Genomic DNA, 72,089 nt, shown 5'->3' with positions numbered 1-72,089 from the left:
CTTTCCTTAAGGCCCATCCATTAATTCTAGTCCAAACTATTGGTATACCAATGGCCCAATATCTCATAATCATCAAGGCCTAGATTATGGCCCATCCATAGCCCAATTTTCCAAATTGGGCCCAACCCCTCATATGGGCCTTATCCTAAAGCCCATCCAATTACTTTAAGTCCATTTACTTGTCCTTGGATAGCCCATCAATAACTTAATCACCAAGGCCCAAAAGAAAGGCCCAACTCAAGGCCCATGTGAAATTAGGGTTTTCACATGAAATGACGATTAGGGTTAAGTGTTCCTACTTAACCCATTAAGGACTTAATCCACTAAGGACTTAATCCATTAAGTCCAATATTGCTTTAGGTTAATTTGCAATTGATCATTAATTGATATTTTAAGTTTATTAAATAATTCACGTGTGTGTCCCGATCAATTCCCACAAATTAGGGTTTTATGCCATTAGGGTTTTCCAAACCCTAATTAGGGTTTTCCAACCCAATACTATCCCATTTGTCCATTGGTTGGGCTTTTAGGTCACTTTGGACCTTATTGGGCCCATTAGGGTTTCATTGGGCCCACTAGAGTCTCTTTGGGCCCACTAGGGTTTCATCGGGCCCAATTCTGTCCAAGCATCCCAAACGAGTCAATACGTAAGCTAGGCACACCGCCACCCAACACGGCGGCCGGTGGCGGCAGAAGGCGGCAGCCACCACCTTACTGTGGTGGTTTAGAGTTTTCTTACTATTCTGATCAATTACAATATTACAACCCTATATCCAAACACACACAAACACATACTAAGCTACACACACACAACCGCGTTGTGGCAGCGGCGGTGGTCGGAGGTGCTAGCCACCACCTCACGGTGGTGGTGGTGGCCCTCTTGTGAAATCCGGTCAACTAGCCACACATATAAACAGAAAAACACACACCCACATGTCTTCAAATCATGAAAGGAATCCAGCCACCCAAGGTGGCGTAGGGCGGCGATGTGGCACGAAACAACGGCAGCATCGGCAACTACATCTTCACGAGTTCGGCGCACGACAGCAGCAACCCCGATGGTTCACGGCCCACTCCTTCACTCTTTGCTCCTTCTCCAACCTTCGGTGGATCTCCGGAGTCACTATGTTCCCGGCAGTGGTGGTCTTGCTACGATGGCGGAATAATGGCTGGCGGACGAGAGCTTCCATGGTCGAAAAGGCAGCGTCGTAAGCAACCCATCCCCCTCGCACCTCCGGTCTTCTCGGCTGACTCACGCCGGCAGTAGAGCAGCGGCAGCAAACTCCGTTGGCAACAGTGTGCGAGTATAGCCGCGAAAGCTAAAGGGCAGCGGGCAGTCGTGAGCAGTAGCAGAGGCGGAGAGGCACCTTCTTAATTCCCCGACGGCAGCTCCGTCTTCAACATCATGGCAGCAGCTTCATCGGCGTCCATGGAAGGAGGTGGTGGCGATTGAAGATGAGGAGGAGGTTGGACAAGTGGCGGCTGAGGTTTGAGCGTCTAGGGTTAGGGTTACCGGGTGGGTAGTGTTTAATGTAACGCCCGTATTTCTAGGCTAGGCATTAATATTGACATAATGGTCTAGGTTAACCTTTGTGACTCATTGTGGAGAAATGAAAAGGAATTATGTGAATATTATGTGTTTTATGTGTTTTATGCTTAATTATTAGGGTTTAAATAATTAAGAATAAAAATGAGTGTCAAAAATTAAATTTTAGATAAAGCCGATATCTATTAAGAAACTTGTTGTGGGCGTGACAAAGATTACGGATATATAAAGAATGTCGAAATCCGAGTTATAACGAAGAAGTTATGACCTGTCGAAGTTTCGCAACAAACCGGCACGGTGCCGAATGTCGTAAAAAGTGAGTTTTTGATAAACTACTTTTTAGCCTTAGTAATCTAAACAAAACTCGTAGTATTCGTTAAACCGAGAAGTTCGATAAAAAGAACGCCCAAATCTGACTTCATATGAGGAAGTTATGATTTTTCGAAGTTTCAACTTAGCAGTAGACAGCTAAAAAACTCGAATTTTAGATTGATTGATTTTTAGCCGACACGACCTAAACAAGAATCGAAGGTCTCGTCATTAGTAGCACAACGGTAAAAAGTCTGACGAAAACGGACGTCGGATGAAGAAGTTATGAATTTTTAACGGATTTCCTGTCCCGGTCTGTTAAAAATAATAATATAAAAATTAAATTCAAAATTAGCCGACGAAGTCTAAACGGAAGTTGTAGAGCGTAATTTTACCTACGCGTGCATATAAAGAAAGTCAAAAACGGAACTCGTATGCGAAAGTTATGGATTTTATAAGTTTTGGCACGAAAAACGAGAAAAAAATCTCCAAAACCGAGGAATTTCGCATAGGTGGACTTCGGCCGCGTTTCCTCGCCTCGCAGGTGCCACGTGTCCGAAATTCTGATGAGTCACCGAAGTCGTGGAAGCATCCGAGGAGCGACGCGTGTGCAGCCGAGAGTCCGACGTGTGCCAGGTGACTCCTCCATCCGAAGCCGCCTTACCTCGCCCCGACGCGTGTCGCACCAGCTGTCCGAAGCGGTCCAATCAGAAGCCTCCAGCGAGGCCCTCGCATGCGCAGCCATGTGCGAGCCCACGTGCGAGCCTTCCCTGCGAGCCCTCGGATCTGCGATGCGTGGCTTCTTCTCAGCCGTTGGATCAGGAGGCTCGGCCCTATAAATAGGAGGGTGCGAGACCTCCCGGGTAAACTTTGAAAACTTGTCATTTTTAGCCCTTTTATCAATATTTCTTTCATTTCAACTTCCCTCGAAGCCCCGGTATCAATTATAACCCCCGGAATACGCCACGAAGTGCCAGAGAAGCCCGGAAAATTTATTTTTTCGGTTTCGAAGCCCAACCCTTCGCAGAGCCCGGTTTCTCAATAAAACTCTCGGTTTTATTAGAAACGATCGTTTTAGGAAACGAATTGCTGCCCGATTTTCATTAAATTAGGTGAGTGTGTAGTTACTTTCACCTTACACATAGATATGAAGTATTTTACATAAAATACGTGCTGTGTGAATATATATATTGTTTGTTTATTTGAGATGGGTGTTGAAGGAATGATTTATACAGGTTTTTAAATAATTTAAACTGTATATGTATTTTTATCTACGAAAAATGTTGGGTAAAACATGGGTAGATGAAATAGTGGGTGTGATGAAAGGTGAGTTGGATAAAGGAGATGATCAGTAATATTGATCATGAGTTGAGGGTGAGTGGTGAAATTTGAGAGAATCACTTACCCAAAATGTTGGCCCCCGTCATTCAGCAGAGTATGGATGACAACCATGGACTATTCTAGACAGTATGTGGAACACTAGCAGGCCCGCAACCTGTAGGTGTAATGAACTATATGTTCATTTGCTGTACTCTAAAAACCCATTGACATGTATTGCAAGGGGGAATACCTGTAAATAATATTGTCGATAAATGAGAGCTATGAACTTAGCATATGTTGAATAAACCTTGGCAGCTATGGACTTAGTGCCCGTTGTATAAACCCCGGTGACGAGGTGACTTTGTGTCTATTCCTTAGGATGAATCCTTAGGAAGGAGTGATAGTTGATTCTTAGGGTAAACCCTTAAGAAATAAATAAGATAATGGGGTTGGGGTAATTTGGTTGATTGATTGGTGTTTAAGTACAATAAATTTATTTATTGTGGGTTGAAAACCCTATATGCTCACCAGGCTTCCAAGCCTGACCCACTCAGCTTTTTATGATTACAGGTAGTGGACCCCGAGCATAGTCGGATGATGATGATGAGTGATTTATGGATTATAGGCCAGTAGTTATGAATAAGTGTTGTAAGGCTTATAATGTCTTGTTTATGCTTTTGATCTGTATCGGAACATGACATCCCGAGGTTTTGATATAAAAGGAAATTATATATTTCTTAAAGAAAGGTTTTGACAAACTTTGATCATGTTTTGTTTTTGGGGACCAATTCCGCAACATCTTTTAAAAAGATTTCTCTGATTTTATTTTAAAAAGCATAAATTAAATCGGTCTTTTCTGGCCGAGAAATTAGGGGATGTCACATTTAAATACCCCGCCCCTCAAAGACATCTTTCCATAATAACAAGATCAGTCCCTCCGCCTTCTTTTCTTTCAAATTTAATCCAAATGTTACCATTTCTACCCTGACTCCAAAACTCCTTTCAAATTAAATCCGTAATTTACCCAACAGCCCCTCCTTTTACCATATCTTTTCAATCTAAGCCCAACATTTACTAAACAACCCCTATCTTCAGAAATCCTTACAAAATAAGTCTCGAACTTACACTTTAACCCCCGGAGACTCAATTCTTGTCATTTGGTTTCCCGAAACCAACACCCGCTAATTATTATTTAATTTGAGCTAATATAATAATATAAAATAATAATAATAATTTCCTCTCGGCTCCGGGTTTATTATTTAATTACTTTACTTTAAACGGGATGTTATATTTATGGTCCATTAAGTCATGCTTGGGAGTATGAGCTACTCCAAAAGCTAGGGATTGTAGATCTTAGCATTTCTAAGGTTCCTTGTGCATAAAAATGATAACTTGATGGGTTTAGCTCAACCATGCAAGGTTGATGCCCTTTTTAATGGATTTAGAAGGCTAGATTTGGAATTTAGGGTGTTTTTAGCCATGCAAAGGCTTAAAGTCTTCGACTTTATGGTTTAAGACCTTGCTATGATGTTGTTATGAGGTTTGGTCGTTAAGTTCTTGAGTGGTTAAGACCTTGGGGCAAGATTTGGGTTCAAACCAGTATGTTGGGCGTATTTCTGAGTACGTTGGGCATACTGGATGCGAGCCCCGATTCCGGATCAACCACGTATGTCGGGCGTACGAGCCAGGTACGCCGAGTATACGTTAGTCAGTGGACCATTGGAGTTTTTGGGCTCAGATTTAGTTGGGCTTTGCTTTGTTGGGTTTGGACCTTAGACTTTTTATGGTAATAGATCATTTCTGGATTTTGGGCCCATATTGGACTTTGGATAACCTTTAGGAAATTGGGTCGCTGTTGGGCTTTTAGTGTCATCGGGTTGGGCCTAGGATTTTTTTGGGCCATTTGAGGAAAGAGTAAAAATGGTCTTTTACCCTGGGTGTTGGACAAGTGAATTAGATTCCCAATTATGGTTTATGTCCCAATTATTAATTGGGGTTTTATTTGATTGGTTGGTGTGGGGATTTTCCGATCCAGCAGCTCGAGCATTTATCTAATTTTTCTGCAGTTTGAGGTGAGTCTCCTCATAGTGTTTGTGCGGGTCGAATGCACCAATGCCGACCCATGGATTATGGTTATCTGTATGCTAGTTGTTTGTGTGACCTTGCATGTATGTATGTATTGTATGTATGTCGGACGGGGCCTGATGCAAGGTGAGGCCTGATGGGTGTGTTAGGTGGGGCCCATCACATGATACAGACAGATTTATTCCGAGCGGGGCTCGAAGCCGGGCGGGGCCTGATGGTTGTCGTGCATGGCCCATTGTATGTTTGATATGTATGGTATGGGGTATTTGAGGAAATCATTAAGTTTCATGCTTACGGTTTTCAGTTTATGTTTCAGGTACTTCCGGATCAAAGGGGAAGAGCTCGGGATGATCGCATTGCACACATCATGATTCTGTCTTATTTGACTCTGATGTATTTATGATGTTTGATTATTATGGATTTATAAACATGTTTGGTTGATGGTTTTATTATTATGAAAAATGAATTTTTTTGGTTTTAAATTTTGAGACGTTACAAATGTATTCAATTTTGATAAAACTAAATAATTTTTTACAATTAAATATCAAAAGTTTATATTGAACCAATATAAAATTATCGTACTTATACTATGAAACCAAAACCGAAACGTATTTTTACCTTTCACTTAAAACCGCATACTTATATTTTAAAAATAAAATAGCAGCAAACTATTATTTTTATAATAACGTATTTTTTTTTATAATAATGCATAATATTTTTTAATAAAAAAATTATATTTGTATATGAAAAAATAAAGATAAATTTTGAAAATTACATCATGTAAAACTTAAAAATAATGTTTTTATACCTCAATTTTTTTAGATAAAAAAATTAAAAATGAAAATATTTAATGTATTGTAGGTTGAAGATTTTAGATAAAGTTTAGAAAACAAAAATTATTTATATGTTAAACAAAATATATGTGTATGATAATTAAAATTTATAAGTTTTATTTTTTTATTTATATAAATATTACATTTCTATCTTTTAGTTTTTTGTCTTTTTATTTGATTTATAGTAATTAATACAAGATTTAATAGACTTCTTTAAAATTTCATAAATGGTTCTTAAACGAGGTTTCACAAAATAGCAAAAATGTTTCTTATCCAAAATTTCCTTCAACTTATTATATTCATCTAACGGTCATCCATCAGAAGGACCACTAGTGTGTAAGGTTTTCTCGAAAGGGACCATGCACGTAAAAAATGTTTCATAAGGGCTATGTTTGGGAAAAATGAAAACCATAAGGACCATTTGTAAATTTTGTCTTAAATATATTCATAGTGTTTGATAAAATATATGCGATGATTCAGAAAATGTTTATATTAAGCTTTCTAAGCATAATTCAAAAACTATTTCACTTACCATACTCAGCTTTGGGATCCATTACAGTTGTAATTCCATTATGGCTGCACATTGTAGGAGGCGTTCGACAAAAAAAATTCTCATAAAAATTGTTCTTCAAATGTTGATCATCAAGGAAACATAAATTTGTTAGGGTTAATTGTGACATCCCCTAATTTCTCGGCCAGAAAAGACCGATTTAATTTATGCTTTTTAAAATAAAATCAAAGAAATCTTTTCAAAAGATGTTGCGGAATTGGTCCCCAAACAACATATGATAAAAGTTCATCAAAACCCTTCTTTAAGAAGGTATATATTTCTCATATATATATCAAAACTCGGGATGTCATGTTCCGATACAGATCAAAAGCATAAACAAGACATTATAAGCCTTTCAACAATTATTTACAACTACTGACCTATAATCAAAAATCTCTCATCGTCCTCCGACTATGCTCGGGGTCCACTACCTGTAATCATAAAAAGCTGAGTGGGTCAGGCTTGGGAGCCTGGTGAGCATATAGGGTTTTCAACCCACAATAATAATAATTTATTAAGTTCACCAATCAACAATAACCCTGATTACCCATTCCCATTGCCCTCACTTTACGTCCCTAAACACCTAACACAAGGGACTTAGCCTAAGGAATATCATCGGGTTGGAACTACTGCTAAGGGGACTCCTCAGTCATACATGTCCTAAAGGCAACCATGAGGGGGATTGGAGTACACCAATGAACATTTAGTTCATCAACACCTACAAGTTGCGAACTTGCTAGTGTACCACTGGACTGTCTAGAAAGGTCCGTGATCGTCATCTATACTCCGCTAGACGACTACAACAACACCAACAACAACACCGACACCGACACCGAGGCCTCTCATCATTTTAACACCCACCGACTATTTTGTCTACCCATGTTCTACCCAACATATTTGTAAATAAAATACATATACAATTTAAAACTTGTATAAAACATCAATTCAACAGTCACCTCAAATAAACAATTAACATATTTACACATAACACGTATTTTAAGGTAAATACTTCATATCTATGTGTAAATTGAAAGTAACTACACACTCACTTGATTCGATGAAAATCGGGCGGCAATTCGTTTCCTAAAACGTTCGTTTCTAATAAAACCGGGAGTTTTATTGAGAAACCGGGCTCTGCAAAAGTCGGGCTTCGAAACCGAAAAGATAAATTTTCCGGGCTTCACGGGCACTTCGTGGCGTATTCCGGGGCTTATAATCGATACCGGGGCTTTGGGGGAAGTTAGAATGAAAGAAATATGAGTTTAGGGGCTAAAATAGACAATTTTCCAAAGTATACCCGGGAGGTCTCGCACCCTCCTATTTATAGGAGCGAGCCTCCTGATCCAACCGCTGAGAAGAAGCCACGCGTCGCAGATCCGAAGCTCGCAGGGGATGGCTCGCACATGGCTCGCACATGCGAAGTGGCTGCTGGCTTCTTGTGATTGGACCGAAGCCTAGGTCCAAAGTAGGGGGGTTGTGGCAGCTTGCGAGGGTTCGGTCTCGTGCAAGAGGGTACGTGTCGCACCGCTACTGGACCACTTCGGATCAGGTTAGGTGCTCGGATGACTCAGCAGCTCGGACACGTGGCTCGCCTGACTCACCAATTTCGGACACGTGGCACCTTCTAAGCGAGGGTGACGTGGCAAAACGTGACTATGCGAATTTTCTCGGTTTTTGTGCAAAAACTTCTAAAATCCATAACTTTCGTATACGAGCTCCGTTTTTGACGTTCTTTATATGCACGCGTAGGTAAAATTACGCTCTACAACTTCCGTTTAGACTTCGTCGGCTAATTTTGAATTTAATTTTTATATTATTATTTTTAACAGACCGGGACAGGAAATCCGTTAAAAATTCATAACTTCTTCATCCGACGTCCGTTTTCGTCAGACTTTTTACCGTTGTGATACTATTTACGAGACCTTCGATTCTCGTTTAGGTTGTGTCGGCTAAAAATCACTCGATCTAAAATTCGAGTTTTTAGCTGTCTACTGCTAAGCTGAAACTTCGAAAAATCATAACTTCCTCATACGAAGTCAGATTTGGGCGTTCTTTTTATCGAACTTCTCGGTTTAACGAACACTACGAGTTTCGTTTAGATCACTAAGGCTAAAAAGTAGTTTATCGAAAACTCACTTTTTACGACATTCAGCACCGAGCCGGTTTTGTCGTGAAACTTCGACAAGTCATAACTTCTTCGTTATAACTCGGATTTCGGCATTCTTTATATATCCGCAATCCTTGTCACGACCACTACAACTTTCTTAGTAGATATCGGCTTTATCTAAAATTTAATATTGACGCTCATTTTTATTCTTAATTAATTAACTCCTACTAATTAAGCATAAAACACATAAAACACATAGAATTCACATAATTCCTTTTTCATTTTTTCAAAATGAGTTACAAAGGTTAACCTAGACTATCACCTTAATATTAATGCCTAGGCTAGAAACACGAGTGTTACATTAATGAGTCACTTCATTTGATGAAAGAGGTAAAAGGGTTTCTTGGGTTTTGATAACTGTCATTTTAGGGGGCATGTAATGCAAACATAAGCCATAATTGAGGCTCTAATAAGGGTGTAACATCCATAAATTTTGCGTCAAATTTAAACTTTTCAAGCATAAATAAAACCCAATAGTATTGTTTACAAAAATGTTTTCAAATCATTATTCAATCAAAGTGTCCCAAAAGCCAGATCATAAGGATGAGGAGCGGTACGGTCACGCCTTCGCCTTGCCATGATCTCCTGAAGTACCTGAAACAATAAACTGGAAACTGTAAGCCCGAGGGCTTAGTGAGCTACCCCCAAAATACCAATACCACACTGATAATACCATATCCGTAATAATCAATCAATCAACATGCATACTGGGCCATCGGCCTGACTAGACCGCCCTACAGGGCCTACAGTCCAACTGAATCTATACTGAGCCTTCGGCATGACTGGACCGCCACGTGGGCCTATAGTCTCCCCGAACCGCTCATAGGGTGTGTTGGCCTTCAGCACAGAGCAGGACCGCCTCAACCCAAGCAACAAACAATTAATCATGTGTGCATAACTAACATATACTGGCATATACAATCATCAAACATATCTATCTCACTGATCACCAAACATAACAATCACTCATAACTAGAGCACTGACCTAGCAGGTCACTAACATATTAATCCTTACGGATCATCAGAGCATAACATACTGTCTATCCTAATTCCGATCTAACAGATCATATCCACATGTAACATACCATAACGATAACAACTAAAGGGCCGGCCTTGGTGCCTTAGACCCTATCGATATAGTGAGGATAACTCACCTTGCAGATGTCGACTCGGTAGATAAACTTCAACCCTCGGATCACTGCCACAAACTCCACCACCTATTACCATAGTATAATCATACCATAAGTTCCCAACCCTTCAAGGTACCCCATAAGTCAACTAATCAACCCTGGTCAAAGTCAAAGTCATCAGTCAAGGTCAACAGTCCATGTTGACCTTGACTCGCCGAGTACCCCCGGCTGCTCGCCGAGTCCCTTGAAGTACTAACCCACTCGTCGAGTCACCTGAGTGACTCGTCGAGTTCCTTTGGTTTACGATCGAGACCCTAAGGCCACTCGTCGAGCTTCCTTCTTGCAACTCGACTGTTACCCGCGCATACATAAATTGGGGCAACCTCAACCGACTCGCCGAGTAGTTTATACACTCGTCGAGTCTACGGCAATCTTCATCGGACTCGCCGAGTTGTTCTTCCAACTCGCCGAGTTCATGCCTATCTTCATGTGACTCGCCGAGCCGACCATGCGACTCGTCGAGTCCCTTCAGTCCTTTTTGCCATACAGACTCATTTGAGCCATGCAGCGGCTCCAAACTACAGATCCAAGCTTCTAAGGCATGCTTTTCACGTAAAGTTGCAAACTTTACGTGCATGCATAGCTACAAAGGCTCTTAATGTCAAATCCAAGCTCACAATGGGGGTTCCTACCCAAGGGAGGCTTTATTCACGCCCAAACCAGAAACTTTATGACTCTAGAACTTAAGAAGGGTCCAGATCTGAAGTTACAACTTCAGATCTAGCCGATAGTCCACCTTATCAACTCAAAGGTCCATAAAAGCCCCAAACTCAACCAAAAAGAGATCTAGAAGGGAAAAGAAGTAAAGGTGGCGACTTGATACCTCTGGAAGATGCCAACTGAGGTAGATTCTGATTCCCACACTCTCCTTGCTCCAATTCCCTTGCCTTCCAAGTTCCTTCTCTCCAAAGATCTTCCTCCCAAGCTTAAAACACACACAATAGAGCACCACACGAATTAGGGTTTCTTAAGAGCTCTCTAGAACTGTAAAGAGGCCAAAGGAGGCTTATGCTTCCTTAAATAGGGTGCAAAACCCCGGGATTTAGGGTTTCATCTGCCAGCTCCTACTCGTCGAGTCCCTTAATGGACTCGGCGAGTAGGCCACTAAACACGCGATCCCACCCCACTGCTACTCGACGAGTAGGGAAACCAACTCGTCGAGTAGGACTCAAAACCAAAGAAATTCTTATTTAAGTCAATACCTGAGAATCGGGGCGTTACAATTCTCCCCCACTTGAACTAGACTTCGCCCTCGAAGTCCTCTAGGATAAACAATGACGGGTAGTACTCGCGCATCTCCGCCTCCGGCTCCCATGTGCACTCGGATCCCCTCCGATGTTCCCACTGCACCTTCACAAAAGGTATTTCCTTGTTCCGTAAAATCTTCTTCTTCCTCTCTAAGATGGCCAAATGCCTCTCCACGTAATTCAGGCACTCATCGACCTGAATATCATCCAGCGATACTACTGCATCCTGGTCCATGATGCACTTTCGCAACTGCGAAACATGGAACGTGCTGTGGATCCGGCTAAGCTCCTCCTGAAGCTCTAGCCTATAAGCCACTTTGCCAACCCTGGCAATGATCCTGAACGGCCCAATATATCGGGGACCCAATTTTCCCCTCTTCCTGAAGCGGATCACACCCTTCCAGGGCGAGACCTTCAGGAGTACCATATCACCGACCTGAAACTCTAGCTCGGATCGGCGCCGGTCGGCGTAACTCTTCTGCTGACTCTGAGCGGTCTGCAGCCGCTGCCTAACCTTCTGGATCTTTTCGGTAGTCTGCAAGACTACCTCCGTCCGTCTCATCACCCTGTGTCCGACCTCACCCCAACAAACTGGGGTGCGACACCTCCGTCCATACAACAGCTCGAAAGGCGGGGCGCCAATAGTGGAATGATAATTGTTGTTGTAGGCGAACTCTGTAAGCGGTAGGTGAGAATCCCAGCTCCCTCTGAAATCAATAACACACGCCCTCAACATATCCTCGAGGGTCTAAATGGTCCACTCGCTTTGACCGTCGGTCTGCGGATGGAACACTGTACTAAAGTGCAGTCGCGTGCCTAGTTCCTCGTGGAACTTCTGCCAGAAACGGGATGTAAATCTGACATCCCGATCGGAGACAATGGAGACCGGAACCCCATGGCGAGAGACAATCTCGTTGACGTACATATCAGCCAATCTTTCGGCCGACGAACTCTCCCGTATGGCCAAGAAATGGGCACTCTTGGTCAATCGATCCACGATGACCCATATAGCCTCGAACCCCTTTGCCGTCCTCGGCAATTTCGTAATAAATTCCATCGTGATCTGTTCCCATTTCCACATGGGAATCTGCAGAGGCTGCAGCTTACCATGCGGCCTGCTCGGCCTTGACCATTCTACAGGTCAGGCACCTCTCAACATACCAAGCGATTTTTCGCTTCATACATGGCCACCAGTAGTTCAAACTCAAATCACGGTACATCTTGGTGGCCCTCGGGTGTATAGAAAAGTGAGACTTATGAGCCTCCTCCATCACTGTCTGCCGGACCCCTCCGCTCATCGGAACCCAAACCCGACCGTGTCGGGTCAATAATCCACGGCTATCCTGAACAAACCGGGTGCGCTCGCCCTTAATTCGCTCCAACTTCCAGTTCTCTGGTCTCATGCCCTCAACCTGAGCATCTCTAATCAAACTCACAAGCAGGGAATCCACCGCTATCCTCAAACACCTTGTTGGGGCAGTAGTCCCAGCTGACTTGCGGCTCAAAGCGTCCGCCACCACATTCGCTTTACCGGGATGGTAAAGGATCTCACAGTCATAGTCCTTGACTACATCCAGCCACCTGCGCTACCTCATATTCAGGTTCGACTGATCCATGATGTGCCTCAAACTCTTGTGATCCGTGTATATAGTACATCGGACTCCGTACAGATAATGCCTCCAAATCTTGAGAGCGAAAACCACCGCTCCCAACTCAAGATCGTGCGTAGGGTATCTCGTCTCATGCGGCTTCATCTGCCGCGATGTGTAGGCTATCACCCGTCCCCTCTGCATGAGGACAGCCCCCAGACATGTGATGGACGCATCACAAAATACTACGAAATCCCCGACTCCCTCGGGGAGCGTCAACACTGGCGCCTCACATAAACATCGCCGGAGGGTCTCAAACGCCCTCTGCTACTCAGGGCCCCACCGAAAATCCACCCCTTCCTCGTCAGACGAGTGAGGGGTACTGGAACCTTGGAAAAATCTCGAATAAATCTCCGGTAGTACCCTGCTAATCCCAAGAAGCTCCTGATGTCTGAGGGATATTTCGGAATCTCCCACTGCATAACCGCCTCGACTTTGTCCGGGTCGACCAAAATCCCCTCCTGGTTAACGAGATGTCCGAGAAACTGGACCTCTCGTAACTAGAACTCACACTTCGAGAACTTGGCATACAGTCGTTCTCGTCGCAGAACCTCCAGCAGCTCCCTAAGGTTTTCCTCGTGCTACTCTCGGGTCTTGGAATACACCAAGATATCATCTATGAACACAATGACTGAGCGATCGAGCATCGGTCTGAAGACCCGATTCATCAAATCCATGAACACTGCCGGCGCATTGGCGAGCCCAAACGGCATCACCACGAACTCGTAATGACCATAACGAGTCCGAAACGCAGTCTTCTCCACGTCTTCCTCCCTCACCCTGACCTGGTGATACCCGAATCTCAAGTCGATCTTGGAAAACCAAGATGCACCCTGCATCTGATCGAAAAGATCATCTATCCTTGGGAGTGGATAACGGTTCTTCACTGTTAGCTTGTTCAACTCCCTATAGTCGATGCACATCCTGTGCGAACCATCATTCTTCCTAACGAAGAGGATCGGTGCTCCCCATGGGGAACTACTCGGACGAATAAACTGCTTACCCAACAGCTCCTGCAACTGAGATGACAACTCCTGCATCTCTGGCGGTGCCAGTCGGTACGGCGCCTTAGTGATAGGGGCCGCACCCGGCACCAGATCAATTCCGAACTCCACCTGCCTCTCCGGAGGCACTCCAGGTAACTCTTCTGGAAACACGTCAGCAAACTCTCTAACCACCGGGACCTCTGAAACCGAAGTCTGGTCCCTGACCCGCGTGTCCACCACACACGCTAAATAACCTGTATATCCGTGCTGAATATACTGCCGAGCTCTGGCGGCCGAACAAAACCATGATCCTACTCTGGTGCCCTCACCATATACCACCAGTTCTCCCCCACTTGGGGTTCGAACTACTACTCGTTGTCCCTCACAGTCGATCATGGCGCCAAACCGGCTGAGCCAATCCATCCCTACGATCACACATACTTCCCCCATGGGAATAGGAATCAAATCTTGGTGCCTTAGACCCTATCGATATAGTGAGGATAACTCACCTTGCAGATGTCGACTCGGTAGATAAACTTCAACCCTCGGATCACTGCCACAAACTCCACCACCTATTACAATAGTATAATCATACCATAAGTTCCCAACCCTTCAAGGTACCCCATAAGTCAACTAATCAATCCTGGTCAAAGTCAAAGATCAGTCAAAGTCAAACAGTCCATGTTGACCTTGACTCGCCGAGTACCCCCGGCTGCTCACCGAGTCCCTTGAAGTACTAACCCACTCGCCGAGTCACCTGAGTGACTCGTCGAGTTCCTTTGGTTTACGATCGAGACCCTAAGGCCACTCGTCGAGCTTCCTTCTTGCAACTCGACTGTTACCCGCGCATACATAAATTGGGGCAACCTCAACCGACTCGCCGAGTGGTTTATACACTCGTCGAGTCTACGACAATCTTCATCGGACTCGCCGAGTTGTTCTTCCAACTCACCAAGTTCATGCCTATCTTCATGTGACTCGCCGAGCCGACCATGCGACTCGTCGAGTCCCTTCAGTAATTTTTGCCGTACAGACTCATTTGAGCCATGCAGCGGCTCCAAACTACAGATCCAAGCTTCTAAGGCATGCTTTTCACGTAAAGTTGCAAACTTTACGTGCATGCATAGCTACAAAGGCTCTTAATGTCAAATCCAAGCTCACAATAGGGTTTCCTACCCAAGGGAGGCTTTATTCACGCCCAAACCAGAAACTTTATGACTCTAGAACTTAAGAAGGGTCCAGATCTGAAGTTACAACTTCAGATCTAGCCGATAGTCCACCTTATCAACTCAAAGGTCCATAAAAGCCCCAAACTCAACCAAAAAGAGATCTAGAAGGGAAAAGAAGTAAAGGTGGCGACTTGATACCTCTGGAAGATGCCAACTAAGGTAGATTCTGATTCCCACACTCTCCTTGCTCCAATTCCCTTGCCTTCCAAGTTCCTTCTCTCCAAAGATCTTCCTCCCAAGCTTAAAACACACACAATAGAGCACCACACGAATTAGGGTTTCTTAAGAGCTCTCTAGAACTGTAAAGAGGCCAAAGGAGGCTTATGCTTCCTTAAATAGGGTGCAAAACCCCGGGATTTAGGGTTTCATCTGCCAGCTCCTACTCGTCGAGTCCCTTAATGGACTCGGCGAGTAGGCCACTAAACACGCGATCCCACCCCGCTGTTACTCGACGAGTAGGGAAACCAACTCGTCGAGTAGGACTCAAAACCAAAGAAATTCTTATTTAAGTCAATACTTGAGAATCGGAGCGTTACAAAGGGTAGGGTATTTTTTTCTACACATCAATCTAGTACACACCTATCTAGTTTTAGTCATAGAAATCTTTAAAATCTAGAATTTTGACTAATTCTTATTGGGAACCTTCATGACTCCGCCGCTTTCTCTTTTTCTTTTTCTTATCTCAATTTTTTTCCTTGTCAGACTCTTTACCCACTTTTTCTAATAGTATAATTCTCTTTTGTTTTTTCTTATATCGTTGTTATATTTGTAATGTTCTTTTATAACTAGTTTTTATATATTAACTATGCTATACTTTATAAGATATTTTAACTATATATATATATATATATATATATATATATATATATATATATATATATTCTAAACTTAAGGCTAAAATTAAAAATAATAATAGTAACTTATTCAGTCCCTCAGTCGTTGGACTTTTACATAAGATAATCGGAATACGTAAATAAATAATATTAAACAGTGGCCCGACAAGGCGGCAACTCGGTAGCTGAGGGTGGTCCGACGACTACAATTTGGTGGTTTTGGTGGTCCGGAGAAACGACGGCGGCATATAATTTCTAATCTTTAGTTTATATGTGTATAACTATTTGATGTACTTGATGTCTTCTATTTCGACATTATCGCCCAACGGAATATTTAATGAATTCGTTCTCATATTTTATTTTTAATTAATTTTTTAATCAACTTTTAATTATAAATAAATTACAAAATCATAAAATAAACCCCTAATTTTTTTTTGAGTATTTTCATTAAATCAAATAATACACTGCTAAGTACTTTAAAGAAAACTATGATTTTATAGAACTTTTTTATTTTTACTTTTCATAATAATATTTAAATTTTAATTATTATTTTGTTTTTATGTGTTTCTTTAACTTAAAAAAATGAAAACAAGACAACAAAAAACAACGAAATTGAAAATGAAAATTAAAGTAACTTTTTTTTCCATTATGTCGTAAAACCATTTTGTAACATATTGTATTAATGCATTTAATGATGTATATCATAGTTTACAAAATATAATAATATTATATTTTTGTTCTATTTAACTTATTTATGAAAAAATAAGTTTGAAATTAAATATTTAAATAACCAAAAAATAATATAATAAATTAGTTGGTAATAAAAATGTAATTTCTAAATAATATAATTAATAATGATTAAACACTAATAAAGTAAGAACAATTATTATTAAGTATAATGATTAGGGCTATGGAAAAATAGAGTGGTGTGTTTTTAGTAGAACTCATAACGGTAACATACAACCCTAAGGAGTGAGAAATCATTTAGGATGAAAATACTCTCACATGCAACACATGTACGCCCTTTAACGGTTTAATTTATAGACAAGGTTAGTAGGATGGACTAACATTGAAAAAAAATTAGAAACCACAAGGACTAGCTGCGGCCCCGATAATTTGAAGGCCATGTATAGTTTATTAAATTTAGCCCCTTCAAATTAGTAAATTCAACATCTACATTTTCTAATAAATGAAATCCAAAAATGACACATGTCAGTTTTTTATGATGGTTATTATTTCCTTTTTTTTTTAACAAATCAAATTCAATTCAAATTTTGAAAATACAAAATCATATCCTAATAACATTATTATGTTTATTTCTTAACAAATTAATTCATAATTACTTACAATCGACAATATATTGGTTTTTTTTTACATTTATTATTTTTTTATCTATATAAAAATTTTAAATATACCGATCGTGGTTTCTATGTGTTATAACCTAGAAATATAATAACATGTTCCTTTTCTACATAACTTCATAATATAGTAATGAAAAAATTTTCGTCAAAACTTTTAACTTTCATTGAGAGAAAAGTTTCGAGAAGGTATACGGAACAAAAAAATATGATTTGTGAATTTTCTTTTCGGTTAATCAGTATTTTTCTAATTTTGAAACTTTTATATCTCCTTGTTCTAATAAAAAAATAGTTTTATTTTTATTTTTTCATTTGTCACTCTATTAGACCTCCTAATTAATGTCATGTCACTTGTTAACCTATTGATTCTCAATTTCAAATTTTAAATTTTTCACTCTAATTATATCAAATTAATAACATTAGAATAAAAATTAAAATAAAATTAATATAGATTATAAAGTGATATAATTTCAAATATTTTATTTAAATCAACGATTATAATTTTATATAACTAAAAAATATCTCTTAATTAATAATTTATTTAAAATAATTGATTAATAATTTTGAATTTTTACTACTAAAGTTTAATTAATTTTATAACTGTGGCTCCACGGATTATAAACTAGTGAAATAAAACAAAACTATAAAATTAGTCCTTGCAGTTTGCAAAAAAACTTTGGATAGGGTCCAAAAAAATTTCAACATGCATGACATCCATGTCCAAAATCAAAAACTTCCTATGATTTTGGTCCAAAAAATCTTGAAAAGACTATTATGCCATTTTGTTTTCTTTTTTACATTTCTTTTAATTTCTTTCTTATTTTATTAATATTAAAAATAATTTAAATCCCTACCCAACCCACCACACCACACACACACACACACACACACTCTCTCTCTCTCTCTCTCTCTCTCTCTCTCTCTCTCTCTCTCTCTCTCTCTCTCTCTCGTCATCATCTTGTTACTTCTTGTAGAAAATAAAACAATTACTCACGATACCTAACTACACTTCAGTAAAACGACCACGATACCTAACTACACTTCATTAAAACGGTGACTCACACAATCGATCCTCCAAGTGTGTGTGAAGATCGTTATGCTGAAAGAATTAGGCCAGTTTCTTTTATTCTCACTCTGAATCGATCACATGTTTTGATGGGTGTAATAAAGTTGTGAAGAACAAAGGATTATGGGTGTAAATCATTGAACCAAGTATTTTTTTTATCTCGAGGTTTAGGTGAAGATGGCGAGGAATAAGGGTAGAGATGGTGATTCTTATATGGTAGGAGATGAGCTTAGATTTGTACCTTTCGAACACCAAACCTCCAAATCATCATCAGATCTAGCATAAAGAATGAGGGACGAGTTCAAGTGTTTGGGGATTTCAGTGTATATTTCGAATTTCTGAATGTAAGCTTCAATTTCCGTCCATGGTCGTTTGTTCTTGAAAGTGGGCAAAAAAAATTGAAGAACCAAGGTTTTTTGGGGGTCTCCTCGTGCGTATAATCTGGTTGGAAAGAAGATATGGATAAATCGATTACTGTTTTTGTTTTTTTTTTTTTTGGATCATTCATTCTCATAGGTAGAAGCCATGGAACACTCTCCCCCTTCCTCTTTGATCTGGTTTTCTTTATTCTGAGAACTCATTGGGTTATTAGCTTACTCCTTCGATACCAAGTTGAAAACGTTTTGGATCATATTCAAAGTTTTTCGCAAACCACAAGGACCAATTTTGTACTTTTGTCAGTGAAATAATAAATTGATTAGTGATAAACTATTCAATAGCTTCTAAAATCAAATCAACCAAAGTGGGCGTCAAATTACCAATTTATGACTATAGTTCCGAAATCAAACTAATAAAATTGGGTCTCAAATGAGTGAAAGAGAAAAGGTGATTATCCACATGCTACAACTGAACGAATTATGAAATCAATTAGCATGTATAAATTTAGTTTGAAAAATCAAACTAACAAAATGTTCTCAAATAGTCAAATTCAAATATGATATGAGTATTTATGTTCAATAAATCATCGAATCAACTAAACACACAAAATCACAAATGATGAACAACAACCAAACATTATAACATTAATCGGATTAACAATCAAGTGACAAAACTGAAAATAGGATCGAAATTGATACAAATCAAAAATTTAAATTAAAATTGTGATATTCGCTTAAACCATATTGACTATTTTGTAACTTTCCGGTATTATCAGATTTATGGAATTATGGGTGCTTTCTGGGCAATCCATGTTTAAGGCCGACGGTTAGGGCTGTAAACGAATCGAACGAACACGAACAGAGGCTTGTTCATGTTCGTTTGTTTAAGTTAGACGAACAATTGAACGAACACGAACGGATAAACGAACGGAATTTTCTTGTTCATGTTCGTTCGTTTAACAAATTTCCTTGTTCATGTTCGTTCGTTTATGTTCGTGAACATGCTAATCGAACATAAACGAACGAACATAAACGAACAGAGATAAACAAACACAATTGAACATATATGAACATAAAAGAACTATAATATAGTAATGTAATAAAAAACAATTGAAAATATATGAACATAAAAAAACTTAAACGAACGAACATAAACGAACAACATAAACGAACGTTCACGAACGTAAATGAACGAACGAGACCATTGTTCATGTTCGTTCGTTTGACTAAACGAACGAGAATTTGTGTTCATGTTCGTTCATTTATTAAATAAACGAACATAATTATTAAATAAACGAACATAAACGAACTTCCCGCCGAACAGTTCACAAACGGTTCGCCGAACGTTCAGTTCGTTTATAGCCCTACCGACGGTGATATGTATGCCACAACAGAACAAGGAAGGCATGCTCATCTCAACATCGTACACGACACTCTCTTTCCAATCTGTCACGCTACTAAACCCATCCATTCTGATCCTCGTCGGATTCCACCAAAAGGGTTTTTGATACGTGAAGAAGATGATGACAATTCGCTCCCAATCTTCAGTATCATCGTCCAAAATTTTCTCATCTCTACGATCGTCCTCCATTAATCCATCGTCTTCAAGCTCCAGAACCTCCGTTTTCGTCAAAACTGTCTTCACATCAACCATGAATCATTCCGTTAAAACCGCATTGAAAGTTCCGATTGTTTCAGCTTCTCAATCCACTAATGGATCCCACTTTTCGTCATCTTCGGTACGCATTTGTCTCGTGTTTGCTTTGTAATTTGTGTACTTAACTGTTAATTTTTTTGTTTACATAATTTGATTTATGATCGTTTGTGCAAGAATGCGTAGTCTAGAATCTTGGAATCAAATTTATACACATAATCAGAAACTAGAAATGGAACACGATGTTTAGATTTGAATTAAAAAGAGTTTAATTTCGTGACTTTTATAACATTTGATGGGACATAATTTGTGTTTGGTGTTAATTCAGGGTGGTGATTCGTTCTTCAGAAGTGTGCTTTCAAGTATGGAACAAGTGTATTTGAATCGAAACCCAACTGCAAAAGCAATCCTGGAGCTTGTCGGATCTACAGATGCTAATCAAATATGCTATGATCATATCGCATATCGGACGTTTGGGGTAAATGGTTATGGAATCGATTCTATATCAAAGTTCTTCCTTGATTTTGGTTATACTCAACGCGAAGAATTAAGATTTCCAAAAAAGAAGCTGAAAGCTCTCTGGTTTTCACCTCCAAACGTCTCCTCCATTAATGGTGGCAGCGGTGTTCATGGCCCCTTACCTAGAATCTTCATCTCTGAACTTCTTGTGGATCAAATGAGCCTACAAGCCCAGGTTTTGATTTAAAATTCATAATGTTTTATAATTTTAATCAGTAGATATTGTTGATTTGTTGTGTAACTTTTACCAATTTAATCATAGTGTTCATAGTCTGGAATCTTGATGCGTGTGTTCTTGCTTCCAGGAAATAATCAGAAAGTACACCGGGCTATCGGGTGCTGGACATAAACATACTGTCCTTTCAAGTGCTCTTGGTTGTTTAACGTGGCCCAAACCATCACATGATGAATTCCAACAATTAGCTAGGTGCATTTTTGTCCTTTTCTGACTTTTTTTTTCAGACTAGACCGGACATGATATGACCTGGTCTAGTCTGCCCGGCGGTTATACCGGTAGTCTATAACCGCCGGTTATTTTTGGACGGACTCTACTCCAGACCAGTAGTAGAGTAGGTCCAGTCTGGAATAGTCTTCTAAAATTTTGTTTTTGTTATGTTTGACTTCTAGTGAAAGTGAGTATGCTGCATGGACTCTAGTCAATGGTTACATGGTAAATCATGTCACCATATCAACTCATAGGCTCAAATCTCGCTTGAAAAACATCAAGAATTTTAACGAGTTCATTGAGGACAAAGGGTTCAAGTTGAACTCGGAAGGGGGCGTTCTCAAAGGTTAGTTCTTTTTTATGTCTCATCTGGAAGGCTGTTGTGTATCTGATTTACATCTTACATGATTTTCTTGTACCAGTGAGCCCAGATGCTCTATTGTTGCAAAGTTCAACGGTTGCAGACTCGATCCCGTTTGAATTCTCCGATGGCATCAAAGAATCGGTCCCGTGTTCATATATCGAGTTTGCTGAGCGCATTGTGTTGCCCGAATACAAAGATTTACCCGAAGATAAGGTTAGCATTTTAAAGTTTGTTTGTTTGTTTTGTATTTGTATTTTTTGAGTTTTAACATAATGATTGATTGGTTTTGAAACTTAGGTTCAAGAGGTTCATAGACGAGATGGATTTGAAGTTGGTAACGCTGATAAAATATTTGAGAGCACATCGATGGATCAGTTAAATAGGAGAGTTGCTTGAGGCAAAACACAAGTGATTCGATGATAATCAAACATGTAATTAGAATAAACTACTAGCAACAAATGTGAAGTTGTTTCTCAAGTAAACATGATGAAATGGTTAACTATTTGTAATTAAATGTAGTTGACGTTTTTGCTCAAATTGGGAAAAGGGCACGTCTTTTAGTTTATTTTATTTTTTCTGTCGTTTTAGGACGAACAACACAGTCGTAGACTATTCGAGTTTGGGTTTGGGTTTTTTTTGGTTTTGGGTTTTTTTTGTTGTGATTGATTATTTTTAGTAAAAAAAAAGCTAAAATTTTGATCATATTTGAAAACATTAACTAGTAAATTAGCGATTAGTGTGATAAGGTCCGTTTCAGTTGCAACAAACGAATCAAATTTGTTATAATCCTGTTTCTCATGTTTTTTAATTGCGTTTCAAACCGCGAACAACCAAGAAATATATTTATATTACTTGGAAAACTAGAAGTAAATCAGAAATTTTTTAAAAAAATGATAATAATTTACAATGTGCTATTGTTCTTTTTCTCATTGTCATTAGGCTTTGGTGACTTCAAGTTCAACTTGTTGTGATAAGGAGAAGCATAAGAACCATTAGGTATGGATAGGCTCCTTGGATGCTGCGATCCGTTTCTTAAAAACAACCCTTGAGCCCGAACTGCATTTTGTGCACTCGGGCTCAACCCAGACCGTTCAGCTTGAAGTTGAACAGTCTGGAAATAAAACGATAAGCTTGCCATGTCCTTAAGGGCTGGCAGCGGCTTTAGGCATTCAACAACTTCACTCATTAGAGGTCGGGCTTTCGAGTCACGGTTAAGGCAACGGGCCGCTAGTTGTGCGGCTTTTTGGGCTCCTTTTATTGAGAAATGGCCTTCAAGTCGAGGGTCTATTAACTTATAAAACCGCCTTCTCTCACCTAAATGTGGGCGGGCCCATTCTACGAGGTTGTGTTCACCGTTTGGACGGTTTTTGTCCATTGACCTTCGACCAGTTAAAATTTCGAGCAAAACGACACCAAAGCTATATACATCACTTCTTGAAGTAAGATGACCTAAAAGAAATATACAAAAACACAAAATAATTAGGTCAAATATTACTTCTTTGAGCAAAATGGCTAACAAAAGGGTTAAAGTGCAAACCTGTCATTACATACTCGGGGGCTGCATAACCATAAGTTCCCATGACTCGAGTTGATACATGAGTTTTATCACCCTCGGGGCCATCTTTTGCAAGACCAAAATCCGAAAGTTTGGCATTATATTCCTACAAAACAAATCTTTATGAACACCAAAAACCCGAGATTAAAAACTTCAAGAAAACAAGATAGTTTGATTAGTGTTTGTATCACATACCGCATCTAACAAAATATTCGAGGTCTTAAAATCGCGATAAATCACCGGTTTTTCCGCTTCCTCGTGAAGAAAAGCAAGACCCTTTGCAGCACCAAGAGCAATTTTCATCCTAATGGACCATGGAAGAGGCAAAGATCCTACAATAACAATAGACTTTTATTAGAAACAACAAATACTAAATTGGTATATATATTATATATATGTTGGTATAACAAAACAAGTTGTACTATGTTTGACTTTGACCGAAACCGATGTCGTCAATAAGACAAAAATTGCAATTTTTGTCCACCGAAAAAGAGCGGTGTCAATACGACAAATTCAATTGAGAAGTTGAAACATGACTCAAATCTCTTATTTGTGCAAAAGACGTAAATACCCTCTTCATCCCTACATCCAAAATGGAGGCTCGATCTCACTCTTGTGCTAAAGACATAAATACCCTCTAAATCATTAAAAATAGTAACTTACTCCTAAACAAGTGATTCTCTAAGCTTCCTCGAGGCATGAACTCATAAACCAACAGCCGTTGATCATCTTCAATACAATAACCGATCAATTTAACCAAATTTGGATGGATAAGGTCACTTAAATAATTTACTTCAGCCTGTTAAACAATAAAATATAAATCATGAGAAAACCAAAAGATTAAAACAAAGGAATAGAAAGCAACAACAATGAACAAACCAGCCATTCTTTATGACCCTGAAGCCCATCGTGATTCAGGGTTTTCACGGCGACAGTAAGTCCGGTGCCTGGTTTCACCGGCGCCGTTCCATTTTCTTCAATCCACCCCTTAAAAACACACCCAAAACCACCCTCTCCGAGAAGACTTTCCGGTCGGAAGTTCCTCGTAGCCAATTTCAGATCATTGAAACCAAATATCCGAAGCCTAGAATCAAGTTTCAGTTCATCTTCCGGTTTTGGGGTCGATGGATTGCTTTCGTTATTACTTGTAGTCGATGAAAATATCGGAACAACTGGTTCATCAATCTTCAGCTTGCTTTCCACTGTCGTATTACATAAAAACAGATAAATTTAAGCAAATTATTTGATCAATTTGTGAAATTTTGTGTGAAAATTGGGAGACTGGTTTACCACAATGAGTGGTTATGCCACTAATGGAGTTTTCGACTTTAGATCTTGAAGAAACACAGCTGCCAATTAGTCTCCATCGATTCCAACATCCAGTGTTGGTGTTCGTCTTCGATTCTACAACATGCCCAGATTCCAACTTTATACATTTTTCATCAACAGATTTCATCTTTCACACTTGGTATCATCAAAACCCCCAAATTTGTATCCAAAATGCCAAACTTTTGGATGAAATTAGTGATTGGAAGCCAAGAAACGGATAAAATTAACAAACCCCATGTGAAAAGATTCCAACTTTATACATTTTTCATCTATCACAATAAACCCTAAAAATCATCAAACTTGGTAAGTTGGTATGATTGAAAACCAAGAAAAAGATGAAATTAGCAACCCCAGAAGAGACTGAATGTTGACTTGTGTACAACACAACAACACAAGATTCTTTCAAGAAAACCCCACCAAGATTGGATTTTTTTTAGTTAAAATTCAAGAGACCCAATTCAGAAATTTGAAAAAAGAAGGGAAATTTGTTATACAAATGTCAAGAAAAAGATTTAGATCAGAGATAGAAACACTTTAGAAACGATTGAAAAGAAGAACTCAGAGAATTCGGGTTGTATGAAATGTGATTAGAGTTTAAAAGCAACCACTACCACCTAGCATTCCCAAAAGGTATTGAAATCACATCAAAAGAATGAGTAGTAAGAAAAAAAAAAAAAAATTATAAAGAAAAGATGGTAATCGAGAAAGTAATATCTTCCCTAGTTCACTTTCAAGATAATCGTCTACTTTCAGAAATTCGATAAATCATATTTTCACCCGCTCTTTATAACCGAATGATTAATAGTTTAATAGTACTATATAGACTGTTAGGCATCAAAATCTTAAAAACTCATGTAATAAAATAGTATTTAAAGTAAGTTAGGAAAACTGTTCAAGGCTTATGTCCAACCTACCATTTTAAAGCCACATATTTATCGTTTTATAATCGTTTTTGGTATCATTCTCAATTATAAAAAAGTAAAAACAACTTTATTCTTTAAAAATGTTACTATATACTTCACAAGGTCTTTCCGAAGATGGATCATAATTTGGATGTAACTAAAAGTTTAATTACTACGTGTAACTAAATTGTAAGTTAAATATAGGGCGAAGTACATAAATTAGTATCATTATTTCTTTCATTTTGGGCTCTTAGTTATCAAAATAACAATGTATTTGTTTGACGTACTAGTTGAAAAACTAGTTGCTAGCTGAAAAGTTAGTTGATAGTTAAAAAGCTAGTTGTTAAATGAAAAGCTAGTTGATAGCCGAAAGTTAACCGATAAAAAATAACATTTTGTAAAACTAATTGATAAGCTAGCTGAAATATATAAAATGACATTTAAAAAAATATGTCTTCTATAATTAATTAAGGGTATATTTGGAAAAAAAATTTAAAAATTAAAAAAAAAAAAAAAAACTCTTAAAAAGCTACTATAAGTAGCTTTTTAAAAAACTAGCATAAAAGTAATTATTTTTTGGTTTGTCAAATATGACAACTTAGAAAAACTCGAAAAATATGCTAGTTTATCTGTTAGTTATGGTGTATCAAACATAGCTTAAATCAATAAAAATTGAAAGAAACTAAAATTAAGTTGTTAGTGCATGTAAAAAATATAAATTACGTACAATAAGAATATGACAAAAAAAAACTTACTATTTTAAGTGGCAGCCTTCCATCCATGTAAATATTTATAAACTTGAGGGTGGTTTTTAGGATATATTTTGTAATTTTGTTTTATTTTAATGTTATTTCTTGTTATGATAGAACTAGATGTGCATAATTATATCTCAAACAAAAATAAAAAAATAAAAACAAATTAGTATATACTCTAAATGCTAAAAAATTTAAGTATGACTTAAATCAAAATATCTATGGCATCGTCGTCTTTGAGATATAAACAAGAAATGCATTACGAAACTCTAGTCGGAAGGAATTTTGGAATCAAGTGGCCATAAGTCAGATACTTTATTTAGAAAGATAACAAAGGCTTTGTTCTTCGGTATCAGTGAAATGGCCAAAGATCTAGTAGGGTTCATACATACGTAAGTTTATGGACCTTTTAAACTGTTAAAGATGGATACAGTTACTTCATTGCATTTACTAATGACTTCAGTAGATATGGTTATGTCTACATGTTTAGACATAAACATGAAGCTTTTGAAATATTCAAATCTTTTCACAATTAAGTAAAGAATCGGTTTGGTAGGTGTTGGATCTATATGCTCGACAATCATTTTAGAATGATGTTTGCCAATAACATATAATCTTAAAGGGTCACACTTTATTAAGTTGTCACAGATTGGTTATATATTAAGAATTTGATTGTTAGTAAATAAATTCACATTATCTTACTTGAAGGTTTAGGGTTGAGAAACTTACGTGAAACGTGAGACATTTAAAAAACAAGCATCCATGATTAACACATGTGTTTTGTAGGGTACCCAAATGGAATGATATGATACTACTTCTATACCTCGGTCAAGCACAAAGTGTTGTACATAGGGCTGAATTTTTAAAGAAAATTCTCTTGTTATAGGAAACAAGTAGGAACAACAGATGCTGAAATTCAAGAACCACAAAATGCAATACTTTATGAAAAGCAGTGATGAACAACATTGTGAGACCTTACAAATGGTTCCATAGCCTCCATAACAAACACAAAGCATTCACAAATATGATAAAGTGTCTCAATATCCAAAGAGATATGGATTTCTCATGACTAATAAGGACAGGGGGCTTTGTGTATTACCAAATTATTTTGGTGTCCTTCAAGTATTGTGCAAGATTACACACATAATCATTGTTGCCTACAAGCTCAAGATCCAAAATCCAAGTCACTATTGGACAAACAAAAATGGTATTAAATGATTGTGGGTACAATGCAACTTAATACTTCCATTATTGAGTCTAGTTCGGGGAATTTTTGAAAGATCTAGTATGCTCAAGAATCATATTAAAGTGATATTGCTAATTAACATATGATACTAAAGGGTCTCACTAACAACAACTTGATATAATTGATTATTTATTAGAAATTGATTTTAATAAATATTCAATAAACTCTTATAATTAATTGGAAATTATTTATTTCTAGGAAATAATAATTTTCATTAGCAAGTAACACATTATTTCATATTGTATGAATTAATAAGTCATGTACCACTTTTTGGACTAATTGAAACTTTTTGTCTTTTTCCTAAACACAAAGTTTATATTTTATAAACTTAGAGTTTATAAAATTTAAATCATTCTTCTTCCTTTTTTTCTTCCTTTTTGAGGTACGGCCGAAAATTGACAATGAGACAAAGGAATGGGGTTTTGACTTATTTAATCAAAAGTAATACTCATTCCGTCCCAAAATTATAGTCCATCTTTCTTTTTTGGTTTGTCCCAAAATAATAGTCCACTTCTAAAAATAAATAACATTTTTATCAAAATACCCCCTCATTATTATTTAACCAACTAAGCATTTAATGGAACATTAAATGCAAAGTAAGGACAAAACTGTCATTTTATTAAATAAAGTTAGTGGTAATTAATGTTTTTCTTAATATGTGTGTTTTTTTGTCTGTGGACAATAATATTGGGACGGAGGGAGTAAGAAGCATGAGAGACATTCTAGCTAGTAGAAGCATATGTGCTTAATGGTTAAAGACCCATGAATATTGTGCATGATATATATATATATATATGTGAGAAAGGCTTTCACTTATGATTGCTTCTCTTCTCCCCCCAAAACCGTAACATGCATCATGCATGGGTTTCTCTCTCACTTTTGATCATCTTATGAAGATATTACTTGCTTTTATACTCTCTTGAAGTTCATTCTTTGGTTATGAACTTCAAGCCTAAGAGTTAAGAGTTTTAGACTAGCATCTACATCAAGTTGGCTTCTTGTTGGTGTCTCTAAAGTTCATCATTCTTCATCAACTTCTAAGCCTCCCAAGATGATCCAAAGAACTACAAAGGTTATTATTTGTTCTTCTTCTTCTTTGGTTGTGTTTGTTTTCTTTCCACACTTTGCTAGAAGATCCTTGGTAGGTTTAAACTTGTTTATGTTATTCAAAATGATCAAGTCTTCCGTTGATAAAAATCATGTTTTTAAAACTAGTTTTTAAATAAAAACCTAACAGTTTTGTGAACTTACCATCAGGATGGAGTTCAATACTAAACATGGTGGAATGTCCATCTTCAAACAAGAAAATATCAAATTTATTATTTTATAGTTGGATTTTCAGTTATGATATGTAGTTCATTAAAAGATAGCTTCTTACCATATATCATCATTGCATCATTGCATCAAAGCGTTGAGTGGATGGCGTGGTGGACCATATTTTCATCATTATTAATAAATTCCATGTAGAAAAGAAGAAGAACAAGTGGTTTTGGAAGAGGGTTTTCTGTGTCTCTGAGAGTTGTATTAGTGACGATGTATACAAACAAACAACTACCTTTTAGGGATGTTAAACAATAAATGAGTCTATACTTATTTATTCAAATGACCTTAAGGAATGTTTCATGTTTTGTACCAACGATGCAAGTTGAAATTTTTTTACATCTTATCCAACAGTTTTCAGCAAACCAAAAATACCAAATTTGCAGTTTACTCTATTTAAAAAAATATGTTTTATCGGTTAAGTGCACATAACAATAACATACTTTAGATCAGTTTGTATAATGTGGTTTACTTATCTAAAACGAAATAGTAACATACGTTGGTTTTCATCTATTTAATAAAAATCATCATTTGGGCAAAGCAGCAATGTATAATATCATCAACCAGTAATAATTTTTTATTGTGTTTATATATTGTGTCGAAATTTGATGGACAGATCAATTCTATAATAATATGGTTCTAACATAAACGAAAGTAAACAGTCATGAAGTAGACAAAAATCAAAGTAATGGTTAACCTAAAACATTTTATGGTATTGTCATATGTATGTGACCCTGTTTTCAAATTATATGTTAAAACAAGCATTACAATATCTATAAAAATGGACAAATTGTTAATTTTGATACGTGTGAATGTATTAAAAAAAAAAAAAAGTTGTCTTCAAATACACGCAAGAACTGACACCTTTGGATTAAATAGTGAAACCTACTTCATAATTAATAAGTCTAACCCATTTATAAGTATTAAAATGGCCTACTTTATATCTATATTATCATTGGTTTAATATAAATTAAATAATTATTCTCAACCTCCATTATTGTCAATTATTTTATTTAAGAAATCAACCATTACTAGTATCCCAATTCATCATATGGTGCTTTTGCATTCTATAATCTTTATTTTATGGATTGGATTTTTTATTAATTGGGCTGTGATTGACTATATAAAAGTTGCCTAAGTACAAGTAAATAAATAAATAAAGAATTAGACAATTTAGAATTTTTACGGATTCTAAATGAATATTCACTCCCCAAAATGAGAATTATAATTGTCTTTTAACGATAATAAGCATTAATAAGGGTTAACTTCCTCGATCATTATAATCAGAGATTTAGGGGAAAAAATATAGGGCTTTTTAAAATACAAACCTAACTAACTCTCATAAGTTTTTTTTTCTTCAGGGAAAAAATTGATCTTTTCTAAACATAACTATTAATTTCTTTTGTTCTATCTGCGAAATATACCAATGAAACCGTAACCGAATTAACTCATATAGCATATCTGTTAAGGAGGGAGTCGTTCCCTCCCAACCCACCGAACTCACTGCCACATCAATTTTTGTCTTTTCTTTTTCTTCATCTTTCCCAACCCACAACACACGGAAATCCTATCTTTCTCAACCCACTCAATTAAAAAAAAAAATACAAAACAACTAAGATACAAGTTTTAAAACACATGGTACAAGAGAAAATGAGAAAGATAAAGTAGAGAGAGAGATGATGAAGTGGGTTAGTGAAACCAATCAACCAACCCGTTGAAGCGGGAGTGGTACCGCCGATAACTCTATTGCTAATTAAGATTTTATCTTTGATTGTTTTGTATTTTTTTTAATTGAGTGGTTGAATGGGTTCAAAAAGATAGGGTTTTCCGTGTGTTGTGGGTTGGGAAAGATGAAGAAAAATAAAAGAGAAAAAAATGATGTGACAGTGGGTTCAGTGGGTTGGGAGGGAATGACTTCCTCCTCCCTTATAACATAACCATTATTAAAAACGTTGGTGTGGTTATGTATTTCCATTAATCACAGTGCAATGGTTTGGTTTCGATTTTGTTGTAAAACACCTTATACATAATTCAAGTGAACCACTATATGTAATGAATATATAAAATATTTAAAAATATTATATATTTATATGTAATAGGTAATTATATTAATTAAATAAGGAATTGAAATTGAAGAGAATATAAGATACGGACACAAACTCACAACATATCGGGTCTTATTCTCAGATCTCTTGCACACAACAAAAAGGAAACATATTTAACAAACAACAACGAACTTTCATTTTTTTTTGCTTTTTTATAGCAACATAATTTCTGATTTTCACCATTTATGGCAACGCATTTTCTATTTTTTTCATGTTAAACTCGTTGAAAATTTAATAAATTAAGCTGGAATGCTTACTATAATCAAAATCATTTCATTATAAAACTAGATTTATTATTTTAAAAATTTATCATCATCATACCCAATACATTAATTCTTTGTTAAAAAAAAAAAAAAAAAAAAAAAAAGAAAAAAAAAGAAAAAAAAGTCAGTATGACATAACGAGTGATGTCTTCTTCAAGATAACCCATTGCCATTTCAACTTTTTGACATATAAACTGCTTTCCCTCCCTAAGTCAATGGCACAACGGTTGTGTGGACCCTTTTATCTCCAATCACAGCTTGCAAAAACAGACGAATGACAACATATGGCTATTTTTTGTTTACTTTTGTCTTATCAACATGAACACATGAAAAGACGAGGACATTAACATCTTTTAAACAAATAAAAGAGTGAGAACAAGTTAATGTCCAACCTATTAAGTTTATCACAGTAGTACTGATTCTACGAAAATCATATAAAAATTGGTCCCAACAAACATTTTCCGAAACACAAATGTACAGGTATTTCTTTGGATTCCACACACCAATTGAGCGTTTTTTTTCTGTTCTGGTCACCACATACATTTTAAAAAACAAAAGAAAAAAAAAACTCAAATCATACAACTTTTTATAGACTCATCCTTAAACAAAAAAAGACACTACATTTCAATCACAGATACATATATATTGAGAGTAGCATGTAATGATCTTCATAGAGCGTATAACATCCATCCAAATTGGAGTATATATGCATTATGGTCCGAGACTTAGAGGATTCCAGCACTTATGCTGGAAGTTGCATTTATCTTGAGTGAGTGCTCCGGAATATACGTTACACCTATATTTTTATTCTCACTATCATGTTTATGCTTTTAGATTAATTATAAGCAGGAATATTATATAAGATGATGACATAACATACCTTTCTCCTTAACACTAATTTGTAAAGAATCTAGTGTAATAATCCCGTCTGTAAGTGGAAGTAGCTCAAGCTTAATAGTAGCTGTAGACTTCGAAGGAACACACCTTCAATCAAAATAAATAAATAAATAATAAACTAAAAATCACGAGGAAAAAAAAAAGTAATATTTATTATTATTATTACCCTAATGGAACGCGACTTTGCAACCACAGATGTGTGCATCCCAAATCACTTCTTGGAAGCACATCAGTGATGGAAATTGGTTGCTCATTGAAAGAGAAAGCTCCAATGCCAGTTTGACGCCCAATTTCATCATTGCGTCTTTGATTTTCTATTAAAGCTGAACTGAGTCTCTTCATGGCAATATTGTGTCTGTCAACGTTGACTTTTGTTGACTTTTCTTCTGGGCTTAATGGTGTTGCGGGTGCTGAAGTTAATGAGACAACAGATGGAAGAGAAGTAAATGAGGCTGGAGCAAGCACTGTTAGTGTCAGATCTTCAGATGTCAGGTTTGAAGCTTGCAGTGTCAAAACCTGTAAAACCATAACATAAATAAATCACTTTTCATATAAAACATGAACTAGCCATTAATTAATATAATAATCATGAACTACGTTTTTTTAGATTGAAACCTGAACAGGTAATTGAAGAACTCGTTCATCTGAACCAAGATTTGGCCTTGACATTTGAGATGCAACTGAGATCAACAGATCCCTTGACATACGTGGACGCCAACTTGTTGGTTGTTTGAAGAACAACCTAGATTCTGCATCCAAACTATGTCAGTTATTGATTTTTTATAAGACAAAATTTCATAATTGGTCCCTGTGGTTTGCAACATATCGCACTTTGAGAACTTATATGAAAAACGTCACGCCGCTGGTCCCTATTGTTTCAATAATTGCATGAATGGTCCTTCTGGTGTTAACTTTAACTTTTGAGTAGTTAGTTTTTTTTTTCTAAATGGCCAAAATGCCCTTGGACCAAATCTAATAATTCTGTATACCTCAAGGATCAATTATGAAAATTATATATATATATATATATATATATATATATATATATATATATATATATATATTTCAAGCTTATATATGTAGTTAATATATATATATATATATATATATATATATATATATATATATATATAAAATTTCAAATTTTCATAATTGATCCTTAAGGTATACACAATTTTTAGATTTGGTCCAAGGGCATTTTGGTCATTTAGAAAAAAAAACTAACTACTCAAAAGTTAAAGCTGACAACAGAAGGACCATTCATGCAATTTTAGAAACCACAGGGACCAGCAGCATGACGTTTTTCATAGAAGTCCTCAAAGTGCAATATTTTGCAAAGCACAGAGACCAATTATGAATTTTTGTCTTTTAATAATATAAAAACACAAGAAATAGTGGCATAAAACATGATTACCAGTATAATTGCAGCGACATGATACTAAAACTGCATACTTATCACCACGTTCTACATGACCACTTGATGTTGCATGTCCAAAATGTGATTGTGTTGACCGAAGATTCCTATCACTTTGACTTTTACTGTTCCTCCATAATGAAGTTGCAGGTTTTAGAATGAAGGAATGTTCTTCTCCTCTCCTGTTATGAAAAACAACTATTTTAGAATGCAAAACTAACTTTGATATCTTTAAAACTATGTTAATGACCTGAGGGCTAAATCTGGCAAGCTGTGATCATTTCCTGCTTCAATACATGCAATTGGTAAAGATAAAGGAGGTCCACCTTTGGAAGCCTCTTCGTGTATAATTGTTATTGTATCCAAATATATTACAATATCTGGCACATGTGCAGGACAAACATTCTAAAAATAAAAAAATGAAGACATTAGTATTAAAAAAAATGGGGCCCAATAGAGCTAGGGAAGAAAGGTTGGACCTTTATCTGAACACAAAGAAGGTCTTCTGTATTACAATCAGCAGAAAAGGAAGAGATCTCAACAGGTTGTATAATTTCCACTTTTCTCCTCCACCTTCTCCCTGGAATATAAATCCCTTCTAATCCACAACGAACAGAAAACCTTTCAGGCTCCAGGGGTACACCCCGGAAAGATAAAAGTCCTTCAGCTTCACCTTTCTCATCCTTTGACTTTCTACTTGAGAACTGATCCTGATCTTCTAAGTCAATGCTTGACATAGAGCTAGAGGGTGAGACAGGAACAGCACTAGGAGGAATTGCTGACATGGAATAGCTTCTGAAGTGTCCAAATGAAAATATAGGGGATGCTGATGTGGCGGAAGGGTTGACTTTTGTTGATGAGGTACGAACACTTGAAGAGTTCATTTGAGGGGGAGTTAATGAAGGAGATGGAGAAGGAATGGAATTTTCTAAAGGGAGTAACCATTTTAATAAATCTCCACATGGATCTTGACTTGAGGGAATTAGGGATTCTGTAGTTGAGTGATGTAGAGTGCTCTCTTGATATTTTTCAAATTGAATGATTTCTAAAACTGGATCTTTTAAACAGTCTACACCAATGTTTACCTGTAAAAGCACCTGCATCCTTCCAAACAAGAAAATGGAATGCAAATCAGTAATCATTGGCTGATTGCATCCTTTGTTTGGATAGCAAAAGGAAAGGAATGGAATGAAACATTCCATTCTTTCTCCGATTCCATCATACCAAACACAAAACAATGAGATAATTATAATAAAGAAGTCATGCACCTCATTTCAGAAACATACCACTATATCTCCATTAGCCAATGAGCTACATTTAAATCCATTTCTTGCAACTCCACCAGAAGTACTTCCATCAAGACTTCCTCTATCAACTGAAGTATTCAAAAGGGCTTTCTTATCAGAACCCTTGTTGGAATCCACATCATATGTAGTAAACTTCCCTCCAATCATTTCTGTTGACTCTCTAAACGTTTCCTGTGTTTTTCTTTTTGACCAAAGTGGCTCATCTGACTCAGCAGTTCGAGCAAAAAAATGGGAATTCCTAAATCTCTGCAGAATCATTTCGGTTTGTCTTCTGTGATCTTGCATTCTGAGAAGAGATTCACCAGTGGAAAGATCCTTTTTTGGGTCAGTCTTTTCATCCAAAATGTCATTAGCATGTTGAGGTGTACCATGTGCATCAGGACTTGTAGCTGCAGAAACAGGGGACCCATTGACCTCACCATTTTGCTTTTTGGCATTTGGGCCTATGCCATTTTTACTCATTACTTCAGCAACCTTGAAGGGTGTAATGATTTCTGTGTCTTGTTTATATGCAGATAAGCATGCTAGTATATGAACCTGTTCTCCTGTAAATAAGAAAACATGTAGTATTTTATATGAAAAAGAAAGTTAGAGCAGTTATATTCAGGGGAATGTAATTCTCATTGATTGAAATGACAAATTACAGGGAAAAAAAATTCCCTTTACAGATAAAAAGATTGACCTCTATAGCTCTATGTCTAAAACTAAATCAAAAGAGAATGGGTACCTGGGAAAACAAAGGGGCGATCAAAAGCTTTAAAAGATAGCATATCTGGTTCTTCATTCCAACTATCAGGAAGTTCCTCTGCAAAAGTGATGAGTACCAATTAATCAATTATAAATCAGTATATGGTACATTTAAAAGATGCATACATGTGCATGCATATAAGAAAAACTATGTGTAAAATAAAATGTAGTAAGAGAATGGTGAGGAAGTACTGCGTGGAATGGTGATCCATCCTTCTTTTTCACAAACATCTATGTGTTTATCCACAATAGGTGCTCCATTCTTTGTACTTAAGCCCCCAAATGCGCCATTTTCACTTTCACTTCCTTCACTTCTTCCATCAAACTTATCAGACAAAGATACAAATGGGAATGGATCTTCAGCCACAAGATCCTCTAATGTTGTAGTTGGCTTTTTATTGCTTAGTTCTACTTGAGCTTGTGGTGGTAGAGGTTGTGGTGGTAGAGGTTGTGACACTTGAGCTGCAGTCTGTTGGGACCGCAGCCCCAAAAAATTCATTGCCTCACCAAGAATTTATCTGAAATGTAAATGGTAAATTGTCTTCAGTATAGCTCTATAAACATATAGATGGAATGTTAACTTAAATCAATAAAATATACTGATCTATAATAATATTTACAGCTAGCATTGTCTTATCAAATATCAGCAAGCTAAAACAACAAGTTATTATTTCAGCTTTCATGGAGGTCCATTAGGCAGTAGTTCAAGCACAGATCTAGGGTTTGAAATTGGAATTGTGTTATTTGGTTCAAATTTCAAATCCAAATGCAAGCAATGGAATTGGACTCGTGAACACATTCATATTATATGTAGATCATACAGAGAGATTTCCTAGGAACCTTTCATGATTAGTAAGTAAATTGAGATCACATAATTCAAACATTCCACATATTTTTCTTCAGCAACAGTTTAATGAAACTTTGGGTAGTATTATCAGCATAGATCAGATCCATTTGTTCCAAATTTCAACCGGATTCTTAATCACACCTTAATTATATCCATATCAAACAAAGAGATCTACTAAGAACCGTGCATTATTGGTACCAACTTAATATAACAAAATATAATGTGAATTCTAATTCAGTTTATCTTCCTCAAAAATGGCGAGCTATTTGAGTAATTATACTTCAAAACAGCTTTACCAGTCACCATAACTTGGATTCGATCTCATGATCCAACACATATTAGCAACATTTACTGAAGTAGAGTATACGCTAGGGTTTTGGCAATATGTAAATTCAAAAATATATAGCTGTACACGATTGCGAATATTGTATACATCAATACGTATGAGACAGATGTGTAATGATGTAAAGAGATGCAGGAAACCGACCTAATCGGAGATCAGGACGGAGAAGACACCGGTCGCCGATCGACTTGAATGTGAATTTGTATGGAATTTGGCAGGAAAGTTGTTTGATTTTTGTACGGCTAAGCCCTAACTTGTGCAACTTCTGGATCTGAATTTCGTGGGGGTTCTTTAATACGCTGACAGCCCGGTTAGAAAAATGGGATCTCCGTCCAAGTTTTCTTTGTTAGTAATTTGCTTGCTATTAATAAATTATTCGATACCTATCTTGTGCATTACATGTTGTACCTTTCGCATGAAGTACTGTACATATCGCAGCGAAGGTAGTACCATTTTCGTGGAAAGTAATACGACTAATATTTACTATAATAAATGAAGATTTTTTTTGCCACATGACACACTCTCATTCAATTTGCCAAATGTAATTTTGTGGTTATTTTGATTTAATTTCTTTTCCACATGTCATTTTATAAGTTTTTCTATTTTAATAAATTTCACAAAATACTTTAATGTAATAATTACAATAAATATAGTAATAAATGAATATCAATTTCATCAATTGACTTACCTTTTTATTTTAAAATTCTCAAATTAAAGCTCATTAGTTTATTTTGTTTATTTATTTAAATTTAAAAGATAAAAATCTACTATAATAAATGAAGATTTTTTTTGCCACATGTCACACTCTCATTCAATTTGTCAAATGTAATTTTGTGGTTATTTTGATTTAATTTCTTTTCCACATGTCATTTTATGAGTTTTTCTATATTAATAAATTTCACAAAATACTTTAATGTAATAATTACAATAAATGTAGTAATAAATAAATATCAATTTCATCAATGGACTTACCTTTTTATTTAAAAATTCTCAAATTAAAGCTCATTAGTTTATTTTGTTTATTTATTTAAATTTAAAAGATAAAAAAATCAATTTTAATAATTCATTATTTTTCTTATTTTCTTATAAATCCAAAGTTCTTAAATATTCAAACTTTTATATTTATTTTTTTTTAATTAACTCATGTAATACATGAGTTTTACACTTAGTCTATTATAATAAATGAAGATAATTTTACCACATTTCAATCTGTGATAAGTTTTGACACTTGTCATTTTGTGATATTTTTTAAATAAATAATATCCACATGTCAATTTATGGTTTTTTTTTCAATTTTTAAAATTAAAAAGCAACATAATCTTATACTTATATATGTAAAGTATCAAGTGTAATAAATATTATATAAATTGCAATTAATATGATCTTCATTCCTTATTTCAAAATTTTATTTTTAAAAATACTTAATATTTACATTTTAATATTTTATTTTCTTTAATCAACCCGTGTAATACACGGGTTTTACACCTAGTTTCTTGTAATAAACATATATATTAGTGTTTGACGATCTATGTTTTAAATTTTTAATCAAACAAAGTATTAAGTTACTTAAAACATAATATGACTTTTAATAAAATGTCTCTTATTTTGTTAAAATAATATTTAAAAGTTTTATATATGTTGCACGTAAGTTAATTTATGTTTTACGTAATATCAAGGTAATTTGGGTAATTGTAATTTTTTTATATGGTTGTTACTAATATGGAAAGTGATTCGTACAAAACAATTTTTTGTCATACACAACAATTTATATATTATAAAGTTGTACAGTATAATATTTTAAAACATCAATTGTTGTGTATGTAAAAAAATTATTATGTAAAAATTATCTCTTAATAATATGACAATGTCATGACATCAAAATTGAAACATAATTTTATTCATATTTTGGGTGTGTGTCTACGCCACAACATACTAACATCATTGTTAATGTAATCTGAATTTAGTATAAGTGACATTTATATAATTGTCCTAACGAGAGTAGGAAATCTTTCCCTCCGAACCCATCCATTCAACTTACGCTTTTCTCTCTCTCTCTTTTGTTCTTTTCTAACCAACAACATATGAAAATTTATCTTTCAAATCTACTCAACCCATTGTCATATCACTATTTTTAATAATTAAAAACATACAAATTAATTTATTGTGTTTTAAATATTGTAATTCAAATACTTTCTCATAAAATGCATGTTAATACCAAATAAATTTATGAACACTTATATAAAAAAACCCAAGTATTTTAAATAAATAATTTCAAACACCAAAAACCCTTTCCGTGATTCATGAAATTTCAAAAAATAAAACAAACTATTTTACAACTATTCGATGCACACTAAAATTTAGGCTCATAACCTTATTTTCACAAAAAGGTTATTAAAGATAATGGCCTAGAAAAAAAAACAAACGCTTCAAAGACTTGGGATTAAAGTTATCTTACTTTTTATCATTTTCAATCGGAAGCTCAAAAGAGATTTGGAGAACTCTTTCATAAGGTCGGAGCAATCGACGATGGGGAAATCCAGTAAAGGTAAAGGTTGTGACATACGTCCTATCTCATTTTCAAGTCGTCGATGCACGAGGAGTGTATATATATATATATATATATATATATATATATATATATATATATATATATATATATATATATATATATATATATATATATATATATATATATACACGATTACACTGAAGTGGTTATTCTTACGATTTTGGATTGAGTCATATGATTTACAATGTTCTTATTGAGCAATCTTCTTCTCCAATTCTTTTTTCCAAGCTCTTACTTTACTATGTTCTCCTTATTCTTCTTTAATTTCTTGCATTTACTATGTTCTTATTATTTGTTATTATTGTGTTCTTGTTGAGAGGTCAAGAAAAAATTAATCAATCTACTTTAAGCATATTAGTTTCATTCATTTAGTTACAGAAACAAAACTATACCCTTTATATCGATTTTTTAATGTGCTGATCTATGTTTGTCTAGAGAAAGCCATAAAAGTCATTTTAATGCATGATGACAAAGCTAGTGGAACGGACCAAAAGCAAGATAAAGAAGTTTTTTACTGTTACACTTCAACGTGAATAAACAAAGACGTATCTGTTGTTCCAAGGTTTTCAATAACTCTTTTATACATATTATTATAACCTTCGATTAAATTTTCTAATTTTATATTATTGAATTTGTTTATATCAATGGTTTTAGTTTCAAAATCACCATTATAGTACAAGACTTTGTCGGCGTGGTGTCACTTATGTTATTTGATCGTGACGCAAAGAAACTTCTGGAAAAAAACACACAAGAGTTGCTTCAAAAGTTTAATGAGGTTATCGATATTAACTTCATTTACATAAACTAATTTTTACTTTTTGTCTGTCTATTTTTATAACCGTTAATTTTTTCATTTTTAGGAGGATAATATGGAGATTTATCTGTCTGCTTTGAAATTACTTTTGGATAAAAGTTGGCGTTCAAAATTCAAATTTCTCATTATAATTTGAAGAACAATGTTGATGGTTATGCAATCTCAAACTTCAATGTTTATAATAAAATCACTGTTGAATTGGAAAAAAAAAATTAACATCGAACAGGTAACATTCTTTTACGAAACATACTACAAACAGTACACTTGTTAAATTCGTTTTTATATTTTAGTTGATCAACTAACATATTTCTATATACTACAAATATAGGCGTCGTAATCGGATTCGTTTAACGTTTTATCGGCGAAATTCGGATGTCAAGACACATTAAAGTTAAAGATTTTAAATATAATATAATTAAATCTAATATTTTAAATACTTTAAAATATTATTAACTTTTAGATTGACATATGAATTTATTTTCTATATTTATGATGCAATTTCGTTTACTGGTGATAATGTCACACCCGATTCGAATATTGATAAAAGCATTGCAACAAGTCCACTAACTAAGTGGAAATCCTTTAAAAAAGTGTCCAGACATGAAGAATTAAAACACAACTTGGAAGAGCTTTACGATGTTGATAATCTGGAAACAATGTCCTCAACCAAACGATCATTAACATCAATGATAAATTGTACTTCTGGAAAAGGCAGGCCAAAACTGTTAATTCCAAAGAAAGAAAAATAGTATATGATTTTCATGATTTTATATGAGTAGTTGGGTGGTTTGAGTACGATTGATTTCATATTATGTTTACATACTATTTGGTTTTTGGGTTTGGTTTTTGATTACTTTGTTTCATACTATTCGTTTTTTGGGTTAGAATTTTGATCATTTAAATACATTTTGGGTTTTATGAAATGTTGAATTATTTGTCTATTTTCCTTTTGGGTTTAAACTCATATGAATTTAGAATTTTGATCATTTTTTACTCTATTATTCCGTTTGAATGTGAATTTGTCAGCATTGTTACAATGTTATGTTGGATTAGTGTCTAAGCTTGTAACTATATTTGGTATGTACTTGACCCGGTTATGCATGGTCCTTTTGGGTTGCCTTCACCAAAACAACTTGACAAGGTAATTTGATATGAGAGAGAGGATATTATGGTTTATTGATATATTATAAGAATAATATATTAAAGGAGAAATCATATTTATTTAATTAGTATTAGTCATAAATTAATTAGGAATTAATTTGGTGACTAAAAGAGATTAATTAAATAAAGGGGCATAAACTGTCAAATGTGTGATAGTTGAGTTTTGGGCTGGGAAACCTAATGGACTAAGGGAAAACGAAATTATGATGAAGGATCATCATATTTTCGTCCAAGGGCCTTATTCCAGAAGGTTCCTTGGGCTACTTGGTGGCTAAGGTATCCATTAGGGTTTAGACTGAAACCCTAGCAGCTTGCACTATAAATAAGACCCCAAGGCTCTAATTTTCGGCCACTTTCTTCCAAGAGAAACCCTAGGGCCGAAAATTAGCATCCTCCCTCCTCTTTCAAATTTGCTTTCTTGCTTGAGGTGTTTGTGATCCATTATAGGAGTTACAATTGTGACTCTAAGCTCAAGAGAAGAAGATAAGAAGATCTAAGCCAATCTTTGAAGAGGTAAACATCTAGATCTGATGTATTAAGTTAATTTTCGAATTATGTATGCTAGATTAGGGTTTGCAAGTCTTGGATTCAATTCATGTACAATAGAGAAACCTAGATCCAAGCATTAGGGTTTGTATGAGCACATAGGATTGTTCTTTTGCATAAAACCCATCAGTGGTATCAGAGCCATGATTGGTTTATGTTGTATGTGATGCAATTGTCGAATTCTTGCTGAAAAACGATTTTCTTGCCTCTGCCCGAACCAACTCGGCGAGTCAGTATCTGGACTCGGCGAGTTGGCCCTACTCGGCGAGTTCAGATTGCTACTCGACGAGTTTGGGACTCAGACAGACGATATCTCGGGATTTCTTGCTGTTTTGGTGAAGAATAATTGCCTTATATGTTTTTAACTGATAAAATTCGAATTTTATTGTTATTGAAAGATTATCCTTGCCAAAACACAAGATAATTACCAATTGATTAGATTATAAATTCCTTATATGATTAAAATTGATTATTTGAATTAATTGGGTAACTTATCTTGCAAGAAATTGAATTAGGTCAAATATAGATAATCACTAAATTAATTGTTTGATTTATATTATTTGTTATTTGATCCCTTGTGTTTTGAAAAGTTCAAAACTTGCCCTCAAGTTTTGAAATTTAATTTTTGATTAAAAGTTTAATTTTGAAAAATTTAAATTTCAACCCTTAGAATTTTACAAGTTTAAAATTCAATCTTATACTCTATCTATTACAAGATTAATATATATATATATATATATATATATATATATATATATATATATATATATACATATGTATAAGAATAAGCTAGTCTTATCGCTAGTAGGCCTCATTCACGAAGCCAGTCTATAAGGTGGGTATAAGGTTGATGCCTATAAAATGGCGCTTAATGGGTGTACACTCACACCTACCGCTTGCTTGACTGGTGGAGGGTCGTTAGACGAACGGATAGGATAGGGCACTTAATTCCTCATTATAAGTATAATGGAAATATTAAAGTAACTACATTGTTTTATAAATTCCCAATCTTAGTTACTTTAGGGTAAAATGTGAAAATGATGTTATTCCATGGAATTACACTTTGTACCCCTGTCAAACGTTAGTGGAGCGTGCGTGGCTAACCGGCACACTAATTTGGGATTGACATTGGTGACAAAGGGTGGCTCGATATTTTATCATAGATCAATGGAGCGTGCGTGGCTAACCAGCACATTGATTAGGTGATGAAGACATTGAGTGCACCATGTTGATTCGCATGGTTATTCACAAACTTGTTTGCGATCCTCGGCATCCCAGTCGCAAATTTGAAGTGCATATCGAGATTTAAACATGCCATTGAAATGTTCAATGAATCTCAAAAGAAATCTAGGAATTTTCAAATACATTTAAAACTTAATTTCTTTTTGTTTTTCATGGTGAGAATTAGTGAATCGTCATTCACTTACCTTCAAATTATTTACTTTTAGATTATGGCATCACTTTTCTAAGTTGTAAATAATGTTGTTGGATCCTAGCCCTAATTTCTCATTTGGGTGTTTAATTGGGGATTCATTTCTAATCAAACTTTGTTCCTTTCTATTTCAGATGTCTAACGCAAACGCAAACAACAACACTTCTGGGTCATTCTCGTTGATGAACCTATGTCAAAAGGTGACATTTGATGGCTCGAACTTCAACGAGTGGATGAGATACATTCGCATGATAACTCGCTACGAGGACAAAGAATATGTCCTCGACGAGAAGCTAGAAAAGATCAACCCAGAAGAAGCTACTCCTGAAGAGATGGCCGCCTTTGAGGCCCACGAGCGTGATGCAACGAAAGTTCATTGCATCATGTTGGCCACCATAAACCTCGAACTCCAAAAGTCCTATGAGGACATGTATCCATATGAGATGCACCAAGATTTGCTGGACAGGTACCACCAGAGCGCGAGACAAGAGCGCTATGAGATCATCACCAACATGATCACCGCTAGGATGAGGAGTGGAGAATCCCTAACTGCTTATTTGCAAAGAATGCAAAGGTATGTTTATTGTCTTCTCAAACTTAATGTTAAGTTTTATGAGGATTTGGCTATCGACATCATCCTCCACTCCTTGCCTTCCTGCTACAACCAGTTCAGAATGACCTACCATATGAACAAAGAAGAGGTCACCCTGAGTAAACTTCAAGGGCTCCTGAGGACAGCTGAGAGCAACCTCAAGGACAAATCTATTGCATCATCCTCTACTGTAGCTGCTCCTGTGTTGGCAATTGGCCAAGGAAAGGGAAAGAAGAGGAAGGCTCCTTCTAAGAGCCACCATAAGGGTAAGACCCAAGATGGTTCCTCTTCTAGTGGGACCAAAGCAGGTTCTGTTAAGCCCTCTTCTGACCCAAAGGAAGCAGAGTGCTTCTATTGCCACCATAAGGGCCACTGGAAACGAAGCTGCCCTAAATATCTACAGGATATTAAGGATGGGAAGATAAAGCCCACCTTTGCAGGTATGTATTTAATTAAATCTAATAACTCATCACTTGCTACTTCATGGGTCCTTGATACTGGATGTGGTTACCACATTTGTTCTGATTTGCAGGGGCTAAGAAAAAGTAGGGAAGTGGAGCATGGAAGGATAAACCTGATCATGGGAAACAAGAAGTCTTCACCAGTAACCAAGATCGGAGTTTATTCCTTAGTGTTGAGTAATGGGTTAGGGCTAGATTTAAATAATTGTTGCTATTCGCCAGATATGGCAAGGAACATCATTTCTTTTCATGGATTGTTTAGACAAGGTTTTAGATATTCGTTTGATAATAGTAATGGTTCTATTAATGCTTATTTGAATGGTGTCTTTTATTTCAATGCATTTATGAATCTGTGTTAGTTATAGATAATTTAGGAAATGATGTTTTGAATATTGATTCGTCCACAAGTTTGGACAAAGCATGCTTGTGGCATTGTCGCCTTGGCCATGTTAACAAGAAACGCATAGCCCAACTCCAAAAGGATGGAGTCTTGGAGTCATTCGACCTTAGGGACGATGACGTGTGTGAATCTTGTTTACTTAGGAAGATAACCAAGTCACCCTTTACTGGTACATGTGAAAGGGGTGAGGGTGTATTGGATCTCATACATACAGATGTATGTGGACCCTTTAGATCCACCACAAGGGACGCTTGTCGCTTCTACGTGACTTTTACAGACGATTATAGCAGATATGGATATATCTACTTGATCAAGCAAAAGTCAGAAACCTTTGAAAAGTTCAAAGAGTTTAAGAATGAAGTGGAGAATCAGCTGGGCAGGAAAATCAAGATGGTTCGATCTGATCGAGGAGGAGAGTACCTAAGTCTTGAGTTTCACGACTATCTAAAAGAATGTGGAATAGTTTCGCAATTGACGCCTCCTAGAACGCCACAATTGAATGGTGTGGCTCAGAGACGTAATCGAACCTTGTTGGACATGGTTCGTTCTATGATGAGTCGTGCTTCGTTACCAATCTCATTCTGGGGGTATGCCTTAGAGACTGCCGCCCATATCCTTAACTTAGTCCCCACCAAGAAGGTTGCCAAGACACCTCACGAGATGTGGACAGGGAAAGCTCCCTCGTCAGCACATATCAAGGTTTGGGGTTGTGAAGCTTTCGTAAGACGAGAGACTCACGACAAGCTAGAACCTCGTAGTGAGAAGTGTTATTTCATCGGCTATCCACAGAAGTCTTTTGGCTATCTCTTCTATAGACCAAGTGACAATGTTGTCTTTGTTGCTAGGATAGGAGTTTTCAGAGAGAGAGAACTCATAAGTCAAGGAGACAGTGGGAGTCAGATTGACCTTGAAGAGCTTCAAGAGTCAGGAGATGAAGGAACCTCTGACACTGGCGTTCAACCTGAGGAGGAAACTCCTGTTGAACCAATTGACCAGTCCTTACCTCTTAGACATTCGAGTAGAGTTATTGCTCTACCCCAGTTTTATGGTTTCCATATTACTACTGACGGGGATACGTTTATTAGTGATAGTACACTAGTAAACCTGGACGAACCTAATAGCTACAAGGAAGCCATGGCAGGCCCAGAGTCTGCTAAATGGAAAGAGGCAATGGACAGCGGGATTCAGTCCATGTATGACAACCAAGTTTGGAATTTGGTTGACAATGTACCGGGTCGTAAGACATTCGGGTGCAAGTGGATCTTCAAGAAGAAGACAGACATGGATGGGAAAGTGCATACTTATAAAGCGCGATTGGTCGCGAAGGGCTTTACTCAAACTCCTGGAGTTGACTTTGATGAGACCTTCTTGCCAGTTGCCAAGATAAAGTCTATTAGGGTAATGCTCGCAATAGCTGCATTTCATGATTATGAAATCTGGCAGATGGACGTAAAAATCGATTTCCTAAATGGGAAGTTGGCTGAGGATGTTTACATGAATCAGCCAGAGGGTTTTGTCGATGCGAAGCATCCAAATAGAGTGTGCAAGCTTGAGAAATCCATTTATGGATTAAAGCAGGCATCTCGCAGATGGAATCTTTGTTTTGACGAGAAGGTCAAAGAGTTTGGTTTTCTGCGAAACGAAGATGAGTCATGTGTGTATGTCAAGGCCAGTGGGAGTATAGTGAGCTTCCTCGTATTGTATGTCGATGACATACTACTCATAGGAAACGACATTCCAACCTTGCAGGAGGTCAAATCCTGGCTTGGGAAGTGTTTCGCTATGAAGGACCTCGGAGAAGCTACATATATACTGGGAATAAGGATAGTGAGAGACAGAAGTAAGAGACTGATAGGACTCAGTCAGGATACATACTTGGAAAAGGTACTAAAACATTTTAGTATGGAAATTCCAAGAAAGGGGAGTTACCAATCCAATGCAATACCAAACTGAGTAAGACTCAGAGCCCAAGTACAGAGGCAGAGATAGCTGATATGAGCCGAGTACCTTACGCTTCCGCAGTTGGCTCGATTATGTACGCTATGACCTGTACTCGCCCTGATGTGGCCTTCGCTTTGAGCATGGTCAGCAGATATCAAGGGAACCCTGGTAGGGCGCATTGGATTGCTGTCAAGAATATTCTTAAGTACCTACGAAGGACCAAGGAATGGTTTCTAATCCTCGGTGGGAGTGATGACTTAAGGGTGCGAGGGTACAGTGACGCTAGTTTTCAGATGGATCGGGATAATTACCGATCACAGTCAGGCTGGGTCTTTACCCTGAACGGAGGAGCAGTGACTTGGAAAAGTTCCAAGCAAGAGACCGTGGCTGATTCAACGTGCGAATCAGAGTACATTGCGGCAAGCGAGGCGTCTAAGGAGGCTATATGGTTGAAGAACTTCATTGGAGACCTTGGAGTTGTGCCATCCATAAAGGAGCCCATGGAAATTTTCTGTGATAATGAAGGAGCGGTTGCCTTGACCAAGGAACCAAGAGATCATGGCAGATCTCGACATATCGACAGGAAATACCATTTTATTAGACATCGGGTAGAAGAGGGACTCCTCGTTGTGAAGAGGGTATCGTCAGAAGATAACCCAGCAGATCCCCTTACGAAGGGACTGAGTAGGGTTAAGCATTTGAAGCACGCTAGGAGCGTTGGACTAAAGGATGATATTAGTTTAGATTAGATAGATAGGAAATTTGTAATGGATAATTTTGTATTCAACATTTTGATGATTAAATAAAGGTGTGTTATTTATAAGAAAGTTACTATCTTGTGTTGATTATTTATCTATTATTTCCAATTTTGCATGTTTTGACTTCCTGAATAATAAGATTGTTCGAACAGTCCACAATCGCTCATATGTCGGAAGTAGATATGAAAGAAGATTGTCATAAATTTGTTTGTAGATTGTCTGAAAGGATTTAGACATAGCAAAGGTTTGCTACGAAGTTTATGAGTGCTTATGAAATTTGTTTTGAGCATTGGAATAAACCCGCACTTGCTAGTATCACTTCATGAAAGTTATCATAAGTGATTGCAAGATGATAATATCATATAATCTTTAAACCTAGAGATATGGTTGTTGTTTGCTAGTTGATTATGCATTGATAATGCGAAAACGCATCAGTAACTTGATGTTATAAAACGCATTATTGTGTGTGACCTAGCTAGTAAATGATAAAAGCATATAAGCCGAAGTTTTTCTGTACCTTTTATTCTAAGAGAATAAAAGCGATATCTTGGCCACTCGATGATTTAGTTTGACTTATGTGCCAGGCCCGGTCAGAATGAAGTTGATGTGTTCAACTAAATTCTATGTCGAATAAATCAGAGATCGAGAAACAAAATGCTGGATAATAAGTATTGTCAGCATGATATCTAGAACAGAGGATTATACGATCCCTTATCTGAAGGACAGGATTTTGATCAGAGTTGACAGAAGCGTATAAGAGCTACGATTGCTAACCAGATCCTGAAGTCGTATGTGAGATATAGTTACTAGACTTATCCAAGTGGGAGACTGTTGGATTAGTGTCTAAGCCCGTAACTATATTTGGTATGTACTTGACCCGGTTATGCATGGTCCTTTTGGGTTGCCTTCACCAAAACAACTTGACAAGGTAATTTGATATGAGAGAGAGGATATTATGGTTTATTGATATATTATAAGAATAATATATTAAAGGAGAAATCATATTTATTTAATTAGTATTAGTCATAAATTAATTAGGAATTAATTTGGTGACTAAAAGAGATTAATTAAATAAAGGGGCATAAACTGTCAAATGTGTGATAGTTGAGTTTTGGGCTGGGAAACCTAATGGACTAAGGGAAAACGAAATTATGATGAAGGATCATCATATTTTCGTCCAAGGGCCTTATTCCAGAAGGTTCCTTGGGCTACTTGGTGGCTAAGGTATCCATTAGGGTTTAGACTGAAACCCTAGCAGCTTGCACTATAAATAAGACCCCAAGGCTCCAATTTTCGGCCACTTGCTTCCAAGAGAAACCCTAGGGCCGAAAATTAGCATCCTCCCTCCTCTTTCAAAGTTGCTTTCTTGCTTGAGGTGTTTGTGATCCATTATAGGAGTTACAATTGTGACTTTAAGCTCAAGAGAAGAAGATAAGAAGATCTAAGCCAATCTTTGAAGAGGTAAACATCTAGATCTGATGTATTAAGTTAATTTTCGAATTATGTATGCTAGATTAGGGTTTGCAAGTCTTGGATTCAATGCATGTACAATAGAGAAACCTAGATCCAAGCATTAGGGTTTGTATGAGCACATAGGATTGTTCTTTTGCATAAAACCCATCATGTTATTCATTACAACTTCAATCTAAATATTAGCAAACTACAACTTTTTATGAAATTATAAACTTTTACAAATCTTTTAACCATTCTAAAACAATTATTTATAGTTCCTTGTGAATTTATTGATAAATTTATTAGTAAACATTTACCATTGAAATATTATTATTTTTTAGATATTAATGATATCCACAATTTTACAGATTTAAATAAAAAAACACAATACAATGACGCTAGAGAGAGGCAAAGACTAAGACGTTTACATTTTTTTTGGAAAGGGACCTTCCCTAACGAGGGTTTCCGGGCCAACTTTCGCGCACCGGCTAATCCCCCGTTGCGAACATGAGATTATGATTCATGCTCTGGAGTCACTACAGGCGAACCGCCATGGCCACAGAGGCTGAGTAGTGTCAGGATTTGAACATGGGTCAATAGGTTATCCACCATATCTTCCACATGTCTTACTAAGTCACCACAACCCAAGTGTAAGACATTTACATTTACAAAATAGAAGATTGAATTCTATGTGTAAAAGAGAAACTTTATTTCATCATCTAAAGCAATAAATATTTTTGATTGTGTTTCACTTATACTTTTTCCACCCTTAGATCAAATTGTTTACGTCATCTTGACCAGTGTTTGGTCAAACACGTTATCCATCAATGTTTCCGCTCAAACCTTCACCAATTTCTGTTATCCCTAAAATAAAATTCAAATCCTCCCCAAATTTAAAGCCATAACTTATGCACTGACCATCCTATATGTTTGCAAATCAACATGCTATATCTTCTTAATTATTCTATTTCTTTCTCAGTGTACATCGATGGTACCAAAAATCTTCAAGGGCAAAACAGTCACCTTGTATTTAATTCTTATTAATATAGTAAATACTTCCAATTTTGAAGATAATAATCGGTCTCATACATGTTAAATTACAATTGCTCGATATCTAACTATCTAACTCAATAACTTTATGTAATTATTCTTAACCTTACCTTTTTCTATAACGTTATTGATTAGATTTACTATAATTAAGTTTGAATTGCAGAGATTTTTACTTGAAAGTGATGAGCATTAGTTGATGTTTTTATTGAAGCTTGAGGATGATGCAAAACTCAAAATCCCTTAGTGGTAATATCCTACATACTTAATAATTGATTATTTCGACAAAAATACTTTCCATTAACTTTGGCAACAAATTTTTTGAATTAAACATATTTTTATGATTATAAATTTGTTTTCTCTATTCACTTGTACTTATCATCCTGAAGATGAGAAAAGATTAACCATGTCTATATTGAAAAGTGCCAAAAAGATCTTATTGGTCATACCTTTCTGACATGATCTTTAAATGTTCTTTGTTTTTTATTCGTTTTTGTGTATTTGATTTGTTTCTTCATGAAACTCAGTTTTCTATTAATTTTGATAACAAATTTGTTGAATTAAGCATACTTTTATGATTATAAATTTGTCCCTTTTCTATTGTTAAATCAAGTGTAAATGAATTTAAACAATCGTTAAATTTCATGTTCTATAATGTAATTTATGCAGTAATTAATCAAATAATAGTACATATCCAAGTGGTCGGGTACCTTCAAGACAATAAGCAAACATGTAAATTATATGCAATTTCACAATATTGTAATTTTTTACTGGATTTAAATGAACAATTACTTCTTTCACTTGATTTAGATTCTTGATTACTCATATAAGGTTGTAATAAAATAAAATTCTGATAAACTGAAAAAATTGTTCAGCAAAACCTTAAAATTTTGAAATTTGTTGGAAATTTGGTTATATGCCAAGTTAGGCTTCTTTTTGTGTTGTCATGTTTGTTGATTTGGCTATGTAGGGTTCATTTGAAGTTCCATTTCTCTACAAAAATGTTAATGTTCACATCCAAGTGGAAACAATCACAACTGGTAAGCATTCTAAATGATTTTTTTCACTTACATTAATCAAAACTGTTTTATTTTAAGTGGTGCGTTCTCATGGATGTCACACCGGTTGCCACTATATAGACCTTCTAGTGGTTTATAGAAGAATCCTGTATCACCCATAAAAATGGAGCCAATTTAAAACTTTTTAAATCATTCAAAATCATTAGTTATTACAAATCTGTTTTCAAAATAGTTTCATGTCAGAGTATCCCAGAAATCCAAATCAAAATATGAGGAAGTGTACGGTCACGCCTTCGCCTTCCCGCGATCATCCGCCGTACCTGAAACAATAATCGATAAATGTAAGCTCGAAGGCTTAGTGAGTTACCCCCAAAATACCAACCTCATATAACCATAATCATATCATATCAACAAATACAGAACAACCATGCATCTCGAGTCTACAGTGTGACTGGTCCGCCCGCACCGGGCCTTCAGTCCACCTGATCCACTCTCTGAGTCTTCAGTCTGACTGGACCGCCTGCACCGGGCCTTCAGTCTATCTGGTCCACTCTCCGAGCCTCGGCACGTCTGGACCGCCCTCTCGGGGCCTTCAGCCTATCCGGACCGCTCGCCGGGCCTTCGGCCTGACTAGATTTGCCCGGCCCGGGCCTGTAGTCTACCCGGTCCGCCCAAGGTGTCTTGGCCTACTGCACACAGCAGGACCTGCCTCAACCCTTTCCCCAAACCAATAAACATGTGCACATATAACAAATAATCACATGACAATCTATAGGCAAACCAACCGATCTAACAGATCATATAGCATAGCAACATCCTATAACCAGGATAACGACCTAAACCAGGTCACTAAACATAATACCGTCCTAACTACCAGGACGCAGATCTATAGATCAGTAAACATATCATGCAACTACCCGGATACAAATCCGATGAAGGGCCGGCCTTGGTTCCGTAGACCCTGTTGATATAGTGAGGATAACTCACCTTGTAATGTCGGACTGAACCACAAAATCACGCTCCCGAAACACTGCCCCAACTCCAACACCTATAACCATCAATGATCCAATTTATAAATACCCGCTTACCAATTATCCTCAAAAGTCACAATGGTCAACCCTTGGTCAAAGTCAAAGTCAACTATCAAGGTCAACAGTCCATGTTGACCTCAACTCGCTGAGTACCCTCAGCTACTCGCCGAGTTCCTTGCATAACTTGCCAACTCGCCGAGTCACCATGCCACTCGCTGAGTCCAAGGCAATCTTCATCAGACTCGTCGGGTTGTTCATCCAACCCGTCGAGTTCATGACCATCTTCATATGACTCGCCGAGTCTACCATGCGACTCGTCGAGTCCCTTCAGTCCTTCATCCATACATATGCTTTTTAAGCCATGCTAAGGCTCCATACTGCAGATCCAACTTCCCAAGGCATGCTTATCACATAAAGTTGCAAACTTTACGTGCATGCAAGGCTCTAATGACTCAAAATGCCAAAACCAAGCTTGAAATGGGGTTTTACACTTAAAGAGGGGTTCATACTTGCCAATGCTGATAGCTTTATGGACTTACAAATCAAAGAGAGTTCAGATCTGAAGTTACAACTTCAGATCTGAGCTCATACCCAAGAATAACTTCATAACCAAGCCAAGAAGCCCTAACTTCATCCAAGAGATCTAGAAAGGAATGAGGCCAAGATCATGAATTGATACCTCAAATGAAGCTAGCTGAGATAGACTTCAGACCCACAAACGTTCTTGCCTCCAACTTCTTGATCTTCAAGCTTCTTGCATCAAGGTCTTCTTTCCAAGCTTGAAATTTACACTAATATGGAGCACACACACGAATTAGGGTTTCTGGACTCTCAAGAGGCTGCAAAGGAACTAAGGGAGGCTAATGATCCCTTAAATAGGGTGCCAAACCCCGGAAATTAGGGTTTCATCCTCCAGCTCCAACTCGTCGAGTCACTCTTCCGACTCGGCGAGTTGGTCACTTAAACACTGGCCCAAACCCGCTGCTACTCGACGAGTCAGAAAACCAACTCGTCGAGTAGACCTTGAATTCATGAGAATTTATCACCATAAATTGATATTCGAGAATCGGGGTGTTACAATTCTCCCCCACTTAAACTAGACTTCGTCCTCGAAGTCTGCTGCGGTGAACATCCTCGGATAGTGCTCCCGCAACTCTGTCTCCGGCTCCCACGCCCATTCGGACCCTCTTTGGTGCTCCCACTGTACCCTTACCAAAGGTACCTCCTTGTCCTGCAAAACCTTCACCCCTCTCTCCAGAATGGCCACAAGCCTCTCCACATAATCTAGGTGCTCACCGACCTGAATGTCATCCAACAATACTACCTCCTCCTGATCCATGATGCACTTTCGCAATTGCGACATGTGAAAGGTGATGTGAATCCCAACCGAACCTTTTAAAAAGGTTTATCCTACATACCACTTTTCCAACTTGACAAAATCCTTTTGATCCAATGTATCTGAAACCCAACTTTCCTCTTCCTGAAGCGAACCCTCTGAGCTGACAGGATAATGCATCCTTCCGCTCTCAAAATATCTTACATAATCAGTCCACTAATAAATACGGAGACTCATGTATGGCCCAATCAGCCTCGGGCTGGATTACCAGGCAAGCCTACGACGGCCCAATCGTCCCTAGGATGGAATACCCTCGTATCCCTCACATGTTTGGCCCAATCAACCCTCGGGTTGGAATACCAAACACATCAAGTCCAGTCAATCATAGGGTTCGGTCATCCTCAGAATGAAATACCCTAGATTGGAATACCTCCATGAACATAACTCGAGTCTACTCATAACTGGAGATCCAAGTATCTATCCTTGCGTCTCCTCCACAATCCTCTGGTTCGTCACAACCGAGTACAACTCCCCCGAACCTTTATAGAACATTCATTCGAACGCGCTCCGGCACCTTGAATCCTGGAATCTCAAAATCGGTCTGACTTCCTGACAGACAGCTCTACTGAACCGTTGTCACTTCCACACCACTTACACCCAATCCTGATAATTCAAGGTTCCCACCAAAACAGGATCGCAGATTATCTGTTGCTGTTGCAATTCAGTGCCTCCATAGATTACAAAAACTATCGTTCACCGAGCCTTCGGCATGACTGGGCCGCCCTTCAGGGCCTACAGCCTCCCCGGTCCGCTTGTCGGGCATCTGTTCTGACTGGGCCGCCTTACCAGGCCTTCAGTCTATCCGGACCGCCCTGGTCCGCTAACCTCCTATCCCAAAGCCCGCTCCTCTACTGATCTCCTGTGCCTACGACTTACCGTCGGCCTGCACCGGTTATCTTGGCCTACTGCCTCAATTCTACCGCTCTCCCTGGAACCTATGTGCCTACGACTCATCGCCAGTCCGCACCGGGTATCTTAGCCTACTGCATAGCGCAGGACCGCCTCAACCCCATCCCAATGCCATAAACGATTAAGAAAATATCTAACCCGGTTTCCAGAACCTGAATGACGGAACGTTCTAATCCTAAACCTTCCCAAACTAACGAATACTCATTCAGATCCACTCTCAGTCCCAACTGGAGTATTATCCGATCCAAAAAGATGGAACCTCGACGACACTCCGAACTAATGAGATCACAAGGATCCTTGGAACTCCTTTCATCCTCTAATAACAACTTCCAATCAACCAAAATACACCGGAGTCCTCAGCCTACTCCAACAGAATGTTCAATACTTGGAACAGACCTATTGTTTGTTATAGCGTAGCAGCCTACTCAATACCCGAACATAGATCTACAAACATATACAGAGTCTTCAGCATGACTGGACCGCCTCACCAGGCCTTCAGTCTATCTGGACCACTTTCAGAACCTTCAGTATGTCTGGACCGCCACTCTGGGCCTTCAGCCTGTCTGGACCGTTCTCCGAGCCTTCGGCCTGACTGGTACGCCTCACCGGCCTTCAGTCTATCCAGACCGATCTAAACTGTTGAGCATCTCCCTGGACCACCCCTCCTGATGCTCTCTCCCATGCATCCTGTTCTCACCCACTTGGGGCTTCGAACTCCTGATCTACTTTGTGGACTATATCCCCAGCCTAACCCCAGGCCTCATGTCGATCGTCCACCCTTTCGGAAATCTGTGGTCTGTTCCCTGACCCGCATGTCTACCACACACGCTAAATAACCCGTACTCCCATGCTGAATGCATTGCTGAGCCCTGGCAGCTAACAAAACCCTCAATCTATCAATCCAAAAACCCTCAGAGTCGAGCACACCCTCGACCGAATACTCGAACTGAACTCGATTCTTGACTAGAACTCCAACATGGTTCCCCAACTTCTGCTATCAAGCACCCAGAAGACGTGTTCTTATGCTGGGGAGTTTTTCCGAACCCCCAATCAACACAACCCTCAAACCAAGCAGCCACTAGGGCCTCCATTCTCCCTGTTCGAGTTGTGAAACTTATCCCCGTTTCAAAAACTCTCCCACTTCCGCTTCTCGGGTTAACACTCTGTTAGGCGTGTCAAACCCAACAAATAATGGGATAAAATAATATTAATAAAGCTCAAGTCACTGCTATTTCTTATACTAAAGATAGTATAGAGTAAGCAGGGTCGGTCCACAGGAATACAGGACTTCTTATCTTGCCATATTCTCACACATAATACAAATAATATTAAAATGGGGGATTGTGTTTGAACTTGAATTAAACTTCATAAATAAGAAAAGATTGATAACAAAACGCAGTAAAAGAAGTACATTTCCGATTCTGACTCTTATACATGTATTATGTTGAAAGATGTAATATGATTATAATTCATGTTCAATCTAGGTTGGTAAGTTAGATATTAATAAACTCTAATATCCAAATTGGCAAAAGTATTTTATTCAAAACAAGCTCTTCAAATAAAACTTCATTTAATTGATTCAATTCAAATAAGTTCTTGCATCAAATCATTAAATGACATTAAGTTTTTGCACTAATTACCAACAATGTTTAACATTCCTCTTAAGCTTGGGAATATAAACATTTAATCTTTGATTGCACTAATTTTGATCTAATTACAACCAAGTAAGTGTGTGTTATTAACATCAAATCATAAAACATATACGAATTTCATAATTTGATTAACTAGATTGATAAGAACCCTAGTTCATTGATCAAGTGAAAAAGAGAACTAACCAAACACATGATTAAGATCAAATCAAAGATTACTAGATGTTAAACACAAATTAAGTTCAAATTACAACCTAACAACACATACTTAAGAATTCAGATTCGGAAATGATAATGAAATCAACCACACATGACTAGGTTAAACTACAAATCAAACAAGTTCAAACTTCAAATTGACTTACAAAAAGGAAATTAAAGTGTTTCCAAGTGTTAATCTACTTCCAAAAGCTCTGAAAATCTCCTTCTCCCTGTCCAAAATCCGACCTAACCTCCAACAAAACTGATTGTCCCCATTAAATGAGAGTAAAACTACTTTAAAAACTGTCGAGACGTTTACACGGCCCGTGTAAATTATAGGGTGCCATTTACACGACCGTGTAAACAAGAAAAGAAGAACGCTCTTGCATATGCGTTTACACGGCCCGTGTAAATTATAAGCCATCATTTACACGGCCGTGTAAATGTCTGAAAGGCTCAAATCTTCATTTCTTCATTCTCTCTCTCTTCAATGCTCCAAAACTTCTGAAACTTCGTTTCCAACTCTTTTTAACTTCCTCCATCAAGATCCAACCTTCAAAAGTCCCTGAAATATCATAAAAGTGTGTGAATGGAATTGCATCATGAAAAATCCCGAAAAATATGCAAAATGCATGAGTTTAAACCTAAATGCAATGCACTTTTATGAACTAAAACTACAAAATGAATGCATGAATATGCATCTAACACACTCCCCTACTTAGATTCGACTAAGCCTTCATAATACATGAAAATTGGATGATTCTCAATCCTTCTCACTTCCCAACGATCGATCTGATGACAACCAACTCTTTCCCACTAGTGCTCCATTGCTAGATAGTCACAATTGATCACACACTTCTAAAAACCAGATGAACACTTCCTGGATCCCAGTGAACCGTCAGCCACTAATGCTTGAACGACCCCACACTCATGTCCTGAAGACCAAAAGATAAATGCTCCAACTAATACCTCGGCAACGAACCCCTTCCATTGGCGTTTTCGTCCGTTAATCACGAACGGTTGCTAAGACCACTAAGTCCTGACAATGCTGAATAACCATCCTGTGGAACCCTGTCCGCAGACTTCCCACAAAATACCCCTTTTTTTCCAAAGGTGTTCTAATAAACTTCCCGCTCTCGGGCTCTAGAAATCATTCGCTTCAGGGCTCACACCCTGCCTCCCTTACCAGCTCAAACGTCCACAGCTGCACTGCAGCAGCCGAAACAACCTCTGCCCTAAACCGGGCTACAACTACCCCCAAGACATAATATACAATCCCAAAAGTGTAATAGGTCGCTCAATCAATCCTTACCGTCCGATACAAGAGATCCAAGGAAAACCGGACCTCATAAATATTTATGCCACGTCGACCCACCTGCGCTCTCCGGCGCTGAAATAATGTTGCCTATTCCTGCAACCCACTGACCCCGAGCTGGAATACAGCCTGAACCTGGGGTCACAAGCCTGTTCACTCCTTCGGGCTCAAAAAACTGAGAGGGCACAATCCTTGCCCTAAAAAGCGACATTCCAATCCATCAATTAACCATTCTAATTCTAGCTGCAAAGCTCCAGCTGAACATAACCATCACTCCCTTCCGGAGTCCCCGCGACTCGCATTCCGGCCTCGAGCAAGCCCCCAAACCTTAAATCCAGAAATTCCTGCGTCAACCGTTCCCGCTCGACCCGTGGAATATAACGAGTACATACCATCTCCCTGATCCCAAATAACTGTAGCCCTCGACTCATCAAAATATGTCCCAGTAACAAGTCCCGGTACTGGAAAGCTCGACCAGCTCCTCCCCATGCCGACGTTGCAGCTATTGAAGCTGTTGCGGCAGCCGTCTCAGCAATGGCTGCATAGCGCTCGTTGAACTACTCAACCATGGTGGTCTTGTTAGACCCAAACATCTCCGGAATCTGACCCCGAAAAATCTCCCTGACACGATCCTCTGATAATACTGGCCTATCCTGGCTGCCAGCTCCCAATCCTAATCCGGATCCGATCTCAAGACATCTCGTAACCACCACTCTGATGATACATCAGAGAGGTCTCGGATAATCCATATAATAACAGGGAACCAACTCCCAACTAAACCCTAGGGGCCGTGACTTCCTTGCTACGCATATGGGTCCTGTGCTTTCAGTAGTACGGGCCTATACTACCTTCCACACCTACCCATATTTGTCTCAAGTATCACCACAACACCCTAACAATATACACAAAATATAGCGAGCACTCAATCCTCACTCCTAGAGGAAATACTAAATATCTCATAACTGGCCTCCCGGCCTCTCACGACCCACCCATCCATGAAACTTCCACCAACCCTGCAGCACTAGTGTATGCTAGCCATACATAACGCTGGACCCTATAGAGTTTCGAATATCCGATCCTACCCTAAGCCCCCAATCATACAAGAACAGAACATAAGGCTAAACCAAACATTCTCATGCTATAAGATCTTAATTATGTACAGCCGTAATGCATACATTAAGTAACTACATTAATGATGTCAATTTCATATAGAGGAAACCCTAGGCTAGCAGGCATCATGTAATCAGGCAATTCTATCATGCAATTCCTGAAGATCCCTACCCTAGTACTAGCATGCTGTTCTAACATATCACAATATCAAATAACCGTATGGTATTTTGGGGTCTACTTACTGGCTCCGACTGATCGTACACTTTACATCCTCCTTTACATTTTTTGAAAATCATTTTAAAAATTGTTTTAAAATCCTTTCCTTGATTTGAGACTGGATTCACACGAATGTTCCTCCAATTCACTCAAACTAAGGCTATGATACCAACTTGTAACACCCATAAAAATCGAGCCAATTTAAAACTTTTTAAATCATTCAAAACCATTAGTTATTACAAATCTGTTTTCAAAATAGTTTCATCTCAGAGTATCTCAGAAATCCAAATCAAAATATGAGGAAGTGTACGGTCACGCCTTCGCCTTCTCGCGGTCATCCACCGTAACTGAAACAATAATCGATAAATGTAAGCTCGAAGGCTTAGTGAGTTACCCCCAAAATACCAACCTCATATAACCATAATCATATCATATCAACAAATACAGAACAACCATGCATCTCGAGTCTACAGTGTGACTGGTCCGCCCGCACCGGGCCTTCAGTCCACCTGGTCCACTCTCTGAGTCTTTAGTCTGACTGGACCGCCCGCACCGGGCCTTCAGTCTATCTGGTCCACTCTCCGAGCCTCGGCACGTCTGGACCGCCCTCTCGGGGCCTTCAGCCTATCCGGACCGCTCGCCGGGCCTTCGGCCTGACTAGATTTGCCCGGCCCGGGCCTGTAGTCTACCCGGTCCGCCCAGGGTGTCTTGGCCTACTGCACACAACAGGACCTGCCTCAACCCTTTCCCCAAACCAATAAACATGTGCACATATAACAAATAATCACATGACAATCTATAGGCAAACCAACCGATCTAACAGATCATATAGCATAGCAACATCCTATAACCAGGATAACGACCTAAACCAGGTCACTAAACATAATACCGTCCTAACTACCAGGACGCAGATCTATAGATCAGTAAACATATCATGCAACTACCCGGATACAAATCCGATGAAGGGCCGGCCTTGGTGCCGTGGACCCTGTTGATATAGTGAGGATAACTCACCTTGTAATGCCGGACTGAACCACGAAATCACGCTCCCGAAACACTGTCCCAACTCCAACACCTATAACCATCAATGATCCAATTTATAAATACCCGCTTACCAATTATCCTCAAAAGTCACAACGGCCAACCCTTGGTCAAAGTCAAAGTCAACTATCAAGGTCAACAGTCCATGTTGACCTCAACTCGCCGAGTACCCTCAACAGGTCAACAGTCTATGTGATATTTACGATTTATAGTTATTAAAATAAGAAATACTCCCTCCGTCCCAAAATTATAATCCATATTTTTTTTTGGTTTGTCCCAAAATAATAATCCATTTCTAAAAATAAATAACATTTTTACCAAAATACCCCTTCATTCTTACTTAACCAACTAAGCATTTAATGGATAATTAAATGCAAAGTAAGGACAAAACTGTTATTTTATTATATAAAGTTAGTGGTAATTAATGTTTTTCTTAATCTGTGTATTTTTTGACTGTGAACAATAATATTGGGACGGAGGGAGTAACTAAAAAACGAAAAAACAAAAATAAAGAAAAAACATAAAACAAAAAGAATATAAAAAACGTAATATTAAAGGTTATAAAAACGAAAAAAATATAAAACCAAGTTATTTTTGACCAAAAATAAAAAATAAATGAAAATAAAGAAATTAAAAACATAAAACTGAGTTTTAGACATGTGGTGTAACTTTTTGCAAACTACAGTGACCAAAATTGAACTTTAAACCTAATTTTAGAACTGATTTTGCAAAAAAATATAACAGAGTTAAAAATAAAACTCATTAAATAGGCTAAAATAATTACTCTGTGTAAAATTTGTGGCCGGAGCCATAATAATAATAATAATAATAATAATAATAATAATAATAATAATAATAAGGTTTTTCTCAAATTACACGTTAAAATATTATGGTTTTTTTGGTATTTGCCCTAAAATATTATGGTTTTTTTGGTATTTGCCCTAAAATAAATTCGTCCACAATCAAAAGTTTCTTTTATAGAACACAACTGAAGATGGTTTTGAAAAACTACCCAACCCTTTCTAAACGTACATTTTACCTTGATAGCAAATAACTACACCATAAGTTGTAGAAGTCGTAGAAGCACAAATATATCTATTCCTAATTTTTAGTGTGTCTAACGTTTAAGGTCACTCAAGCCCTATTGGCAAGGCAAGGTCTAGGTGTGATCACATCTTGGAGATGTAGTCACGTATTGACAAGCCGGGAGAGTTGGGTGTCAAATAGATCCAAGGTATTTAGGGTTGCATGTACACTTACGAGTGTTAGAATGCTCAAAACCCAGCAGTGGTGTCAGAGCCTAGGCTTGTTTTCTTGTTATACTTGCAAAATTGGCTGAAAAATCGAAGTTTGTTGCTGTCTGCTCAGCAGACTCGCCGAGTCCATGAAGGGACTCGACGAGTCCAAGGCTAAACTCATCCAACTCGGCGATCAAAAGGAGACTAATTAAATATATGGGTTGATTGTGTAAATCATCCATACTTGTATAGTGGGCTAATGCTCCATGGATTATCAAGTTGGGCTAAAACCCATAGGATGCTCCATAGATGCTACGAAGATCAGTTCTTAGAATAGATTAGATACAATCCCTCTAATCAAGGGATATACTTGTATAAATTAGTATATATATATATATATATATATATATATATATATATATATATATTCAACATTAGGGTGAAAACCTAATGCGTAGAACGTCTTGGTGACCATCTTTATGACAATCTGTTTTCTTAGTGAAAACAAATCCTTTCTTGGTGAAAGACAATTTGGTGAATCCTCTGTGTTCTTTATTTTTTTCTATTCTTTATTTGCTTAGTAATTTTGTTCTTGTTTATTATACTTGAAGTGTATCCGGTCGACACAAACCTTCTGAACAGTCTTGATCATCGCCTGTTTCGAAGCACCATTCACAACCGTTGGATCAAGAACATCAACAACCTGACCTTTCTTCATCTTCTTCAAAACCCACCCCACCAAATTCCCACCTTCAATATCCTTAAACTCAGGCCCAGTGGGCTCTTTTCCGGTGACCAATTCAAGAAGAATCACACCGAAGCTATAAACATCACCCCTCGTCGTTGACCTCCAGCTTTGACCATATTCCGGCGGAATAGTAATAGTTTAACGATTTCATATCACTAATTTATTCAGAAAAGGTGATTTTACTTCCTTCACGGAAGAGGTTTTAATATCAAACTATGTGTAAACTAGTTAACTTAGGTTGTGAGGCAATTCTCTCCCCGTACGTTCGAGTACGGGATCCCAATTTCTGTAAGTTATAACCAGAGTCTCTTGTAGGGAGAACGTGATAATTGTGTATAGATCTATATTGGGTTTGACACCCCACACCTTGCTGCTAGCTACAGTGGGACCTGCAGGTCTACGGGTGACAAGAGTAATGATTGTATTTATACACCATCTTTGTAACTTACAATATTTAAAACGAATTAAATATTGAGATTGTAACAGACGAGTATTTAATTTTTTTAATAGGTTTAAAAATTGAATCAATTATAAAAAAGAAAACATTTTGCATGGTCCCTGGACTAGTGATGATGCATTCGTATCAACCTAACCTAATTTGGTTCATATCTGCACCTCCTATACATGCAAAAGAGAGTCTTCTTCTTCAAAGTTTGCTGAGCTTTGGCTCTTTCAAAAAAAAAAAAAAAAGAGTCTTCATTTTATAAGTTTTACAAGACTTAAAAGTCTTTCTACTTGTAAACATAACTTCCTTCTCCTTTTTCCACCTATGTTGGACGGCTAAAAATTTACTTAACATCTTTCCCCAACTATTCCAGCTACCTCACTTTAATATTTAACTAGGCGAATAGCACAAAAATACAATTATAAATTTAAAATATATGTTGTTTAAATATAAAAATATCATAGTTAACTTTGATATAATAATTCTTATACTAATTTAGTATAAAATATTAATTATTTTGAATTATATGATCATATTAAATCTATTAAAACTATATAGGCTTAATCGTCATTTTAAAAACTACATTTGATTAACTTTTTAATTTTTATTACTATAGTTATTTAAACATCAAACATTGTTTTTATTTTTATAAGTTACAATATTATTTTTAACTATTATCGTTATAAGTTATTTGTATGATACTTATTTAAAAATTATTAATGTTTATAAAAATAGTTTTAGGAAATATTTTAATTGATTTGAGATTACAATTTAGTTTTTACATTTAACACTATAATTTATAACTTATAACTATTTACAAAATAGTTATTGGATTTTCTTTAAGTTTAATTGAAAATTTCATTTAAGTTAGTACTTTAACACTGTATTTAAATTAACAATTTAAGTATTTTATACAAATTATTCAAAAGTTATGACTTTAAACTGACAATTTAAGAAATAACATATCAAAACTAAGTATAAGTAAAATATGTTAATTTAATATTCAAATTTAGTTAATTTTAGGATTACAATTAGCGTTTTACACCTATTTAACATTATTAACCAATATATAATGATTATTATAAAGAAATTGAAAAGTAATGAGAATTTCAAATACATGCGGTAAAAAGAAAAATATATCTTTCAGATTTACATGGAAAATTTAAAATATTCACAACTTTTACTTAGTTACTTTTTTGAAGCAGTACAAAACAAACGATAATATTTAACATATCTAATTAAATATTATGTACATCACAATATATAACATATGATCGATAACATCTATCCGGTCTAATATATATTAACGATTAAAGCACAACATACAACAATTGTATTAAAAGAATGCAAAACCAAGAAAAATATATAAATAATTAGTATATAACAAACTTACAATTTAAAAGCTATAACATAATAATATATCTCGAAAAGTGGTCATAAGACCTCAAACCAATAAAAAAAACCTTTAAGCTTGTTTTTTTATGAAGTTTGTATGTGATTTGTATGCATGTCTACCCAAAAGATTGATCCTTTTATAGTAAACGTTTCATTAAGTGCTTATTAATCATAATATAGGTTATAAAATCTTTGAGTAGTAAATCATTATTAAGAAAACTTTTGAGTTGTATTAGTTAAAAGATGGAGGTTTCAAATGAATGTGGTGTGATCAAAAATGATTTTATATAGTTTTGGGAGTTTCAAATGCATGAGGTTCAAAGAAAAATGCTAGCTTTATAATATATAATAATAATAATATATAGATATAGATCGATAGATAGATATAAATTCTCTTTATCTTAATTTCGTTTTGGACGTATAATATATAAAAACTAAGGCATCATGGATGACACATATATCATTATCCACCTTAATAATGTTTATGATTCAAAATTCCTTAACATTGGGCTAAAGCTAACAAATTTATTTTCCATCTACTTTCGACGTAAATTTTAATCAACATCAGATTGTCCATTTGTCCTAGATCCTTATCGAGGCTTCATAATGGAGGACTGGAAGTATGCATTTTCTTGTTTCTGTGTGATGCTTGGTTATCCAAGCTTTAAACAACTGTAAACCTCAGGAAATAGGCTTTCCAAAAGCATATATTTATTAAAATAATTTGGCATCAATTTTAATGTCATACATACGACTGTAAGGAACAAGAAACGAGTCAAACAAGTGATTTTTTAAGGTTCTATGAGTTAAAAATACACATTTTAGACGACTTACACGTTTAAACCATTTAGTAGATTTGACGCGTATTTTTGGCTAAAATTTTAAGTTTATTCGTTCAAATAAAATATAAAATTAAAGTTCAATGATTTTGATCCACACATCATTCATTTAAATATGTATATACTTTATATTTTTGTATAGTGTGTGAGCTACAACTCAGAACATCAACATATGCATTTTGAATACAAATTAGTCGAGCCATCAACTAGTATGGAATGGGACATTTTTGTCTTTCACGTTTGGAAAAACAATTAGAATACTAATTTAAATGGCAATGAGTAGTACATGTGGTCGATATGCGGCGATATACATTTGCCACTACATGTCTTTGAAACGGTGTCCAATCATCTTTAATTTGATTCATAGATTACAAAGCTTAAAAAATGTGAAAAATAAAATAAAATAAAAAACCTAAAGGTTGTGTAAGTAATGTCATAAAAACCTTCGTGTTTTCAGTGTTTTATCGGTATTGTCCAAAGTTGGATTTTATGTACGTTTTTAACCTCATATTTTCCAAAAAATGATCGGTTTTACATTTTTACCGGTTATAACATGTTTTTCAGGTTATTATTATATTAACTTCACAAAAAAAACCCTTAAGCTTACAGGTTTTTTTTTTTTTTTTTTTTTTTTTTTTTTTTATAAATGTTTTTACCCTTAAGATTATAAATTTTTTATATTTTTACCTTAAGTGTTTTTTTTCATAATATATGTATTCATGCAGAAAAATCGTATTTATATAATAAAAAAATGTTTAATTAAATATTTTATTTGCATTTTTTTAATGTTATATATATATATATATATATATATATATATATATATATATATATATATATATATGTGTGTGTTTGTGTGTGTTTGCAAGGTTATACCATTTAAAAAGTAAAAATAATATTTTTAGAATTATGAATACGTATTTTATAGACATAGTTTTTAGAAGTATAAATACATAGTTTTATATTTAAAAAAATATTAATATGTATCTATACTTCAAAAAATATATTTATACTTTTAAAAAATATATCTATAAAAATACATATTTACACTTCTAAAAATATATGTATATACGTATAAAAACGTAAAAACAAATATTTATTCTTCTAAAATACATATTAATATATATATATATATATATATATATATATATATATATATATATATATAAACACGTTTCTGATTGAACATTGTTTTGTTGATATGTATATTTTTAAATACATAAAAATATATATTTGTGTAACATTCCGAAAATATCAAAAAATTTAAAATTTTCAAAATAAACCATTTAACATAATTGTTTGCAAAAGAGTCATTGTTTCCAAAACATTATTTCAAAATCAGAGTTTTCCCAAGACCCAAAGCCATAAAAACAGGAAGTTGTGCACGATTATGCCTTTGCTTTCTCACGATCCTCTGAAGTACCTGAAACCATAAACTAAAACTGTAAGCACAAAACTTAGTGAGTTTTCCCCAAAGTACCACCACACAAACAGATAACATATACAAAAAAGCATGTCGGGTCCAATCAATCATCGGGTTGGAATAGCCCAGGCCCAGTCAACCTCTGGGTCCATTCATCCTCAGGATGGAATACCCTAGGTTGGAATGTCAATATACAACGGGTCCAATCATCATCGGGATGGAATACCCTCGGGCCCAATCACCTATCGCGTTGGAATGCCCCCGGTCTGTTGACTCACACAGAAAATAGTAAAGCCTCAACCACAACTCAACACATGTCGACATATACATAACAGATAAACATATAATTAGCCAACAGAAAAACAAGCAGATCTACAAATCACTACCGCATAACAACATCGTATAAACTAGGATACATATATAATGGATCACTACAACATAGCAACATACAGTAAACTCAGGTATCAATCCAATGGGCCGACCTTGGTGCCTTCGATCCGAAAGTACAGTGAGGAAAAACTCAACTCACGATTTGACGAATAGCTGAACAATACACTATTCCGAATACCGGCTCTACAAGTCACCTATTCAACAGATAGAGACCAAGGCTTAACTATAGCTCAAAATACCCAAAATACCCTTAAGTCAAACTGGGTCAACCCTGGTTAAAGTTAAAGTCAACGGTCAAGGTCCCAAAAGTCAATATTTCTTCCCAGCGGAGCACTCCCTGCGTACCAAGAGAGTACGCCCAGAGTACTCTGATGTTGACCCAAAAGCGGGGCGTTGACCGCGTACGCGCAACGTACCACCAGGTACGCCCAACGTACGCAGCCCAGTCCCAAAACTCCATTAAGAGCTTATTCCATTAAGCTCTTACATCCAAAACTCATATCCAAGCCCAAATGATATCCTAAGTCATAAAGTTTCCAACTTTATGACTTTGCATGGCTATAAAGTGCTTAATGACCAAAACCCTAAGTTCTTAACCAAATAAGACATCACAACTCTTGTATGGAAGGAATGGAAGGGCCAAGATCACATTTTTATGGTTGATAATAGTTCCATAATGGATAAAGTTTCCAAATTTATCCATTAGAATGGTCCCAACAAACAAGATCTAGTCTTTAAGTCTCAAAGGGACCTAAAAGTGCATCTTTTTCAACTTAATCAATTAAGTCCAAGTCTCTAACCTTCAGATCTGAATCAAACTGATGTTTAGATGGATAAAGTTTCCAACTTGATCCATAACAAGGTCATAAACCTTCAAGATCTAAACTTTATGCACTTAATGTGACCAAAAGCTCATAACACTCAAAACTAGCAAGATCTAACAATTTCATCATCAAGATTCAAACTTTATACCTCTAGGAGAAAGATTAAGGTGAAAAAAGTCTAGATCTACAAGCTCCAATGCAACCAACACTTCTTCAATGAGTTCCTTCTTCTCCAAGGTGCACCAAGAACACTCTAAAGCCTTAAAAACACATTCTTTTTGCTCACAAAGCTCAATCTAGGGTTAGGGTTTCAAGAGAGGGTGTTGGAGAGGTGGATGCTAAGAACGGAATGGGTTTGGGGGAAGTTAAGGAGCTTAAATAGGGCTCAAACCACAAAAATAGGGCTTGGGAACTGATCGCGTACGCCCAACATACTGAATTTACACCGAGTGTACTCAGAAATACTCAGTACGCCCAACGTACTTAATTTACGCCCAACGTACGCGGCTGACCCAAAAATCGTCCTAACTTCAAACGGTCGTAACTTCTTCGTTCCAACTCGGTTTTCGACGTTCTTTATATCCACGGAAAGGTATTGAATAACTCTAAAATATTATCTAAAAATTCTTGGACTAAAAACTTATCAAACAAAAATCCATATTTCATGCAATAATACGACCTATGACTTTTCTCTTTCTACCCTTCGGCCCAAAACACAATTCAAGGGTTAAATCTCTTAACCAAAATTACCTCCTTCTACAAGGACTAAAGGCCCAAAACCTTACACAATAAACTTATGGTTCGTGGCTCAGAAATGACAAGAAACAGGATGTTACAATTCTCCCTCACTTAAATTAGATTTCGTCCTCGAAATCCGTCTCGGTTATGATTTCTAAATCAACACCAAAGTTTTCCATAAACTCCCTCTAACCATTTCAGAATCAAGGCATCTTATAAATAACACTCGAGAGACCACTTGGAAACTTCCAATTGCGAACAAGCAACCCAATAACTTGAAAATGCTCAAACACAACAATTTCTTTCTCTCCCTAACTGCATGACCCAACTTCCAGAGAAAGCCACACAAACCGGGAAATCTTAGCACTACAACCACACACCATCCTCGCCACTATATTTCCCGAAACCGGGAACCCATTAGTCTGTTTCTCAGAAACCTTACCCTAAGACCGATGATCATCCATTCGTCGAACCTAGCCCTAGACCCTGACTAGGGAGACCACCAAAACGTGCTAAAAAGATACTCAAAACATTCCGATCGTGAAACCGCCCAAAAACTTTAAATATGCTCTTGAATTCCTAACAAGTCATTACCAACCCGCTGCCCCCACACGCATAAGAATGGTCAATCCAAGAATTCGCACATTGCACCAAAATCCCTCATCGGCTCAGGTGTACCTCCACTTGACAAATCACTCGAGATTTTAGAACCAACTCCTCATATTGGAAACCAAACTCCTAATAGACAGCCCACAAGAATATGGGGTCCACCATAGCAACCATTCATTAAGTGACTTCCGGTGCACAAATAATATACCATTTTAAATAAATTTTCCTGACCACATAATCCAACCCAGCTGGTCACCAAGTCTCACGACTCCCAAGAACAACACACTACATCTAACCATGCCAATAAGACTAACGATCCGAGTCCTAAGAGTCTCAACTAAATGACTACCGGGTCTAAAGATACTCAACCATCAACCCACTATCTTGAAGAAAACCCATTCAACATTCCGTTCGACGCTAACCAAACACAACCCAAGCCATACCCTTTTATCGCGTATAATTCCTTGCATAGTATTTGTTGGGTTTTAGTATACTACAACATCATATGGTGCACATACAACCCTAAAAGATTTGGATCTATGTTTTCTCTAATTATACATGCAATATTGTTTCCAAAGCTTTAAGCCTACAACTAGAATACAATTGACATAAACATCATAGAAATGAGTTATAGAATTACCTCTTTGTTGTAGCTTGTAGTTTTGGCCTTTAAGAACTTAATGCCCCAAGTGTGACACCTCAAATGGTTCACAACACACCTTGGACAAAGGATTACTTTAGAGAAAATATTCTTACACCAAAATCGGCTCAATGATCTCCAAGAACACTAGTGTATCATTTTGGATGCTAAGGGGCTTCTTATATAGTGTGGCAAGATTAGGGTTACATCAATGCAAACCCTAATGCCCATGACCTTTCATATTACTTAGGATCCATGGGTTAAACCTCCATGGACTATCCATGGACTACCATATTGGTTTACCCCATCCTAAATAACCATTGGCCCACACTATAAGAATCATTGATTTACTTAATCAGTCCTCGTACATTTAATTAGTCTCTTTTGATCACTAAATTAATTCCAAATTAATTCTTGATCAATACTAATTAAACCATATGATTTCATATTAATATATTAGAACTTATAATATATTAATAAATCATAAATAACCTCTTCTCAAAAGTCCATCCTATCAAATTGTCGTGGTGATATGCAACCCAAATGGACCATGCTACTCTCGGGTCAAGTACATACCATTTATAGTTATGGTCTTAGACACCTAATCCAACAGTCTCCCACTTGGATAAGTCTAATAACTATTATTGCAAGTATGAATCTAAAATCCCGACTAGCAATCGTAGCTCTTAAAATCCGTTGTCGAACTCTGACCTAGTCAATGACGCGTCCATTAGATAAGGGATCATATATTCCTCCATTATAGATATCGTATGGACATGAGACATGGATTATAACCATTCTCTATGTCCATCTGTTATTTCCCGATTTCTAATTTATGACGACTGACTAATTGAACGAATCAAATCAGTCAAGGCTTGTCCAAGCACTTAGGGTGTCATCACTAAATCATCGAGGGGCCCACAAATATCGCTTTTATCCCTCTAAGGGTAAAAGGAATGGATAAACTTCGACTCAAATGCTCGCTTGTACTTACTCATCAAATCACACACAACGATATGTTTTATAACACCAAGTTACTGGTGCGTTTACATATGTCAATATGCAACCGACTTGTAAATTACAACTCACATGTCTTGGTTTCAAGAATACAAGATATTATAGTCTCATGATCACTCGTGATAAAATACATGAAGTGATACAAATGAGTGTGGGTTGAATCCAATACTCAAATCTTATTACAGGAGTACTCATGAATACTGCATCAAACTTGTGCTATGTCTAACACCTTAGACAATCCTACAGACCCATTCATGACAGTCTTGCCTCAATACCTACTTGCAAAGTATGATCGACTGTGGATGGTTTGAATAACCTAGTATTCAGGAAGTCAAAACATGCAAAGTGAAACACAAGAATAATACTAATCCTATATGGCCCCAAAACTTTTGAGTGTAAATCAAACACCTTTTATCTAATCGCCATATTGATTACTCATTATTCATTGTATAATGTTTCGAATAACCAACTTAATACTTGAATTAAAACAATAGTTATCCCATGCTCTAAGCATGCACACTATGTTTGCCTATGGTCCTTTCTTTGTGAAATATATCAATTGACAACATTTCAATGATGCTCATTTCATAATTCCAAATCCTTACCGTAAATGTAAGAATACCAAATTCTTGCCATAATTTGTTAGATTCTAAACTTACATGCAATGATCCTCTTGTAATGACTATGCACAAAAGTCACAGAGACTTGGCAACAGACATTACAAAGTATTCCAATGGAGATCAAATCCATGGAAACGAAGTCTCACATTTAAAGTACATTCCTTTGAACATCCTTCTTGCATTAAGTTTTCTAATCTTATACAGATTTAAAGAATAACTTCCACTTATAGAAAAATTTCCATATTCCCATTTTGACTATCACTTCTGAACAAGAGTTACCTCTTCTCAAAGTATGTCAATATGGTCCTTCCAAAATTTACACTATACTTCCAACTGTCCATGAGCAACCAATCTTTGGTAAAACTCAGATTGTCCTCGACAATTGCTTAACCAATTTAGTCATATCCGGTTCTATTCCTTTTTCCCTCTTAATGCCCTCGGCATTTGGAAAAATTAGAACAGATTAATATTATAGCATATGCAATCGATCCTATACCCGAAGCATATGGGATACGATACATAATGTCTTACATAAAGACATGACACTTGATCAATCTTTTTCTACAATATTTCTATTTTCCATGTTCTCACAAATCGAACTATGAAGAGGGATGCCGTAATCATAATCGAATTTGAGAATGCAATTAACATTTCCATATATGTAGAATTTCCTATGTTAAACCATTCCAACATAGCATTCATATATATCCTTGACTAAATTTGATTAAAATCTCAATCTAAGCTTTTAGATTTGAAATGAAGTATAAATTCCTCTCCCTTAATTATAACAAAACATTTTTTCAAACCCTGCAACTTTGCGAATTGAAACTTTTGTTTTCTATAATTAACATTGCTAACTTGCAACACTTAGCGTAATAATTGTGCCCCCACTAGCATAATAATTACATTCTTATTAGCATAACACTTATGCTCTCACTAGCTTTGACATTTACTCAGAAATCAACTGCACTTCTATAAATCAATACATATTGACTTTCTTACCAAAGTTCAGATTTCTGACGAGACGCTTCGATAAGACTTTATCTAGGCTTCTCAAACTCATACACCTTTCCTTAGATAGCTCACATGTGTGTCTAAACAATTTTAGAACTTACAGAAATAAGTCTCAAATGTTTAGATCTTTTCCATTTCTCACAATTTGAACTATGAAGAGGGATGCCGTAATCATAATCGAATTTGAGAATGAAAATAACACAATTGCTATCTCCTTAAATCTACTTAGTGAAAGCGTTTCTTCACATCATTTTCATGAATTGGAGAGAAACCTTATGACACTTAGATTTTATGGTGTATGTGTTCCTATCCATGTGAATTTCTCATAACCATAATCA

General features: G+C 36.5%; 3 protein-coding genes across 3 annotated transcripts; 1 reads left to right on the top strand and 2 right to left on the bottom strand.

Moving 5' to 3' along the window:
* Positions 1–20,150: 20,150 nt before the first annotated feature.
* Positions 20,151–22,360, top strand: LOC145129364 (2-oxoadipate dioxygenase/decarboxylase, chloroplastic-like). Its single transcript, XM_079064063.1, has 6 exons — positions 20,151–20,484; positions 20,728–21,093; positions 21,224–21,345; positions 21,546–21,709; positions 21,786–21,940; positions 22,025–22,360. Exons 1-6 carry the CDS (start codon positions 20,266–20,268, stop codon positions 22,121–22,123), a joined length of 1,125 nt encoding a protein of 374 aa, XP_078920189.1. The 5' UTR covers positions 20,151–20,265; the 3' UTR covers positions 22,124–22,360.
* Positions 22,361–22,588: 228 nt separating this feature from the next.
* Positions 22,589–25,385, bottom strand: LOC145129363 (serine/threonine-protein kinase PBL34-like). The gene is made up of 6 exons (XM_079064061.1): positions 24,573–25,385; positions 24,162–24,484; positions 23,946–24,081; positions 23,478–23,614; positions 23,265–23,388; positions 22,589–23,176 (listed from the first exon to the last, which is right to left on the bottom strand). Exons 1-6 carry the CDS (start codon positions 24,736–24,738, stop codon positions 22,629–22,631), a joined length of 1,434 nt encoding a protein of 477 aa, XP_078920187.1. The 5' UTR covers positions 24,739–25,385; the 3' UTR covers positions 22,589–22,628.
* Positions 25,386–31,656: 6,271 nt separating this feature from the next.
* LOC145129835 (heat-inducible transcription repressor) lies at positions 31,657–37,092 on the bottom strand. The gene is made up of 11 exons (XM_079064645.1): positions 36,899–37,092; positions 35,757–36,082; positions 35,545–35,622; positions 34,797–35,362; positions 33,990–34,607; positions 33,761–33,915; positions 33,511–33,692; positions 32,712–32,845; positions 32,263–32,612; positions 32,080–32,183; positions 31,657–31,995 (listed from the first exon to the last, which is right to left on the bottom strand). Exons 2-11 carry the CDS (start codon positions 36,061–36,063, stop codon positions 31,925–31,927), a joined length of 2,565 nt encoding a protein of 854 aa, XP_078920771.1. The 5' UTR covers positions 36,064–36,082; positions 36,899–37,092; the 3' UTR covers positions 31,657–31,924.
* Positions 37,093–72,089: the final 34,997 nt, after the last annotated feature.

The sequence above is a fragment of the Lactuca virosa genome, chromosome 8, assembly GCF_052849685.1.
Source record: "Lactuca virosa cultivar CGN04683 chromosome 8, Lactuca_virosa_CGN04683_v6, whole genome shotgun sequence".
Taxonomy (NCBI): Eukaryota; Viridiplantae; Streptophyta; class Magnoliopsida; order Asterales; family Asteraceae; genus Lactuca; species Lactuca virosa.
The sequence above is the reverse complement of the archived record's forward strand: the minus strand, read 5'-3'. Positions and strand labels throughout refer to the sequence as shown.

What these genes read in the sequence shown, in the direction of transcription:
- LOC145129364 (XM_079064063.1), top strand. Translation starts at nt 20,266, where the DNA reads ATGATGACAATTCGCTCCCAATCTTCAGTATCATCGTCCAAAATTTTC. An exon ending in CCCACTTTTCGTCATCTTCG is followed by an intron (nt 20,485 to 20,727) that starts GTACGCATTTGT and finishes GTGTTAATTCAG; the next exon opens with GGTGGTGATTCGTTCTTCAG. An exon ending in GGAAGGGGGCGTTCTCAAAG is followed by an intron (nt 21,710 to 21,785) that starts GTTAGTTCTTTT and finishes TTCTTGTACCAG; the next exon opens with TGAGCCCAGATGCTCTATTG.
- LOC145129363 (XM_079064061.1), bottom strand. Translation starts at nt 24,738, where the DNA reads ATGAAATCTGTTGATGAAAAATGTATAAAGTTGGAATCTGGGCATGTT. An exon ending in AGGGTCATAAAGAATGGCTG is followed by an intron (nt 24,082 to 24,161) that starts GTTTGTTCATTG and finishes ATTGTTTAACAG; the next exon opens with GCTGAAGTAAATTATTTAAG. An exon ending in AGAGAATCACTTGTTTAGGA is followed by an intron (nt 23,615 to 23,945) that starts GTAAGTTACTAT and finishes TTGTTATTGTAG; the next exon opens with GATCTTTGCCTCTTCCATGG.
- LOC145129835 (XM_079064645.1), bottom strand. Translation starts at nt 36,063, where the DNA reads ATGAATTTTTTGGGGCTGCGGTCCCAACAGACTGCAGCTCAAGTGTCA. An exon ending in TCGCCCCTTTGTTTTCCCAG is followed by an intron (nt 35,363 to 35,544) that starts GTACCCATTCTC and finishes TCTTATTTACAG; the next exon opens with GAGAACAGGTTCATATACTA. An exon ending in CAAAGTCGCGTTCCATTAGG is followed by an intron (nt 32,184 to 32,262) that starts GTAATAATAATA and finishes TTTTGATTGAAG; the next exon opens with GTGTGTTCCTTCGAAGTCTA.